The sequence below is a fragment of the Pangasianodon hypophthalmus genome, chromosome 22, assembly GCF_027358585.1.
Source record: "Pangasianodon hypophthalmus isolate fPanHyp1 chromosome 22, fPanHyp1.pri, whole genome shotgun sequence".
Lineage (NCBI taxonomy): Eukaryota > Metazoa > Chordata > Actinopteri > Siluriformes > Pangasiidae > Pangasianodon > Pangasianodon hypophthalmus.
Window position 1 is genome coordinate 2,283,840 of NC_069731.1, and position 72,089 is coordinate 2,355,928.

Sequence of the window (72,089 nt, forward strand, 5' to 3'; positions counted from 1 at the left end):
ACGGCAGAATTTAATCATAATTCCTCATAACAGGAGCATGTGAATTGCGTTAACTGTGTTATTTTGTTAATTGTGTTATTGTGTAATCCCCCCCCAATAATTGTCCAGTTCATGCCAAATACCTGCTTCCACTCCTCAAAAAATGGATAAAAGAAAATGGGGATTTTGAGGATTAATGTTCTTTTCATCTCCACTAGATGGCGTGTGGTGTGTGGTGTGTGGTGTGTATGCAACTCAATGGTCCATTAGGACTTAACCTAAATAACATTAACAGGTGGGAGGAGGAGGAGAAGGTGTGTGTATATACACGAGTTACAATACAAGGTGTGTGTGTGTAATATATATACACATATAATGTAGCACTATGATACTTTAGGTCCGGTGTTAACGAAGAAGGAAGACACAAATTTTGCAGCAAGTAAATTATTTATAACATTCCCATCTCTGAGTTATTGGTGACTATTTAAGCCATGTTGTGTGACCAGTTATGGTTTAATGAGAACGAGTCCTATGATCATGCCACAGCTATGAGATGGTGTGTATGGACTGTACGATCAGAGACAGAACTTTCATGCTAATATTTAATTACTTGTTTATATTGTCATTTTTTTTATTTGTACGTACGTACTGCACAAAACTTTGGTACTTCTTCCACTGCTTCTTTCAGTGTCTGTATGTGACTTTTCACCAGACTTACAAAGACCTCCATATATATATGTACAGAGGATTCCAAAAGTCTGAGAGCAAACTGAAAACAAGAAATAAACAAAGAAGAGAGGAAATGTTCAATGTCTTAGATATTCAGTATTCTAGACTTTGCACTATTTCTAGGTCACTAGTTAAGTTTTATGATCTCGATCATGTTAACTTCTTTGTATAAATGGTCAGATTTTGGTCAGATTTTCTTCAAGCCTCTTCCATCGAGGATGGATTTGATCTAACACGGCTCCACAGTTCACACCATCTCAAGACGTTAAAGCAAAAAGGGGCGAAACAAATACCAAGAAATTCTGAAATTCATGTAAATATGTCTAAGGTTCTAATTATAATGTAGTTTGAAATTGAAAAATGTTTTATTAAATTAGAAAAGAATGCACAATTGAAGTATTTTCACTAGCACTCTCAGACTTTTGGACCACACTGTATATTTAAAAAAAAAAAAACATTTGTATTGATGATGATGATGATGATATGGTTGTCTAAAATGCTGCCACTGTGTGTACTCAGAAAGATTTCTCACATTTGTTTATCAGTTGTGTTTTATCTGAATTGTTTGAGCTGTATGTGTTGTACTTGAACCAGAAGAAAAGGTACTGGGCGCTGTAATTCTGCATTAACAACGTGTTATAGGATATCTAAAATATAAAATACACAGTGCCCCTGAAATAAGCGTCTGCCTGCGTTTATTTACTGCCACGCCTTTCTCGAAGCAGTTTTATCAGATGCCTGAACGTCTGGCCCACAGACGCAGCTTCCTCTTTGAGGAAATGACAGAGTGCTTGTTCCTCCTAATTGATCTTCCGCGGTCATTTTTCACAGGCTGAAAGGCAGCGAGTGAGTTATTGCAGTCGTATTGTGTGGTGTTCCCACACAGCGAGCTGGTTTGTTTATCCCTGGTGGTACAGGAAGGAGAAACTCATTTCCTCTTTTTCCTTTTACTCTGATTTGTATCAGCTTGGCTTGCTCTAGATGAACAAGTCCAGACCTTGGTGACTGAAAATGCATTTTTTCATGGATGAATTGATGAAGAATTTGTAGAAATGAAAACTGACAACATGATGAGATTTGTGACGATTTTATATTTGTATGAAAATAAATATTTACACCATCACTTTACAAGAAGCATGAGGTTCATCGTCAATATTTCAGTGCAAATTTACTCAATACTGTCATCCACAGCACGGGATACGAAAATAACTTAACCAGTCAAACAGTGCACACTGAAAACAAACTAGAGTCTTCAGTTCATGGAGATCAGGCAGCAAACACCAAAAAGAGACTGTAAGTAAGGAATAAAACACTGTGTTATGCTGTTATAGGAAATTAATTAACGACAGGGTGATGTGATGAAGCGGAGTTAGTTACCACCCTGATTATTTTCCTATAACACCATTTCCTGAAACGTTTTACTCTTCTTATACCACAGCAGTTTACCAATGCTTAAAATTTTCATTCGTTTACAAAAAGGTGGTGTACTTTTTATCTGTTTATAGTTACATTTAATGTTGTGGAACATCCTTGAAACAAGTTACTTGCACTATAGCATCTATAAACAGTCGTTCCCTCACCAACCTCTCTTTTTTCCTCTCTCTCTTGAAGTTAAGACAAAAAACACACCTTATCATGTTACTGAGAAACCGCAAAGAAGCGTAAACTCCTCTGTCCTGAAGATGGTGGAGAAGCTACAGCTTTACCTCTGATACTGGAGACTCCTTCTATTAATGTTGACTAAACTTCTCTGTTTGTTCAGAAAATATTTTTTAATCCATTTATATATGGAGTGTTCATGTAAGTCCCTGTGAATGAGCTGTTACTATAGAAACAATAATGTACTGGAACGAGCGCATTAATATAAACCTGCACTACTGTCAGAGCTGCTGTTGTAGGAAATTAATCAACACCTTCTGACCAATCAGAATCCAGAATTCAACAGCGCTGAGGTATAATCTTAAATAATCGAATAATAAGGCAGTCATGTCACAATGGAAATGCAATACTGTTTTCTATATGCGTTTTTTTCTTCCGTATACAAAAGCACAGTCTGATTACGAAACTCTGACACGTGATTGCATTTTTGGTGAATATTAAAATTACAAGGTGTTCGCTTTGGCTGCAACAATCACAAATCACAAAGTGGACACATTTTACAGCAATAAACATCTTATGGCCATTTAAAAAATGTCCTACTAGTTATTAAATCATAATTATACAGATCTAACTATTTATATCCAGGAATGAAGAATTCTCTCTCAAGCTAGCTAGTTTGTTTTGTTAGCAAATCTCCTGTAGCATATTCAGGATTGCAAAATAATTACAGTTTGTCCATTCTGAAAATTCATGAGTCAATGAATGAGATTCCATTTCTGAGACAACATTCTCCACAGTGTCCATTCGCTGTCAGGCGAAAAAAATTCAAATTCTCGACATGTATGTTCATGACATGAACATTTAGTCCCGCTGGTCATCTTTCTCCACGATCAGCCGTCTTTGACTTCCGAGTGGTGAGTAGTCGAAGCCGTTGAAGTGGCGCAGGGACTTGCAGACGGGGCAGGGGTACTCGGCCAGACCCTCGATGTCCTCGAAGGCCATGTTGACGATGCGGATGGTGCAGGGCTCGCAGTACAGGTGGCCGCAGGAGAGGCGTCTGAGGCGGGCAGCGTAGGAGATGCAGCACTGGCAGTGAGGCTGAAGGTCCGAGCCCGGGGACAGGCTGCCGGTCAGAGAGCTGCTCTCGACGCTCGACGCCTGGCTGGAGCCCAGCTTCATGGACGACCTGAGGATGGAAAAGTTTCATTTTTCTTACTCTTTTGCAGTGGAGATTAAAACACTTTCAGTGGTTTTATTAAAATCATGATTCACAGTGCTGTGAAATTTTAGTGTTGTAGGTTGAAGAAAAGGAGAGCAAGTTTGAGAAGCAGGAACGCAGTCCTGGTGCATTTGTTTTTTTCTTGGCCCCATTGTTAAATTCTTTCTGGTTTATAAATCCAAACTGTACTATAGACAGAGATGCCGGTATTCCTGGTCGTGAGGAAGCAGAGCTTGAGGAGCAGGAAACCTGAGCAATGTTTTGAAAACATTTCATGAAGAATTATTAAAATTTACGTTAATTTATTGATTTGGGTATCATCTTACAATAAATAAATTAGTTGGATGCGGAACTGCAACTGGTTTTCGGTTCAATATAGTCAAGCCTTGAAAGAACAAATACAAATGATCAAAGACAAAAGCGTAACACATTGATAAGCAGGGCAAGAAACCTCCTGTATGGGAGTAAATGTAAAGCACTACAATCACTTTCGCTGGAAGACTGTCATAAAAATGATCATTATAGTGTAGAGCATGAATTAGTGCAGTGCCGAAGAGTCAGGCTGCTAAAAAAAACCTGCTACGTTTAGTGAATAAACATGGCCAAGAACCTCCTACTTTTACAAAAACGGGCTCACAGGACAGATGACCAACCACAGACCAAGGAAGTGATCAGAGCCAACCTACAAGATCCTGATGCTTGTGTGGAGAAAAGAGAAAAGACACTAAGTGGCTGAGACTGTGCCACATCATGATGAGAATTTTTTTTAAAATGTACATAGAAGAGCAACTCAGACCAGAGAGCATCTGCATGCTGTTTGCTGTAGCAGCTAACTGTGGTTTATTCATTTATTAGGGGTCCAAGCACCAAGTGTTGAGATTTGTAAATAATATGGCCTCCACATGCCAGTCAGCTCTAGTGGGGTGGAATTTGGTTTAGCCAAACAGCTGTAACTCAGGACTGGTTGCATGGATTCACATGGCATGGTTAGTACAAGTTTCTGAAGAGGTGTGCAAAATTTGCGGCGTGGTCGTAGATAAGGGGAGGGGTTATGTTCCGGTTAATTGTAATTCCGACTGAGCTGAAATTTGGCGTGCTTTATCGTTCTGCTAACCTGTAAATGGTGCTAATTTTTTAATGATGACTGGGGTAGTTAAAAAAAACATGGCCGCCATGAGCCAATCAGATTTCAGCAGATATAATTCACGTGATCAACACTGAGCTGTCTTCACAAAACTTGATAAATATGTTAATCTATGGTCTTTTTATAGTTGTGTATAACTTGGGAAGATCTGGGCACTGGCGGCGATATTTCTGAAGCCTGCTTGGACCCCGCAGATCGCAGCTTGCGGTTTTTATTTATTTATTTATTTTATTTATTTATTTTGTAATTTCCTGTTCATGGTTAACCTGGTGAGTGTGAGAAAGCTTTGTTCTAACAAAACTAATTTATTATTACACAGTTATTGTCTGTTCTTGTTGGAAAAAAAGGAAATCATATTTCTGAGTTTGAGTGAAAATAGTTTCATTCATCACCATAGAAACAGGTTAATGCTGATGTGAGAGCTGATGTGTGCCGATGTGAGCTGATGTGAGAGCTGATGTGAGCTGATGTGAGCTGATGTGAGAGCTGATGTGAGCTGATGTGAGCTGATGTGAGAGCTGATGTGAGAGCTGATGTGAGCTGATGTGTGAGCTGATGTGAGTGCTGATGTGAGCGCTGATGTGAGCTGATGTGAGAGCTGATGTGAGCTGATGTGTGAGCTGATGTGAGTGCTGATGTGAGCGCTGATGTGAGCTGATGTGAGAGCTGATGTGTGCCGATGTGAGCCGATGTGAGAGCTGATGTGAGCCGATGTGAGAGCTGATGTGAGAGCTGATGTGAGCCGATGTGAGAGCTGATGTGAGCCGATGTGAGAGCTGATGTGAGAGCTGATGTGAGAGCTGATGTGTGCCGATGTGAGCCGATGTGAGAGCTGATGTGAGAGCTGATGTGAGCTGATGTGAGCCGATGTGAGAGCTGATGTGAGCCGATGTGAGAGCTGATGTGAGCCGATGTGAGAGCTGATGTGAGAGCTGATGTGAGAGCTGATGTGTGCCGATGTGAGCCGATGTGAGAGCTGATGTGAGCCGATGTGAGAGCTGATGTGAGAGCTGATGTGAGCTGATGTGAGAGCTGATGTGAGCGCTGATGAGAGCTGATGTGAGCTGATGTGTGCCATAGTGAGAGCTGATGTGAGAGCTGATGTGAGCCGATGTGTGCCGATGTGAGAGCTAACGTGAGCTGACGTGAGCCGATGTGAGAGCTGATGTGAGTGCTGATGTGAGCGCTGATGTGAGCTGATGTGAGAGCTGATGTGAGCTGATGTGTGCCGATGTGAGAGCTGATGTGAGAGCTGATGTGAGCCGATGTGAGCCGATGTGTGCCGATGTGAGCCGATGTGAGAGCTGATGTGAGCCGATGTGAGAGCTGATGTGAGCCGATGTGTGCCGATGTGAGCCGATGTGAGAGCTGATGTGAGAGCTGATGTGAGAGCCGATGTGAGCTGATGTGAGAGCCGATGTGAGAGCCGATGTGAGCTGATGTGAGAGCCGATGTGAGAGCCGATGTGTGCCGATGTGAGAGCTGATGTGAGCTGATGTGAGAGCTGATGTGAGAGCTGATGTGAGCCGATGTGTACCGATGTGAGAGCTGATGTGAGAGCTGATGTGAGCTGATGTGAGCCGATGTGAGAGCTGATGTGAGAGCTGATGTTAGCTGATGTGAGAGCTGATGTGAGAGCTGATGTGAGCTGATGTGAGCCGATGTGAGAGCTGATGTGAGAGCTGATGTTAGCTGATGTGAGAGCTGATGTGAGAGCTGATGTGAGAGCTGATGTGAGAGCTGATGTGAGCCGATGTGAGAGCTGATGTGAGAGCTGATGTGAGCTGATGTGAGCCGATGTGAGAGCTGATGTGAGAGCTGATGTGAGCTGATGTGAGCTGATGTGAGAGCTGATGTGAGCTGATGTGTGCCATAGTGAGAGCTGATGTGAGAGCTGATGTGAGAGCTGATGTGAGCCAATGTGTGCCGATGTGAGAGCTGATGTGAGCCGATGTGAGAGCTGATGTGAGCCGATGTGAGAGCTGATGTGAGAGCTAACGTGTGCTGATGTGAGCTGATGTGAGATGAGAGTTGAAAGGCGCTCACTCACCTCTGAGATGAAGCTGGAGTGCTTTTCAAACAGTCGAAGCTGAGCGCGGAGAGAATCCTCCAAAACATGGCCATGCCTCTTTCTCTCATCACAGCGACTAATCCTTGCTTCCCAGTTCCAGCTCCAGCTGTTCCTGCATGCAGATGTGGGCTAACCCTCGCTTACACAATGCGCCAGAGGAGAGAAAAACGGGTCGTCGGAAAATCAGTTCACGGATGTAGAGCGAGAAAATTCCGGATTCAACCTTGAGAGGCGCACAGAAGACAGAACTCAGTACTGCGTCTCTCTCTCTCTCTCTCTCTCACACACACACACACTAAAATGTGAAATTCCAGTACGTATAGAACACACACCTGAAAAGTTTCTCTTGTGTTTAAAGGCTTGAGCAAGTCAGCGTCCACATCCAGCACTGATCATCATCATCGTCATCATCATCATCATCATCATCCACTGATCTCCAGATTTCCAAATATGATCACCAAGAGTCTGATAAAAAAAAAAATCTGATCTCATCCTTCATCTAGTCTATGTGCTGGAGGATGCGTAACCATGGCAACCCCGCGAGAACGCGCCCGCTGTCTGAGTTACGCGCTCTGAGACGCAGCACAAATCCATTTGCGCACGAAGCCTCCATCCAAATCCGGCCTGAATCCGCAGCGCGCCCACGACTGGCTTATTTATAGCTCGAGCTCGAGAATATCTAGCAGGCGAGAAACCTGTTCCACAAGCGCACTGCGAGCATTTCCCAACACCAGCTCACTCAGGACCTGAGAGATGGCTTCACTTCCTCTCCCCTTGGCGAGGAGTGTGTGCAGGCTGCAGGGGGAATGTGTGTGCAGGCTGCAGGGGGAATGTGTGTGCCTGCTCGTGCGCGCGCGCGCGGGGTGTGTGTGTGTGTGTGTGTGTGTGTGTGTGTACACTCAACACTGATGATTAGCTCTAGATAGGCTACGCGTGTTAGAAGTGAAGTAATTAATTATTTAATTAGCCGTGTGTGTGTGTGTGTGTGTGTGTGTGTTAAAATGGCTGATCTAAAAAATCTGTGTGAGTTTCTATTCATATTTTCACCTCCTGAAGGAGGAAGTGCTCCAGTTTCAGTTTTTCCCACACGTACACCAAAACGTTTGTCTTCTTACAAACTAAATCTTCTAAAAATCAGCACTGATAATAAAACTTACACACACACACACACACACACACACACACAGAGTACCACAGTGCACCCTCGAAATGGAGACAAAGAAACGTTCTTGTTAAATATCTGAGTAATAAAGTGATCAGGGGTCTAATAATCACATCCAGTTCACGTGTGAATTAGAATTACATCCAGAATCACGTGATTTCAGCATGTCTGTGCCCTGAAACTGCGCGTGAACTCAGTTAACACACATGACATCACCTGTGAAAAAGAGTTATTCGTGTCAGAAAATCACGTGATAAATGAACTGCGTGAAAATCGCACGTGCACTAGGTGTGTTAATTTCACGTGAAGTTCATGTAACCTTTCTGTATGTGTGTGTATCAGAGTGTGAATCTCTGAATGGAAAGCTTCTAAACATTCTCTTACACTATCAGAAAAAAGGGGGTAATAAACTGCACCTTTCCTCGTTCCTCAGCTGGTACCATCAGGTCTACACCTTTTACACCTTTTACACCTTTTATACCTTTTACACCTTTTATACCTTTTACACCTTTTACACCTTTTATATCTCTCATTCCTACAAAGTGCATGAAGTGTAGCATTAAAACTTTACTCCAAAATGTCAAAGTATGTACCTTAAATCAGTTTAAAGGTTATTATATCCACATTTCCAGGTGAAAGATTCATATTCAGGGTACAGAAGGTAAGGGTACCACCTCAGCGATGAGGACGGGGCAGTTTCGTGCCCTGAGAGTGTGTGCACTGATACACTACTGAGCAAAAGGGCTGTAAAGAAATTCTGTAACGCAAAGCAGAAAGTAGCTATTTAGTGTGATCCCTCTCTCAGGTTCACTTTCGTACAGTTGTATACATTTTCTCCTGCATCTTGGAGAACCTGCTACAGTACACACACACACACTCTCTCTCTCTCTCTCTCTCTAATGAAGTTACTCCCTTCTTTAAGCATTTCTGGTTGTACCGTTTTTAAATGTAAACAAAATGATTAGCTTGTACTTTATGAATCTCCTGGAAAAGAAGAAATATACAGATATTAACAATAAACGAGTGTTTACGATTACTGGATCCTTTAAAGAAGAATGTGAAAAACAACTTTTTTCCACAGACATAAAACTTACACGTGAAGTGGTTTGCCCTGATGTGTGTGTCATTACCGAGTGTGATGTGGAGTGTATTATATTTTTGGGTTTGTTCTGCGGGTGTCATTTTAAAACACAAAGGCGCTATGACAGCACTGGGTCAGTGTGGGATTTGGTGGCTTTGTGGTAAAAGGCTTGCCTCTGGATTGAGAGGTTGCTGGTTTGAATCTGGCTTGTCCCTGTGCTCAGTGTGTTGTGTGGAGGAGAAGGAGAAAGGGGTTGATGTGGGGAACTGGTGGCTGGGGTGAATGCTGCTGGGAAATCCTTGAAAAACTGAGTGTGATAGGGTTTTTTGCAACACACTCTATTATGCAAAACTAAGTCAGCACTCTCTCTTCAAGCTTCATAACCCCTTTCTTCACCTGTGCTGACCCTGGGGGGGCAGCTGCCCGGATATTACCCCCCCACTGAGCCATGCTCTTCGGTATCTTCCGCACCACTCATCCCACCACCGACTTCCGAACCATCTACGCTCATATCCTAGAGTCCTGGCTGGGGTTTGAACCAGCAACCTCACAACCCAGAGGCAGAGCTCATCCATTTGAGCTACAGGATCTCATACTAACATGTTATTTTATAACCCTTTTCACCTTCATATACGCAACCCTGCCCTAACACGAAAGTAAAACACACAGACTCAAACCAGGGCTGTTACACACCAGAGCCTGTGACACTAACCCCTGCACCACTACAGATACTGAGGCACATTGGACTTTTGTCTTAATAAACAGCTTACAGAGAGCTGATAAAGTGTTTACTAGAAGAAGAGCTGGTCGTAGTGCAGCACTCATCACCTCCATGTACGTTCTCTCAGTAACAGGAGTGTAGCTCTGAGCACACTGCTAACCAACACACACCAACACACTCTGTACCTGTGTGCTTTCTGGGAAGTGTTTAAAATGGTTTCACACATTCGGCATTTAGGAATTTTTCCAAATGAAACTTAAGCTCATGCACCTATTTATAGGTGTTTGGTTAAGTAGTATTAAAGTTATGTTATATCCAGAAGTGAGAATAGTGACTCATATACAGAACACCATGCCTGGGGCTCGACCCAACCGCCTGCAAGTACAGGAACCACGTCGCTATCCACCTCTCCACTGAGGAACACAGGAGGAGAGCAGATAACGCAAATAATTATTACTACTAAACATTCTCATTTCCTCCATAAAAGCCAAGTCAATCATCAGGGAAATAACACCATTATCATAAAGACAGAGATTAAAATGATATACAGATACACACCATGATGAGTGTGTGTGTTTGTGTGTGTGTCTGTCTCTTCTGTTTGTGAAGTCTCCTCCTCCTCCCGGCCCCATACCAGTGCAGGTGGGGGTTCCCATGGTATCCTCTCAGCTGTACAGGTGAGGGCCTGGTGTGTGTGTGTGTGTGTGTGTGTGTGTGAGAGAGAGATTACAGCCGACAGGTGAAACAGGAAAACAGACAGGTGGAGAAGGCAGCTTTCAGTGTTGCCATATTTTCCTGTCGTATTTCCTTCCAGACAATTTTATACAATTTTTTTTGCAAGTTTGTTCATTTTTATAATCCATTCATATAAATGGTGTGTGTGTGTGTGTGTGTGTGTGTGTAGTGTGTCAGATAACACACTGCACACACACACGCACACACACACACACACACACACAGAAACACAAACCATTTATATGAGTAAATGGTGAATGAATATCTCTGTCTCTCACACACACATTTCTGTGAGTATCAGAGTGGTGTTAGCAGTAAGACGTGTGTGTGTGTGTGTGTGTTTTTTCTTATTTCTCACAGTGCACCTGACAGCACACGCCCTGATTTCGACAGACCACCACTGGGCGTACCATACAGGTATACACAGACACACACACTTCTGTTTGTGCAGTAAAACCAGAACATTATGGTTTTATCTGAACCGTGAACTTTCTGTACTCACATACAAACAATATTTCTCTCTAAGACTTTCGCACAGTAACGTCAATATTTACACACATGTATGTGTAATAACAAGCCTACACATCTATACCGTGTGTATATAGACGTATAACACATATCTGGCATCACATCTCATATCTCAGAGACAAGAAGAAGTACAGTTTAAAAATTAAATTAAAATAAAATAAAAAAAGAAAAGTTGCAAAAGTCCCACTTAGTCAGTTCTTTCATTATTCTCAGAATGCTTTTATGAAAGCAAAGGGAAGTAGTTTCTACAGTTCTGCAGTGGAAAATTACACAATGAATAAGTGTGTTTAATGTTAACTTCAGAGAGTCACTCTTACGCAATTCCTTTGAAGGGTGCCAGTAATTCTGCACTGCATAACAACTTGCACTTCCTACAATGAAAACGCCATTAAATCATGTATACAGGTAGTAATGAGACGTTGTATACATACGAATTTGATTTAATGTCAAGTGTCAGATGAACATTATTTGCATTTTGCAGTGTGATTGGATGTGACACAGAGCAGACATTTTATTAGAACAAATAACACACACACACACACACACACACACACAGAGTGACAAAATGCATTGTGACTTAATAAGGAAAGAAACTTGAGAAACAGAGAAATGCAGAAGAACCAGTGATGAAATGTCTCTGATAAGATGGAGAAAAGGATCTTGTTTATCAAGTTGTGATGCAACGTGGCTTAATATCTAATCACATGGCAATATGCAAATGAGCAGGCTAATTAAAAATAAATAAATAAATAAATAAATAAATAAATAAATAAAATCAGAAATGTTACCAGAAACAAAGTTTTTTGGTGGACCATCCAAACACTGCACTAAACCAGGGCAAGTCAGTAATAAGTTATTATTTTAGGTTGCAGCGCCCCCTGCTGTTTGTCATGTGAACTGCAACTACTGATTTCATTAAGACTTATGATCAGCTGCTCCACATTTCACTTTTTCCCCCAAAAACATGCAGAGCTCTTCCTCCTCTAAATGATTTTAGTTATTTATTTAGAAAATATGAATTATTCCATGTGACCTTGTGAGATTTCTTTCTTTCTACAATAACTTACATACTGAGCTGCCAGTTTCTTATGTGCACTAATGAAGTATCTAACAAGCTCCACTTGGTGTCAACTGTACATTGGTGTGTTTAAACTGTAGCTTACATCTTACACTCAGTTGCTGACTGCTTGACCTGGCCTCGTGAGATTCTGTTTTAAGAAAATTTCATTTGCATTTAGGCCCAGACATGGTGTGGAGCTGTAAATATTGGTTTGATTTCTCAGATTTTATGTTGTTAGGAAAATCCCTGTATCAGCCCGTAAATCCTCTGATAAGCACAGTGTAAAAACAGTAAGTTAAAGGAGTTAAAGTGTTTTTCCAAAACGTCCTGTTTGCCTGGAAACTTCACTTAACTTCTATTACATCTATATACTGTATATTGTAGTGAGTTTCCTGTTAATCCAGTGTATCAGGTTATTAAACAGCTGCATATACAGTGAGTAATAGTGCTATACTGCAAAGATTAACAAGCCTGAAGAACTGAGGCTGCATAAAAAAAATCCAGATTTGCATTAGCAGCTTGTACAGGCAACAGATATTTAAAAGATATTCAGATATGTGACTATATCTGGGTGTAAAAGTTTGTACACCCCTAGGAAAAAATGAAGAAGAGGCTAGGTTTCACAATCGTTCCTTACTTAAGAAATCAACCCTAAGAAAGATAAGATATAAATAGTGTAAAAAAAACCCCACAATGAAACCATTTTTTCTTGATGTTCTTGATATATCTGTTATATCTTATGTCTTCTGTCCTATGCTCTAGCTTCTGGAGAAGGATATCACTTATTGATTTTGTGTATAAAGCCTTATAAGATGCTCATATGAAGATAGTTGGGAATTAATCTGTTCCCAAATTCTTCCTGATTAAAGACAGTTAGTTATCAGGCGCTAATAAACAGCAACAATGAGACACTCCATAGAGACGGAGAAGCTCAGGGCAAAGCTCAGGATTTTGGATTGTTGTCTCATTTATTAGAGATATAGTTTCCATTTTTTTTTCCCCACTTGTGGGGTGTGTAAACTTTTGCACTCAGCTGTAGATAGCCAGTGTACTACACTTATCTAATATATAATAAACTGGCAACTCAGTGTGCATTAATTACAGGTGAGAGGTGATAATTATTGTGTTCCTGCTGTAATGTTGTTGATCTAAACACCAGGTTTGTGTTTTAAAACCTTTTTATAAGCAAATAATTGCTTCTAATATCCAGACCGTGTGATCCAGACCATATGATGATGTCAGGTGAGAGCGGCGCAGCAGTGACATGCATGAAGCCTTATTTAAACCCTGGTCACATCATCTCCCAGCCTGTTGCTAAGCAGTGCATGAGAGCAGCAGCAGCAGCAGCAGCAGGCTGAATCAGAGCCGAGGCTGAAATATACAGCGTTCAGCTCCACGTCTCACCTCCTCAGCCTGAAGCTCACGCTTACTACAGCTGCCCATGTCTCCTTTAAGCACAAAAAGCTAATTACTCAGGAATGCTAGCCTGTTTTACTGAATCAGAGGCAGAAAAATGGATCAGGGTTAAACATATAATAGCCTTCATCAATTATTCATAATTCAGTGAAAATGTATACAGCTTAATTAATATAAAAGTGCACAGAACTCAATCTTGACACATTTTTTACACGAGTCAGGTGTTAGTGCTGCAGGTTCTGGACACAAGTATGACACGTGACTATACTAAAATACTGGGAAAACGAAACTGGTGGACGTGTGATGTGTCACGGTTAAAGATCTGCCTGCATTCATGTGCACTTGCAATATTTCTTTTTATTATTCTGATCATGCTGGAATATCTGAGAGAGGGCATGTTAGGCAAAAAAACAAAACAAAACAAAAAAACCCACCAACCAACCAACAAACAATGATTTATTGCATATGATTTTTTAAAAATTTTTATTTCTTATTTATTATTTGGATCACGCCAATGCCACAATCTATCAACACACCTGCATGATCATGCTAGCAAAACATAAACAAAAAAGCAAAGAACAAACAGCCTGCTACTATTACATTATTATTATTATTAGTAGTAGTAGTATTAGTATTAGTATTGTTGTTGTTTATGTTGTTGTTGTTGTTATGTATGGCTTCTGTGATATCTCCATTGCCAATATTATAAAGACAGTTAATTACCTGCACTGTATTTGGTGCAGCCTTGAATAAAGATCAGCTTTATTATCATTTGCACTTCCTGTAGGTGTCCTTCTTAACCAGACTCCATCACCTGCATGTAAAGACGGACATGTTATCAGATGACGCTGATTTATTTCTCTCTGTGTGGTTTTTTTTCTCTCTCTCCCTGAATCATGTACCTGTGAATGCTCAGGAAGAAGGCTCTCCTTCAGCAGCGTGTTTCTGGAGGAACATGTGATGTGCATTAGACACGACGCCAAAGCCCTGCACCAGCCCCCATGGCCACTGATGCGCACGCGACGCATGCACACTACGCAGGGCGCATCGTTAGTGTGCACGTGCGCAGACTGGGACACTGGTGACGCTGAAACACACACACTGCATAGTATGTTAGTATGTTAGAATAATAGCACGCCACCGAGTGCAGGACGTAACCATGGCGCATGTCATAACACCTAACACTTTACATCACTGAGTAAAGGCAGTATAGTCATATAATAGCACTCAGTCATAAATCTTCACTTCTACAGAATACAAACTTATGTAGAATTATTAAACATGTAGGTCTTAATAAGGATAATATAATAATGTATAAATATATATATATATATAAAAACAGTGGCTGTACATGTATTGCGCCTTTGATTCGTACTCCCCCCCTCTTCTGGGTCACAATGGTACAGTCCTACGCTGGACTAGAGGAGGGAGGAGGGAAGTGTCGGTGTAGTGGGGGAGCGCTGTTCTCCTGTTACACGGGTAAACTGAGGACCCTAGGCATTAAACACACATCACACATTTTAAAGAAAACACTCCATTTCCAGATAAATCAATCCTCAAGGAGAGATTAACGGGAAGACAAAAAGAAAAACGACATCATATTCCAGGTAAGTGGTAATGAGAAGATGGATGAGTAATGAGCAGGAGAAATGAGTGTTTTTTTTTAAAGAATAAAATGTACTCTAGAAATGAGAATAGAAGTATAGTAGGCATGTAAAGCTCTTGATCGGGTTTGATTTTGGAAAAACAGAAAGCTCTCTTTATAATAACAACGATGATTATTCGGATCCAGAAGATGAAGAATAAATCTGCATTTGTAATTGATGCATTTCTGCCTAATTGCACTTGGGTTCATTGCGGAATGTCACACTGCATGTGTGTTTATACACCTCTGTGCCTGAGGAATGAATGAAACAGGTTGTTTTATGGCATTAACTGAAGCCTGAGCCTCGCCCCTTCCTTCACCTTCGCTCTGGGGCGAAACGTCCAGCTGAAGCCTCACTGCTGCTCTTTTGTGCATGAGTGATCATAAGCGCGTTATAACACGCTATTAGCGCTGTATTTGTGTGTGTCATGCTGGAAAATGCGGCTGTTTCTTTTTTTTTTTTCTTTGGTTGGTCGTCATGACGCGAGCAATGACCTTGCAGCAGGCAGCAGAAGATGAAGATGAAGAAGATGAAGATGGAAGGATGAATTTTCTCCCTAGATGCCAAAAGGAAATATTTTATAAAAGAATATTGGTCATTTTGATTTGCAGTTGTGTGACATATGACTGATAGAGATGGAGTAGAGCTGTAGAGATGGAGTCAGGATGCAGTCACGATTCATTGGCAGATTGGAGGATGAAGAAGGCACCAATGGCTTTGCCTCCTGCTGGAGTGGCCTACATGAATGCACTGCATGTGAATAATGGTGATTGTGTTCATGCTTAATGTCACATCATGATGAAATACCACCTAGTGATGAAAATGGGATTGCGCAGAGTACACTGATTTAGCTCAGACGATAATGCTTTCCCATAAACAGACTACAAACCCATTGTATAGCTAGTTACATTAGTAACCTTGTTTCTGAAGATTTCATTCCCAACCTAAATGTAACATCTAATCCCTATCTTGAAGATACATCTTAAGCCAGGTTTACACTGAATTCATTTGATTTCTTGGATTCTTTGATTGTGAGTTCTTCAAATGGATGATCTGACATTTTTGCATTATCAGCAGCCAATTTAGTGCCACTGAGACCAAACACAACCATCGACAAAGTTCTGATTAAAATCTCAGCATGTGAGCGTTGCTACGACGCTCATTTAAAATCCACCAATAGGAGGACGCCAGACTAATGGGACGGCTACAAATACGCTAGTTTGTGAAAAGCAAACAAAACATGCTAATGGACAGAAAAATATCCTTCTCACAAGGAAAAACTCCCTGAGATGATATGAGAAAGAAAGCTTGAGCGGAATCAATTTCAGGAGAATTAAATGCACAGGCAGAGATGTTAGAATGAAGTTTTTTTTGACAGATTACATTCTTTTTTACTAAAGCATGTATCTAGTTATCAACAGCTTCAACAGCGGTTATTATCATCATATTTGGAAATAAAAACATAACAGAATTATGTACTATGTATTCTCGTTTCACGCTAGAGTGCTCTCCTCGATGTGACGATGTATATTTCCTACTGCAGTAGAAGTGGTTCTGTACATCACAGATACATTGTCTGCACTTACACTTTCCCTCTGCTTGCCATAGCCCATGTTTGCAGAAATGGATTAAATTTAATTTAGATTATTTGCTTTAAAATAAGAACAGCTAGGACTATTTTTAAACTAGCCCAAAAACTAGCAGACTTGCTTTTTCCTCCCAGAACCTTGTTCCAAAATCGTTTTCTCAGCAACCTTGGTTTTAGCTTTCAGGTTTCAAAATAAGCAAAATAAGCAATTTGGAGTCATAATGTACATTACCCAGTTCAGAAGCAATGCTGATTTCCCCACACATGAACCCTGAATCACATTACACATGCTCCTACTGAACACTTGTTCCAAACATTGATCTAATGGGCTCTTAGCGAACAGAACCATCCAGCCGTTCAGCAGCTTCATCTACCTGCTTGTTCTCTTCTGGTCCACAGAACCCTTTTGAGATTGAGTTTCATTAATAATCTCGGCTCTCGTGCTCATTTTGCTGAGATTTCTTGCTGTGCACTTTGTCTATGCTGCAGTGCTCTCAACTGTGTAACCTTGAGAGGAACCCTCAGAGGAGCCATCAGAGGGCATGAATGGTCGTAGAAAGCAGTTTTGAGTTCCTCACAGGCAGAAAGTGCTTTTCTGGATTTATTGCTTCTTCCAGACGGATCCTGGAGATCACGTGACACTCTTCCAGTCGGCTGTTCATTAAAGCTAATTCCGTCATGCTCTGGGTTTGCTCTGGGTTACGTCTGGAGATGTGATCAAGAGTGGTAGATTAGATCTGTTGGATTGGATTTGTAGGTAACCACATTAGATGGATATTATCAAAAACAGAACCTTGTTTTTTTAGAGGTGTGGTTTAGTGCCATGTCTGTTACACAGATTCACCTTGAATTTAATGAAAACAAGGACATTCTTTGCTAAAATGGTGCCAGCAATTGCATTATGCTTTATGAGCTTGAGAATTGGACAGATTGATGCCATTTTTCTTTTTCAAATAATCAATTCCTTTAAATATCTCTTTGACCTACAGCAAATATCAGTGGGTTCCTTCTAGTACCACTGACCTTGATGTGACCTTTGAATATATGCTGCATTTTCAGGTAACACAAATTGCTGAAGAGTTGATTTCATGCCACACAGTGTATAGTGCTTTGAAGACTGTTGGAGCAATTTGAAGTAGTTTGATTTATATAATGCTTTTAACAATAGACATCGTCACAAGCAGCTTTACAGAAACCCGAAGTAGATTTAGATCCCTAATGAGCAAGCCAGAGGTGATGGTGGTGATTCCTGGGCTGAGCACAGGATAAGCTTTATGATTACAGCAGCAGCTCTTCAGTACAAATCTACAGCATCCAGCTGAGATTATTCAATAAAGCTAATTTGGGGGATGTTAAATCTTTTGGAGCAGGAAGTGAGTCAGAAGCACAGAAGCTCCAAGCAGAAGCAGAGCATTAAGATGAATCAGGCAGGTCCTGAGGGCGAGAAGAGCCGAAGCAGAAGTCGTCTCTCCTTTTACAATAATCCCTGCAGTGGCTGTGAGGAAATGCTGTTCCCGTGGGCGAAATATACTGCACCCAGAGTAAACAGTTTGCTGAACGGATCAACATTTAAAAAAAACCACTGTCTGTGTTGTAACTAGAGCTTCTGGTTGCCGCAGGGTCACGAAAACCTCAAGAAAACGTCGAGCTCAGAGCATTTTAAAGGTAGCATAAGAGCTGTATGTCTGAATAGCACTTCAGATACGGCAAGCTGTCTCACTGCTGTTAAACACGGGTTATAATAAAGGTCGAGCATCTTCACAATGCTGTCGATTTCTTAAATAATTTTAAACCATACTGCTGTGTTGATTCCAGCATCAACTCACAGAGGAAATTTAGCAATTTGCAGGACTAAACGTGCGTGAAACATGGGGAATAAATCAGTAGCCTGGGCACCAAGGATAAGCAGATTAGCATGTCCAGGCTATTAGCTATGATTCATTTTCTCAGCGGATTAGTACGGTCAGTAGACAGGAAGTCAACGGTGATGTTTCCTTCTCTTGTTCAACAACCAGAGAAGGATAAAAACCATGCTCATTATTGACTTTTTTATTTGGTGTGTGTATTTGAACAAACTGGCTTTCAAGCTACTTGTTTCCCGAAACCCAGCACCCGCAGCACCACACACATCAGCTTTTATCACACCGATTTACTAAATATCACTAATGACATGACATTTTCTGAATCAGGAATATTCAGGTTTGTGGAAACACTGACAAAACCAAGCGCAAAGCCGTCATATGTATTAAAGCACTTAAGTAGCTAAGTAGCTAAGTATTAAGCTGTACTAAGCTGTATGTTAATATATTACGTTAGCTACCGCATTTTAGCCGAATCAGTTAGGTTTCTGGACTGCGCAGCATGCTGGAGCTTTTATCTGCTCAGCGGGTTAGCTAATGGATTTATAAAAAGTTATGAAATGTTTAAACTCCCAGAATCTCCCAGACATCAGAATATTTCCTTGTAATATCTTATAATTCATTAACTACTATAAACAAATAATACTCAAGATTAAGCTTAGTCTTAGGGGTGGGGTTAGTGTTCATACCTTTTCTTATGATGTCATTTCCAACAAAATGTAACCTTATTAAGATTTTTTGAGTTGGATTATTGCTCTCTTCTCTCTCATAACTACACATCTTTCCTATTAATATCACTGAAGTTCCTGAATAACTAATAACCCGAGACTTTAAAGCAGATAAAATCGCCCTGTTTGTATTGCAAAGATTAGAATATAGTCAGTTTGGTCTGAGAGCAACAAGGAGAAATAAAAGTGGTACAAAATGTTCGGTCGTTGTTATTATAACACTGAAAGGTGATTTCAGTCCCAGTCACATTTCCTCCATCTTTTATTTCCACCCCCACCTGTGCACACACACCTGCCGTCAGCAGGATCCCCAAACACGGGAAGGGCTTTTGTGTGTCTTTGTTTATAATGTAAATAACTGCGATGAAGATAAGGTATATTTGGTATTCCAGCTTATTATTCAGTTATTTATTGTAAAGCTTGAAATGTATTATTCAATACCTGATTCAGTGATATTAATAGGAATGCTGTAGACAAACGCAATAAGGTTCAATTTTGTTAAACATTAAGAAGTCGTAAGAAAATGTAAGAGCACTAACTCCATACCTAATACTAAACTTACCCTGTTTAGATCCCATTACACAGTTATCTTAAAACGTAAGATTCAGTAAGTATGAAAGATGTGACATAACAAGAAGCTACATTCACGTCGCAGTTAAGCAAAACGTTTCTTTTATCAGTGGTTTTGTCCATTTTGTGGGAGTGTCACTAAAATTCATGCACAGTCGTACGATATTTCTGCGTCTCAGTGAAACACTGATTAAAGCAGACTGGCTGTCTGTGTGTTTCTTAAAATTAATTAAATTCCAAACGACGTCTCACTTTGAGTTGCTTTATGCTTATATTTTTAACCGGTGTGCTTTTGGCGTGACTGTATGCAGCCAGCATTAAAGTGTAAAATCACATCACGTACCGGTGAATACTCACGTTGTTATTTTTTAGCTATATTGCAACGTTGGAAAATATTTTCTCTTCAGCATCACCTATTCACTCACTAACCAGACTGACTTTTCACCCACAGTGTCCGCTGTGTTCGTTGTTCTCACTTGCGACCTGATTGGTGGGGAGGTAAAAAAAAAATCGCTTTACATCACTCAGTGTTGAACTTTTTTCCACTTTGAAAGCTCCGCTGAAAATCCTGCACTGTGGATTGTGTTAGTGCAAGAGCCTCTTCTACTCACAATCCACAGTGCAGGATTTTTGTGGAAGGCAGGATGAAAAATGCTGTATAATCCTAAGAGCCAGCCTGGCTCAATAGACTATGCGCTGCTAAATCAGAGCAGAGGGTCGTCAGGGTCGTGAGTGTTTCCTGGAGTGTGTTGAGTTGAAATGGACGAGCTGTAGTCATGATGACGGAGCGAGTGTGTCCATGGCGACAGTGAGTGCAGAGAGGCATGAGGGATGAGTGCTGTCTCGAAATGTCCTCTCTCCATGAAACCATTCTGCATTTCACTTACTCAAGGTCTTTCTGAAACCTAGCAGATGATCAGAGCATGGCTTGTTTAGCAAAGGCTGCGCAGGTGTAGCTTTATGTTTACAGTGTTGATGAACACCCAGGACTCCGTCTTTAACCAAACAGACAGAAAAGTAAAACAGAGTAAAAGATTTACACATGACAGCATGCACATCTCTCACATTGGAGGACACAGCGTTATCTCCTGGGTGATGCGGTGCCATTTAGACTTTGTAACTTTATTTCTTAGCATTTCTTCATAACAGACGTTCTAATTTGAGTAACAGGGCTGAACTTTCAAAATGACGTCATCGGTCCGTGTCAAACTATCACCAAAAATAAAAAAAGAACTAAAAGAGGTTCATTTTCTTCTTCCAGTGGGATTCAGAAAATTCAGATGATGCAACTTCCTGCTGAAAATGTGAAATATTTCATAGGAGTGAATGCATTCAGGTAACAGGGTTGAGTGAAACTAAAATATATTTTTCATAACTGATAATGGACGACTCGTGGAAAAGAATGTTCCAAGCATGAGATGTTAAATGGAGTCACACATTAATGCCAAAAACAATACGATTTTTGCTTATCCTACACATGGATGCGGTGAGCTTTTCCATACCGCTTATCCTACACAGTGTTGCGGCGAGTCTGGAGCCTATCCCAGGGAACTCAGGGCACAAGGCAGGGGACACCCTGGACAGGATGCCAACCCATCGCAGGGCACAATCACACACACATTCACACACTACGGACAATTTGGAAATGCCAGTCCGACTACATTGCATGTCTTCAGACTGGGGGGAGGAAACTGGAGTACCCGGAGGAAACCCCCGAAGCACGAGGAGAACATGTAAACTCCATGTAAACAGGGCAGAGGTGGGATTCGAACCCCAACCCTTTAGAGTGGGCTGTGAAAAAACAGCTGCAAAGTAAAATGGTGCTTTCTTTTCTATTTTATCCCCGGAACAAATCCAGACGTGGCACTTGCTTCATTCTGTAGCCATTCAGACTGCAGACAAACAGCAAACAGCTTCTATTGTGTGTCATTTGTAAAGCGACATTGTTCCATCTCCAGCAGCTCTCCATCTCATTCAGATTAAAGCAATAAGGCAACTTAAAGTGCTAATGCGCCTAGTAATGATGTCATGACCTTTACTAATGCAAACTGGCCTTCACTGTCTTTCATTAATTGTAAGCAGTATACTTATATTTGTATTAAAATGAGCAAAAACATGAGTCAGTACAGTAGTAGGAATGCACTGATATGAGTCCATTTTTTGGTACTTTTCCATAACGATAATGAGAAACCTACTTTGTATTAATTAATCAGGGACGTCATGAAACACTAGCTCTGTTATTTAGCTCTGTTTAGTTCAGTTGCTGTCGTGTGCTGCTGGCGACGAACTCCTCATGATGAGTTTTACGTGCAACATGTTATTTTGTTTAATAGAGAGTGTGAGGACGTGCGTGAGCAGAGCAGTATCAGCGAGCACCTCGACTCGAGAGCTGAATGTCTCAGTGCTCAGTGCTCGCAGAAGTGAACTGCTCTCACGTGCAGTGGTTTTTCTGCACACTCGCTTTTATCAGGTTACTTGCACTGTTGGACAATGCTGTACTTTCTCCTCTTATATTTTCACAGAGCACAGTTTGCAGTCTGCTTTGCTTTGATTGGCGTCCTTAATCATGAAATAAGTACAGATTGTTGTCGTTTCGTGTCGTCTGTTCAGTAGCGCGACATTGTACACTAGGTTTATACCACATAGCATCACGTGGTATGATACCTGAGATTGATACCTGATAACAGTGTCAGTATCGAAGCTTCCCTGTACACCTCATTTTTATAATTTATCTACAAAATCTAAAATATACAAATCAAATAAGAAATAAGAAAATCACATAAGTTTGATTAAAAAAGATTCATTATCAGCTGTTCCTCCTGTTCTTTAGACATGTGACACTATATGACAAGATCTGTCTAGAACTTTTTTCATAGTTATTAATAACTTAGCATGCATTAGTACAACATTTTAAAACTTGATAATGAAGGAACAACAACACACTAAATATTTTAATTAATTAAATAACATTCTGAAGACTCATCAGGCAAACAGCTACAGAGAGAATGGGAAATTTTTGTTATTACATTATATTATATATTATAGCTGTTAAGAGAAGTGGTTGAATTATAGGATTATCAGGTGAAACACAAAAAACAGGCAACAACAAACTCTAGCTGAGTCGCACACCTTGACAGTAAAAGAGTGGGCTAGAATGGACAGGAACTATCTTAAGCCACTAATAACAAGACTGGAGCGGTTATTAAAGTTAGCGGAGGCGTAATCTCTAAATCAGAAAAGAAATGACACATGCAGCTAATATTCTGTTCAGGGAGTTTATAAGAGCAAGTGGATGGAAAGTGCATGATCAACAGAACACTGTTACTTTTACCTCTGGATAAAAATGTGTATGAGTGGATGTGCAATTGTTATATAAGTAAGTAATAAAACACGCAGTGTTGTGCTGTTATCGTAAAACTTGAAGTGTTTTATAACCTCTTATACCACAACAATTTGCAGACGATTGTGATTTTTTTTATTTATTAAAAAATGTTGCATTGTCCATTTATAGTTACATTAATGTAGTGGAACATCTGCAGAACAAATTAGTTCCTTTGGAGTTATCACTGCAGGGTTTTATACTGTTTGTGGTGAATGTTCTGATACACAGAACTCGAATTCAGGTTGTTTATTGCCACAGGTCTGAGCGTTCTCTTATAATCAGCATAAATGTCATGCAACATTGAACCTTTCCTAATTCCACTTCCAAGCATGGAATAAACAGTACCTTCAGAATGCAAGACACACAGATATTAAACGTAGAAAACTACATGTTAACTTCATCACTTACGTTATAGCAGCTATAAACAGTCATTCCCTCAACATCCTCTCTTTTTACTTCTCTCATGACGTTAATAAGACAAAAAACACAGTTTATCATGTTACCGAGGAAAAGCTAAGCGTAAACTCCTCTGTCCTTATAACTTTAGCTCTGAGCGTTGGAAAGCGCTGACACTGGAGACTCCTTCCTTAATGTTAAATAAACACATTTCTCCTTACAGAAAACTTCACAATATCAACAATTGTATATTTTTCTTCGTTATATAACAACACGTTTAGAATACGTGGCATGTCCGCTGTACTAGTCCCTGTGAGCTGTTACTATAGAAACGACAGTGCATCAGAAGAAGCTGTATAATATAATATAAACCTGTGATTTGAGCTGCACTTCTGACAGAGCTGTTGTTACAGAAAATTAATCAACACCTTCTGACCAATCAGAATGTACAGTGTGGTGACATTGAGCACTTTTTTAGGTCATAAGGAAGGAAAGCTCCTTAGTACAGAACATTAAAATGATGTTTGTGGTGCTGAAGTCCGACTCTGAAGGATGTTGCCATCCAGCTGTGCTGGAAGAGGAGGACTGAAGGATGATCTGGGCAGAAGGTGGGCATCAGATGGTGTGTGTGGGTGTGTGATGTGGAGCTGACGGTGGGAGATGATAGCGTTCGGAGCGAGGACGCTGTGAGTCATCAAGGCTGCTAATACGACACTGTCTAATGGAAGTGGCTGCGCAGTTCCAAATGAGCCTCGACACAAACATTCATTATCTGAGTTTTTAAAATATATTTATATAAAGCCGCAAGCATCACCTTTTCTCCTTCTGGTTAATTCGTGTGATTCATCCACCCACACCTAAAATCTGGTGCAGTGGTGGTGTTTATCTCTGTTATCTCTGTGAATGACCATGTACCACCACATCCACACTGTAAATCTGTAAATCCTAAATCTACACCAGATGGATTATCAGTATGATTAGCTAGTTCAAAGCCAATGGCGTATCAGACCAGGTTAAGCTCTTTGCCCTTTTAGGATTATCATGTTTGACATTTATGTGCTCAATGGAAGCCATTACATATTTTATACCATATAGCATGTGAAATGCAAATCTAATGGAAACGAATGATTCTGATCTCATCAGCTCTGTCTATGCCAGGGATGACAGCTCATTTTAGATAACAGGCCATGTTACTCTTAGTGCATTGTCAAGTGGGTGGGCAAAAAAAAAAATCAGTTTGGTGACCAATAATGCATCAACAATTTCTCTTAAATGTGTTTGTTTATCTGCATTTGTCTGAAAAGTACATTCTGAATGCATCGCCTACAAAACACATAAACACACTGCAGTTCATTACAAATTATCCACATTATGGTTTTACCATATACATACAGTGTGTTGCGTAAGTATTCACCCCCACCCACTTGAAGATTTCTTTTCTTTCGTAGGGTTTAAACCTGGAACGGAGACTTAATTGAAAATAATACTGAAGTGGGCTGAAAAATCAGTATAGCTTGCAAATGCATTTACAAATAAAAAAGGTAAATGACGTGGTTAAAGCGTAGCTCTATTTTGCCTCCTAATAGAATAACATTTTTCAACTCAATTATGATCCTCAAGACGATTTTAATTTAGAGCAATATTTATTTGGTGGGACGGGTCAGAACCTTTAGAACCAGGTTATGTATTTGACAGCCCTGGTCTATTTTTTTTGTCTTCATATTGGATTTGGCTTGAGTAAGCACGACTAAATGGGAAATCTCCCCGTGGGTTTCATCCATCTGCCCAGCAAAATGACAAATTTCCTACATGTGCACTCTGTTAAATTTAGCTCTGACTCCTTTGATGTGGGTTTCATGTTCTCATCCCTGGTTTATGATTCTTACCAAGCAGGCATTTCTTCGGATTTGCACCCCATTTTTTCCCAATTTGGCCATTTGGCAATTTCCACCTACTAGCTAGTTCTCCCTGGCTGACGACCAGAGAGGGTGAGGGCTAACACGTGCTTCCTCCGAGACACGTGCAAACACTGCATGAGAATCGGCAGCTCTGAGTGTAAATTATCATTACAGCCATTCTAGAGCGGCTCACAGCAGCTCAGGAACGTCATGTTTTGGTGGATTTTTCTCTCAATAAATCTTACGTACTGCAGCTTTAAGAGTGCATTCACTCCTATTCGTCCATTTGCCGCGTCCGAATCATTTATTTAACTTTGGCTCCATGTGCTCAGGTGGTGTTTATGATTTCCGCTCACACTTAGCAAAGGTTTGTTTGTCTTTTTTCATCACTTTTTTCATGATTTTTTTTCATAAAGAATTTTCTGAGGATGTTTTCAGCCCGCGTTTTTTTGCTGTTTGATTCAGACTCGTTCCTGAGGTTTGCGTGTGCGTTAGGGCTGAAAAACATTATAACATTCATAGCAAGAGTATTCCAGGACCATTGGAATTGGGAGAACCCTGGGTTATACGATCACTATCTGTCTCTTCTTTCTTCATTTCACACTGGGTATTCCCTCTCGTCTGCTCCTGGGTGAGCTCCGCTGGGATTTGTCAGTAGTACCCGTAGCTGAGTGATGCAGACTTTGGTGCAGTGACGACTTTTTCCCCCCCACTGTCTCCCCTTTTTGTGTCCTGAAGTGTCGATGTCATGTTGCTCTTCTGTAGCCTCAGAATCTCAGAGAAGCACTGCATTCCCAGTGGCACCATCAATGCAGCTTGAAAAAAATTCGATTACATAATTAGGTCTTTCATCAGCACTAAACAAGAGCTGGCGCTTACCCACCCCTAACACAATCGCTGCTTCACAATCGAGTCATTCCTAATGAGGCATGCAGGAGAAGCTCTCTGTAACTGCTGCTGGACTCCAATCAGCCCAGTGCACTCCCGTTTGTCCTCATCGCTGCCGGCTAATTGCACCAAACAACTGGCCTTTATATCAGCAAACGTGAGGTTTGGGTCAGAATTAGGGTGGAAATGCTGTAATCCTTGGTTCTCTAGGATTGCAAATTGCTTCAAAAAGCCATCCTGTACAGCAGCAGAAGCTATTTGACCTTATGACGGCACCGAATGGTCGCTGAACTCTTGCTTTTACTTAGCTGCACTGATGTGTTTCATCGAGTCTAATTGAAATGTAAGCGTTCCACTCAGAGGAAGAGTACTGCTCCCTGCTGAGTCATTAGCAAAGAGGATGTCGGTGAAGCGCTCACAAACGCAGCAGTCATCTCTGTACTGTCACACAGACGAAGCATTTTAGACGAGTACATTTTCAGAACAATGAGCGTTTAAGGTTTCACATCATCAGACCTCGATCAATAATGATCAATAATGCATTTGGTTTATGGATCAGTCGCTGGCTTGACTTTGCAGGACATTGAGGCAAATCAATTAGAGGATCGCTCTGTTTACTCAAAACCAGCGATACAGTTCGAATGATCGTTTTAATAGCAAGCACTAAAATACATTTCAGAAAGATAGTCATAAATCACGCTTCATTTCTTTACTGTTTGCCTTGCTCATTACATCTTTTCCATCACATTACATTGTCACTTTAATCGACGCATCAACAACAGCTGAAATCATCATTTCCAATGGCCACAAATGGCCTTACAATTACATTTAAAGGTACAAGTACATAAGGAGTAGCATTTAATATTTCTCTAATCGCAGTAATCAGCTTATCACCTGTAAGGAGCAAAGTGTCTAAGTAACATTTTTCTCCACAAATTAGTTAGATAGCTTAGGCTCATAATCTAGTAACTTCTGTATAAATTCATTTACACACCAGTCGACTCCTGATTTATCACTTATGTTGAGTATGGATTGAATATATACTTAATTCTAGCTATCTGCTAACGTTAGCTGGTTAACGTTTGCGTCCTTCAGTGAGGTTACTACTTTGTGGGTTTGAAGTCGTAAGTAGGATGTAGTAGGTGTTCAAGCGATTTTAGTTGGAAGCAAATCAATCGGAAAACAAATCCTCACTCACGCAAAGTGTAAAAATAATAAAAATAATAATAAAACAAAACCACTTACTGTATATCGTGGACATTACATCCGTATGACAGTTTTATTTAGCTGAAATGTTAGCTATTACGCACAGTATAACTTAGCCTAATGTTAACTAGCTTGCTAATGAACCTGGCCAATGGTTGTCATTAGATAATACATAAATAATGTTGGCTAGTAAATTTGGCTACTGGTTTACACAATATAACGTAGCCTAACCCTAACTAGCAAACCTGTTGTAGGCTAATAAATTTGGCTCCTGGTCCACACACTTTAACTCGGCCTAATGTTAGCTAGCTTGCTAGCAAACCTGGATAACTGCTTTCTTTACATAAATGATGGCTTTGGCTACTAGTTTATGCAGTATAACCTAATGCTAGCTAGCCTGCTAGTGTTTGGTTTTAATTCTGCAGCTTGTTAGCTACTAAAGTGAAATAGCTAATGCTGGAGAGATTACTACTCAGATGGTGACAGTAGTATGGCTTTTAGTAGATGTTTTATGGTTTTTAAGGTACAAATGGCCAAAATGTAGCTAATTATAGTTGCATTTATATTTAATTATGCTTAAAAATGTCTGTGATCATGTGATTATTTGTGTTTTTTTGTTATAAGAAGTGTGTAGCTGTTTTGTGCTTTCTCAATAATGATGATCATGGAGTAGCCGTTTAACAGCTGCAGCGCGTGTCACACCTGTCGGCCAGGTAACGAGATGGAAAACAAACAGTAATCTGATAATAACGGGTGTGTGGAGAGCCGGACGTGACGTCTGCACCCAGCCGGGGGTTATGTGAGAGGAAAACCAAACAGAGCAGGACTTATTCATAAATTATTCATAATCAGAACTTTCTCTCTGAACACGGAGCATAAATATGAATATGATTTCACATGTTTATTACTACGAGGTGCAGTGTGTGTCAAAACAATTACATTTTCATCTTTTTTTTTTTTTCCAAACGGGCCCTAATCAGGAAGCCCATTAATGCTGCAGTAATGCCGATAATGAGAGATGATGAGACGATTATTGCTTGGACATATATATCGAAGATGAGCTTAAAAGGTTCTCAAGAAGATCACTTTATCATGCTCCTGGATTTATCCCAAGAAAACAGCAAAAATTATATATCTTAGCAAGTAAAAACATCTAAAAATCTCATCTAAAAATCTCATTATGAGACTAATAGAATTAAATATAAAACTGTTAAACAAATTTTAAATAACGTGATAAAAAGTGTCAATTTTTTTCATTTTCATTGTAATTACTACAAATAAAATTTAATAATTATTTCATTAATTTACTCATGGTAAAGGGTTTTTCCTTTATTTATTTATTTATTTATTTATTTATCTATCCACCCACTGCAGTATTTATTTATTTATTCTTCTATTTTTATTTAGTTACCAACAGTAATTCTTTACATTTTTATGTATTTAATTTTATGTTTTTTTCACATACATTGTTAATGTTGGCCAGCATTCTTTAATTTTGTAATATTTAATTTAAAATTATATTATTTTTTTTGACAACAGAGCATGCAATAAATGTCATGAACTCATTCACAGCTACTTTAGCGATTAGTGATACTTATAGAGCATTTATCCAGAAATTTTGAAAACATATGTTTGGAGGAAATTAAAACTAGAACAGGGACATGATTTTGCATTTCAGAATGTAAAGATTATAAAAAAAAATAAATCAAACAGCAAGTGAACATTGAAAGTAGAAATGTTGTGGATTTATAAGTGGATATTATTAATGAACTATCGTTTATTAATGATATAGAAAAGAGATTTAATAGATTTAAATGAGATGTGAATAGTGCAGTAATATTTGGCCAGTCATGAACACGGATGACGTCATACCGCCTCACTGCTGGTTTTGACTTGCTCTGCTGCTGCCTCTTTAATAACCGCCGACACGTTTATGACCTGTGTTTAATAAAAGCACAGTGCTGTAATTGTTCGGCTGCTGTGTGTTCAGTTATCAGTGAAATGACACTGAGGCAGTTAGCTTAGCGATGCGTCTGCTGCTCAAACACACGCGCTGAAATGAGCAGCGCTCTTCAGATTGTCCTTTTCTCCCGGAGATGGACGGGGCGATCGTTTGGCTGCCTCGTTATCTCCAGGGACGCGGTGTGGTGAGAAAGGTGAGAGGAGAAAGCCCAGCATGCTCAGCCAAGCTGATGAGCTCTATTTGTGGAGAGGAACACAACAGCGAGGCTATCCCACAAAGCAATTACCCCAGTGACAAGAGAAAGAGCGAGAAGAGAAGAACGAGAGAACACAGTGACAAACGGAGATGTTTCATTTACTGTGCTGTGGTACCTCCTGCTCTACGAATATTCACGCGACTGCCCCACTGACGTGCCATAAATATTATCTATATCACAATTACAACACTGGTTTTCAAGGCTGGTTAATTTGTTCAACAAACTACGAGTTTAGAACTTCCCACTGGGAGCTTTTTTAATTGCTGTGGTTGTTCATGATGTAGCTGTCAGATTCACAGCATGTTCCTTTAAATACTAAAATCACAGGGAGGGAGACAGACCAAGGTCACATGCAGGGCCTCAGCATGTACTGAAAAAAGAAAAAAGAAAGAAAAAAACCACGACCAGTCGATGGTCCTCTGAATAATGAGGCTGGATTAGAGCCTCGTCCCTCAGAGATTTGTTTCCACAGCTCGCAGCACTTTAATAACCAGCACAGACACGACTATTCATCAATTCAATTAATAACCATGACCTTTCAGTGCACTAAAATCATCATGGATTGTACACAGTAACTGGAAATGTTGCTCCAGAGCATGAAGTCCTACAGGAAATTGTTACCCAGATATAATTTTGTCATCATAAATAGCCTCGCTAATGAATGGCCTTTTAATTAATACACTATTTAGTGTAATTGATAGCGGCGTAGCATCACTTGTGAGCGGTGTGCATCATCTGGCCACGGCTGCTGGCTTCAAACGTGAAAGGAGAATAAACTATGCATTAAATAAATGAAAAGACCAAATACAGATTTAAATGATCTTATTTCTGGTCCTAGGTCCACTTGAAAAAAGTGATATTGTGCAAAGTATCAAAGCATTGAGATATTTTGTATTATTGGTTATTGATCTATAATTATGCTAATGTTAGCTAACTAGGTTATCTAGCTAGCCTACTGTGTCCACAAATCTCCACAAATTCTCCATCAGTTGATTTGAAGTGATTAGTGGTCCTGATTTGTTTTACAATACTTTATTTTCTCATAGTTGAAATGATTTTCTTGCAGCTAGCAACATGTCAGCTTCCTGCTGTAAACGCAACACATGATGGAAAAAGTCTACATAGCTGCATTTTTCTAATACCATCATGACATATAAAGCATATTTTCATGTTTTAATCCATGGTTTATGTTGAAAAGAAATTGAAAAAGAAATGATCTTTTTGCAGAGATGGCAGCGTTGCTAACAAGAAAATGCTAGCAAGCAGAGAGCAAAAACAGAATTTTACCACAAAAACCCTAGCGTATGGTTGAGGCAACAGTCTGATGTCAGCGCTACTTAATAATTAGCAGCTCTTCCTTTGTTTTTACTGACCAAAGAGACAACAATCCCACCTGCTTGGTTTCCTGTGTGAAGTGAAAGGAACCACTACCAGAAGTAAATGTGCTTCTTTCCTGTCCTTTCCCCTTCAGTGAATCTCCTTTTCAGCCGGGTGAATTTTATTCGCATTTGGTCTGACCGCTGTTTTACCTGAAAAAGCACAAACACAGTTCTTAGGTGTCTCTTGTATCAACATAGCGAGGAGTCAAGAATCATAAGTGCCTTGGCTAAAGTGAAAATATTAACATCTCTATGCATTAGCATCTAACTTTATCCATGTTTTAGCCACTGTTGTTTGGTTTATGCATTTCAATAAATAACAAACCAATGCCTAGATTTTGTATAAGTTTTAAAATGGATAATTTAAAAATAACATTTTGTGTTGTTGTGCTGCAGGTACCCGACACTGTTGAGGGTTTTAAACTCCAAAAACCGCTCAGCTACATGCTAAGTGTCCTTCACTGACTTCCCACCACCACAGCAAGTGTTCAGTCCAGCACAGATCTCATCAACATGGACGAGGGCTACCGAGACCGATCGGCCTTCATCAAGGGCGCCAAGGACATCGCCAAGGAAGTGAAGCGGCAGGCAGGGAAGAAAGTGGGCCGTCACGTGGACCGCATGGCTGACGAGTACACCAAGCGCTCGTACACACGCTTCGAGGAGGATGATGATGACGATGATTACCCCGTGCAGGCGCAGGATGGGAGCTACTACCGCAGCAACAGCCGTGCCAATGACGACGATGACGCTGCGCACAGTGACTCCACCGAGGGCCACGACGAGGACGATGAGATCTACGAGGGCGAGTACCAGGGCATCCCAAGACAGGACTCGTCAGCAGGCAAGGCGGACGGGCAGGCAGGTGGAGCGGCACGGGTGCAGCATCGCGACCTGGCGCAGTACGAGGGCGAGAGACGCAAGGATCAGGAAGAGCTGGCGCAGCAATACGAGACCATCCTGCAGGAGTGCGGCCACGGACGCTTCCAGTGGACGCTGTACTTCGTCCTGGGGCTGGCACTCATGGCCGACGGCGTGGAGATCTTCGTGGTCGGCTTTGTGTTACCCAGCGCTGAGAAGGACATGTGCCTGTCGGAGCCTAATAAAGGCATGCTGGGTAAGTCATCTGTCAGCTCATTTAAGGGTTCATTTTCAGCAATGGCACAGTGGAAAGAGAGGACGATAAAAAAAACCAACAGCATTACACATAATTAAGGAATAAAACACTTTGTTATATGTTGTTTTAGGAAAACAATCAAAAAGGTTTGATAAAGCATTACTGTTACTACTCTGCAAGCTAGCTTAGGCAACGGCAACATAATTTTTTGCATATTTCATCATATTTTGAGTTTAATGTGGTTGTTATGGTAAATTTGGTTATATTTTGTTTAGAACATGGTTGTTATCGTAAATTTTGTCATATTTTGGTTAGAACGTTGTTGTTATGATTGCAATATATTTATTACTCAGCTACTGAAATACCACTCTGGGATTTTGAACTAGCTAGCACATAGCTAGCTGACTAGCTATGAGATATAGAAGGAGGACATTGGGGTGTTTCCAAAAGACATATTTATGAATATTCGTAGATCCTGGTATTTTTAATGAGGTTAATGGTGACCAGATATTTCTTGTATGTTTGTCCTTTAAATAGAAGTTTTTTTTTAAAAATTTTGTAGCGGGCATATTTCAGGAACACAGATGTTCTTCTGTCACATCTGTGCAGGTATAGTATAATGTTATGTCATATAGTCACACACCGAGTGTATGGTTTGTTGGAAATCTGTAACACTATCAGAAGCTTTAACTCTGGAAAAAGTGACTGTTACCTATATGGGACCATATAGGACCTATATGAATGATTATATTTAATGATTATATTTAGTCCATCCAAAATCCTGATAAAAATTCATGGTAGCTTGTAGGGGGAAAAAATGACATATTCGATGTTGAGGAGGGTGACATCATTATCTTGTAATTCATCAGCACTTTAAATCTTTTCATTAGCAGGTGAAAATGTGGAAAGTGATCACATTTCCTCGAGCAATTGCAAATTATAGTTTTTTTAGTTGGCTGTTTGTAAAACATTTATACCCACACATATTTATTTATCGCTCCTGTGCCAGCTGAGATCTCAAACCGTAGTTGATGGTATATTCCTGCAGGCTGATGTCCGTTCCCATTTCACGCCCAGTACACCATCTGTCAGCTCCATTGAGGGGAGAACACACAGCGAAGTGCACGGCTGCTCTCCTCTACAATGTGATGACGCATTCGGAGCTATAATTAACTGGCAGAAAAGGAAACGTTTCACAGTGCCACGGTGCTGCAGGAAGAGAAAATGGAGATTACTTAGTTAACGTCCTCCATTACGGTATAATTAAACAGAAACGGCTCGGTGCTTCACACTCATTCACTGAGAACGTGAATGAAAGTGCTTGTGTTTTCCAAGAGAAACTCACATTTCCTTATGTTTATGTGTCTCGTACAGTATCATCACTAGCGTAATGTAATATTCATGAGGAGGCAGCTTTTTTTTGCGCAGCATTTGTGCTATTGTAATAAATGTCTTCCATAATCAAAAGGCAGTATAGACAGTGCTTACATGTGTTTTATTTTTTATATGAAGACAATCCTGTAATTCTGTTCACCTCACCCATGGAGTTATAGATATATAATATATACTCGTATAATATACACTCAACGTTCACTTTATTAGGAACACCTGTACACCTGTGCATTCCTGGATTCATCCAATCAATGCATAAAATAATGTAGATACAGGTCTTCAGTTAATGTTCACATCTAACATCAGAATGGAGAAAACATGTAATCGCAGCATCTCAGAACGCACAACATGTGGAACCTGGAGGCAGACCTGCTACAACAGCAGAAGACCACGTCGGGTTCCACTTCTGTCAGTGCAAATAATTTTTTTTGTTACAGAGGTTAAGGTTAGGATTAGGAGTAGGCACAGAAATATTCAGCTACTGTAATAAAGAGGTCAATAGAAGTAGTGCACAAAGATGTAAAGTGTGTGTGTCACATGACACCGTCCAATCAGAATGAGCGGTGTGGACGCGTAGGAAGAATTTCCGTACTCTGCACACGCAGATCCCTAATCATCATTTCACACACACTAAGCACTGAGCTCGTTTATTACCAACTCCTCGCATTTAGAGATTCATTTAGAAAATTAAATTCTGTAGAGACCTTATGATTCAGTCCATTATTAATTCATGGTTCCAAAATGCAATTATAAATAAAATCTTTATCAAATTAATTTTTTAAAAACTTCCACATCTGCTTCCCTTTTCCCAGTGTTTCCCAGTGCTGCTTTTAAAATGTAATATAATCATTTTCCTCCATTATAATGTACTGTAGGAAGTGTATCCATGTTGAGGATCCTGTCCTGTGTATCCTGTGTTGTAATTTATTCGCTAAACTTAAATCTACTGAAATGCAGGATGCCTAAACATTTTGGCTAAATCACCCCATGTGTCCTAAAAGTGACATTAAAATGACCTTCACAGTGATACATTCACAGGGACTGTATGATGGACGCTTCTCGTTATCTAAGGAAGACTTCAGTCAGAGTCAGCACTTTGCAACAGTCAGAGGTAAAGCTGTAACTTCAGGACAGAGGAGTTCACGCTTTTCGAAAAATGTCTTCTCTAACATAAGTGAAAAGAGGAATATGTTATAGTAAATGTAACTATAAACAGATAAAAAGTACAATGTGTGGTATGGGAACAGTTAAACACTTCAGGACATATTGTTATAGGAAAACTGGTAACACTAACTCCATGGTGTTGATTGTTTTCCTATAACTACATGACACAGAGTGTGTATGAGAGCGGTAGGATTTCATTAGCACTCATTATTAAACACATTTTTGTCTTTACCCTGTTCCTAAACCCAAACTCAGCGAGCACGGTGCAGGGAGGAGTGACAGTGAGGTGACACGGTGCTTTGGATGGTTTGTTCTGTTTGTTTTCTCGATGACCGAGCTCAGCACCTTTGCTACGTTACAGAGGTGGAGCAGAGGGAGAGATGGAGGAGCTGCTACAGTTCACTGAGCTCTCTCTTCAGGCACAGCGAATTCCCTGCAGAAAGAGTGTGAGAGAGAGAGTGTGTGATAGATAGAGAGTGTGTGTGTGAGAGAGTGAGAGACAGAGAGAGAGAGAGAGAGAGAGAGTGCATTTGCAGTACGGAGAAAAAAACACACTATAAATAGCATCACACCCCCTCTCCATCTATTTCTCACTCTCTCTCTTTTTCGCTTTCTCAGCCTGAAGCCTCCCCCGTTTTCTGTTCAGGAGACTCGTCTGCAGTTGTCTCTCGTCCCATCCTCCCTCTCTCTCTCTCTCTCTCTCTCTCACACACACACACACACACACTTTTTCTTTCTCACTGTCCTTTCGTTCTTTTTTCTGACATGGGAAGCTCGGCTGTCTCTAGGTCCTCCTCCCCCTTCTTCCTCCGAGACTCAGTCAGAATGATGGAAGTAGCCCCACCCATTTGTTCGTTACCGAGCAACAGCTCAGCTCTGATTTGCTGTTTAGGCGTCACTGTAGAAGGGTGTAGTGTGAAGCATTGGCATCATTGTCATTAATGAACCAGGTATCACAATTGAAATGTGCTAATATGCACTGTTTCATTCTTTTTTCAGTTTAATATTTTCAAGTTCCAACATTCTTTTTCTGTTCACGTCGTGTTTAAAGTAATATTTTAGATTCACAGACCCACATGAACAATCATTTACTGCAAATTATACTTAGTGTAATCCCTTAAATTTTGTACGTAACTATAAATATTTGTATGGAAATGTAAAAAATGATACTGAAAGACTTTTGGCTTTATAAATTACAAACCTAAGGTATCGTTACAACTTAATTTAGTATCTTTTTATTTGACCAGTCATAAAAATAAAACATAAAGATTTAAGTATTTTTCATTGGACTAGTCATGTCAAACTTAAAAACTTTTTCTTTTCCTAAAGAACCTTTTGACTGATGAATATTTAACCATTGTTTTTGGTGCCACAGCTAAGGGGTAGGTAGACCTCATAAATAACCATTTAATGTATTTTAGCCATTACATTTCTTGTAGTATTTTTTTTTCAGTTCCTGACTGATTTCCTCTATAATACTGGCATGCAGCTCAAAACCTCTACACACAGTCACACTGTGAGCACTTAGATAGTATATGATCTAGTTAATGCTTTTGTTTTCATATTTCAACCAGCTCAGTGTATAAGGCACAGAGGCAGATTTCTCTGACATATCTATGGGTTCAGATCTTGACTCAGACCGTGACTCCTGACAGAAGGGTATCGAGGGAACTCCAGTCAGAACCACAGACAGCATCAACGGCAGCTTATTGAGCCTTATTGAGCCTTATCTGAGAGAAAAGGCCTCTTTGCTGCATTGCGGTGATGGCTATCTCTCTCCTCTTGTCATCCCTGGCACTCGTGGCCAAGGTGAGGAATGACAATATGGTCAGCTGCCGTGCCAGACGAATTCCCAGCTCCACAGCTCGAGTCACCTTCATGATCCTCCCTGTAGCTCTCGCTGTGGCTGTAGGACAACAACAGCCTCAAAGCCACATTTAATCCTCTCTGTAGTCTATATAAATGTATTATCTCTTAATAAAAAAAAAACAAATCATGTTAACATTTAAATAAAAGGTACACTAGCATTTCAAAGTGTTTTTCAGTTTATCCCTAAAGAGGAAAAGCATGTAGTACCTATTTTAAAAGCTCAAATTGTTAATAATCCAAAGAACACTTCATGGACCATTTTTCCCTAATAGTGTCATTAATAGCATCCAAACATGTACATATTTATTAGTTTGTTTCTTTGCTTCTTTCATATTTATTCAAAATTTACTGTTATAGGAAAATAGTTACCACCCTGAAATTGTATCATCCAATAACAGCACATCTCAAAGTGTTTTATTCCTCTTATACTGCAGCAATTTGCCAAGGCTGACTTTTTTTTATTAATTAACTAACAACAGGTCATACCTTTTATCCATTTATAGTTACATTTAATGTTGTGAAACGTCCACGAAATAAGATAGTTCCTCTTATCAGTTCCGTTACAGCAGCTATAAGCAGTCATTCCCTCACCAGCCTGTCTTTTTTCTCTCTCTTGAAGTTAAAAAAACAAAAAACATATAGCCTGTCATGTCACAGAGAAACAGAGAAACTGCAAAGCATAAACTCCTCTGTGCTGAAGACTGTGAGAAAACCTAAAGTTATAGCTTTACCTGTGACATTTACAAAGCACTGGAGACTCCTTCTATACATGTCAAATAAAACTTATTCCGTATCAACTATTATACACATTTTAATGTGTTTATGAGGCGCGTCCACCATGCAAGTCGCTGTGTAAGGTGCAACTATAGAAATGATAACTTATTACAAGAAGTGCATTTATATAAATCTGTACTTTGCAAATGCACTAGTGTCAGTGCTGCTGTTATAGAAAATTAATCAACACAGTCTAACCAATCAGAATCGAGAATTCACAACATCAAATATTTATATATGGCTCATACTACTGGATGAACTTGCATGTTTTCCACAGTGAAAGTGGAATCTATACAATATTTGTACTCCTGTCTTCCGAAACCTCAGATGAGCAAAATGACCCGCTGTAGTGACAACCTGACGAATGCGACTACTTTAAAAGCAGCAAGATTATCAATAAAACACTCAGCCAGCGAGGCAGACTCTGTTAGGGGTGGTGACAGTATGTCGATGGAGACGCTGCCAACTTGCTGACTTCTCTGCTGTTGCCCGTGTGACTCATTGCTGGACTCACACCCCAAATCACACAATCAGCGGGCACCCAAGCCACATATTTCAGCTGGGTTCAGGATTCTTTCAAGAATCCACATAGCAGTTTTTTCTGAAGTGGACCTTGGGTTTATCCTTTTTACATTAACTTTGAAGCCTAAAACTTGTGTGTAATTTGCAGACAAAATATGTCATCACAGAACCAACCAACCAGATCATACTGTCATTTATTCATGTCTCATTCACCGATTCTTTACAAAGTGGACATCCAGTTCAGTTTGGAGACAGTCAATTTTATCCAATAGCTGTGCTTTCACATCATGGCCTCCTTCTAGTTAATGTTCATATAGGTTGCTAGGCAACATTGCGTTATGTTTAATCTAGCCCCTGCGCTCTCTCTCTCTCTCTCTCTCTGTCCCTCTCTCCCCGTCTCTCAGGACTCATTGTCTACCTGGGCATGATGGTGGGTGCTTTTGTGTGGGGCGGTCTGGCTGATCGGATCGGCCGCAGACAGACTCTGCTCATCTCTCTCTCCATCAACAGCGTCTTTGCTTTCTTCTCCTCTTTTGTCCAAGGATACAGCTCCTTCCTGTTTTGCCGCCTGCTCTCTGGTGTTGGGTAAATATATGGTGAACCAAAAGATCTGCTTGAAAGAACATTATCGACATTATTTGTTACGACAAAATAAAGGATAAAATTACTAATCCTGGGACCTAATGTTTTTTTTTTTTTTTTTTTTTTTTACAACAGATATAAGTATGTAAAGTTCAGAATTGTTTCTTTATCCTAATTTTTCCTTCTGTTTATAGGATTGGAGGGTCCATCCCTATAGTCTTCTCATACTACTCTGAGTTTTTGGCTCAGGAGAAGCGTGGTGAACATTTGAGCTGGCTCTGCATGTTCTGGATGATCGGGGGAATCTATGCTTCAGCCATGGCGTGGGCCATCATCCCCCACTATGGTAACAATCCATTCATTAAAATACCACCATTCCCAACTCTGATAACTATCAAACCCATTTAAATGCCATTATCCCCCAAAATCGGTAACTCTCAGAACCCTTTACATACAATCATACCGCACTACAACTATCAAACTCATTCAAATACCATCACACACCTACTATGATGATTATCAAAACCCTTCAAATAACATTATCGCCCACTACGATAACTATCAAACTCAATCAAATATCCTCATCCCCCACTATGTTAACTATCAAAATTGTTTAAATACCATCATCCCCCATTATGGTTTAACCTTTTAAATGCCATCGTCCTGCACTATGGTGACTATCAAAACCCTTTAAATACCATCATCCCCCAATATGGTGACTATAAAAACCCTTTAAATGCCATCATCCCCCACTATGTAGCAATTATGGTAACATGGTGGTACATGTACCATGACATAAAGGGCATAGAGGAGGTAGAATACATTAAAATCCATTTTGGATATACATTTAGACCTCAAGGACTCCTGGACTCCTACTGTACCTTTGAGGAGCCACTTGCATTGTACCTTGGAGTACAATTAATGCCCTTTTTATGTGCAGTAATAATCACATACTTTCTGTACAGTAACAATTCTGCTCCTACTATCACCATCACCCTTCAGTAGGGTAACAGTCCTTTCCTCACCCTCCAAATCCCACATCACATTATTACTGGCCACTACAGTAGCAGTCATTAGTAGCATTGTCGTAAAAGTAAACCCTTCTTGATATCTTCCACCAGGCTGGAGCTTCCAGATGGGCTCGGCCTATCAGTTCCACAGCTGGAGAGTGTTTGTTCTGGTGTGCGCTTTCCCCTCGGTGGCTGCCATCGCTGCTCTCAACACCATGCCAGAGAGTCCACGCTTCTTCCTGGAGGTCAGTGACTCAGCTCATTTTTATTCCAAAAATAACCCCACATTTATGTAAAGGCACTGGGTAGAACAGAGTAGAGCAGGTTTCTTCAAATCAGAATTATTTATAGGATTTGATTTTTGAGGATAAATAAATATATTCTGACACATTTGGCTTGCCAAGTGGCATAAAATGAGCCAAAATAAATAAATAAATAAATAAAACAAGCTTTAAGTAGAAAGTCTCTTTGTATAATAGAATGGGAAGCATGATGAAGCCTGGATGATCCTGAAACAAGTTCATGACACCAACATGAGGGCCAAGGGCTACCCAGAGAGGGTCTTCTCTGTAAGTACCAGTGACTTGCTCAGAAAATTGCCTGAAATGAATGTTTGGGGAAATTTAATTGCTTTTGATATTAATTATGGATTCGTGCTAATGAGTTTCCATTTGTCTGTTACTACAGTGGTGGAGATCAAAGTGCCACACATTATGTACATTTGAATTGGTTATATATTAAATAGTCAAACTGCTGTTTGATGTGGAATTTTCTGCGTGTTGCCGTGGATACTGTTACTTTGTGGTTTTTGTGGGTGGCGGAGGCTCAGGGTGAGAGGTTTGTTAAGAAAAGATGCGCTTGAGGCAATGCTTTTCTTTAGTGTTAAGCACTTTTGAAAACCTGACCATAAAGGGTCATTCTGGTTAATAAAGTGTTGTAAACTGTTGTACCTCCAGGTGACCAACATTAAGACCGTGAAGCAGCTGGATGAATTGGTGGATATGGGAGATGACACCACAGCCTGGCACCAGCGCTGGAAGCTCAAGCTCATTAATCTGTTTCATCAGGTACAGCTGATAAATATGAGATATATATTACATAAGTACACATGGTGGTGTAAGTTTCAGTTACCACTCCAAAATTGATTATTTTCTTATAACAGCATGTTCGGAAGTGTTTGTAGTCTTAGATTATGTAGAGCGTCCACCATACAAGTTGTTGCTATAGAAACAATAACGCATTAGAATGAGTGCCTGTGACTTGTATCTGCACTATTGAGCTAATATTAAAGAAAATTATATAACACCATATATTCTGACCAATCAGAATCCAGAATTCAAAGGAATTCACTAGTTGTGATGTTTTTTTTACAATCATATTTGCATTTATACATTGGCAGGTCTTTCATATAGTTACATTTAGTTAGCTATTATAGATCTAGCACACCTAGCTAGTTATGTTCTGTCTTCAGGAAAATCATTGGTGTTTTTATATAACAGAATATCTGGATTGTTCTAATGTCATGTCATTGTGCTTGTGTAGGTTTGGAACAACTTCCTGACTGTCTTCAATCCAGAGTACCGCCGTGTCACCTACATGATGATGGCTGTCTGGTTCTCCATGTCGTTCAGGTAGAAAGTTTGAGACTCGACTGAAGAATGATCCATAAATGATTTGTCTGTATGTCCATTACAGGATGTTGAATGTTTCACTGTTTAACATGTTTAACAACAGTTTAAACTCCCTAATATTAAAAGTTTTAGCTATTGCTATTGCTTTTGGTTTGTATTTTGTTTTTGTATTTAAGCTAGCACAGCGTACTATGCTACAGCGTACTATGCTGAATCATTAGCGTTTATCAAGGTGTCTCGTTTATCAGTGCCCCGTTCTCCTTCTCAGCTACTACGGCCTGACCGTGTGGTTCCCTGACATGATCAAATACCTGCAAAAGCAGGAATACAACTCGCGCACTAAGGTCTTCATCAAGCAGAAAGTGGAGCACATGACCTTCAACTTCACCCTGGAGAACCAGATCCATCGTCAGGGAGAGTACTTCAACACCAAGTAAGTACTTCAAACTATCAGATACCAGACATGAACACTAGTCAGAGCTGGTTTAGATTTGCCTTGTATCATTTCAAATAATTTCATACCAAAGTGACTCGGCAGGGATTATGTTCACAAAATTGTTTCATTAGGCATTGAACATCGATTAATACATGTTTGAAAACTCCAAATAACTGAAGCTAGGCCCCGGAGATTTTCCCAGAGCACTGAGACATTCTTCTGGCTTTGTCGTAGGTTTTTGAATCTCAAGATGAAGTCCATGGTATTCGAAGACTCCCTGTTTGAAGAGTGTTACTTTGAGGACATCACCTCCACCAACACCTTCTTCAAGAACTGCACCTTCATCGCTACCCTCTTCTACAACACAGGTCAGAGTGAGGCCAATTTTTTTCCCAAGCACATCCATTTCTGCCCTCTACATCCCGCTCCGTATCCTACATCCCATTCACTCTGCTGTAATCACCTGGACAAATATCATACAGTGCACAATGTGACAGACGGAGAGAAGCAGACCTCGATCTCTGAGGTTTATAATCATTGAATAGAGGACGGCCAGCCGATGCATTTCTCCATCAGTCAGAATGACCTCATTCAGTAGAACCGTGTAATGCAGGGGAAAGGTTTCAGGTATCCTAGCAACACTGTCTGCTTTTCTGTCTGTTAAGGAATGCTAAATAGTGTTGCTGCTGCATTTTCTACTGAGAAAACATCTACTTTGATGGAAATTTGAAAGCGTTCTCATCATCAAAGAGCACCATTTTAATCATAGAGTCAGAGGTGCCAACATTGCTAAGAACAAAAAAAAATCCTTTAAAAAATTCTCAGCGTATGTCAACACTGTGAGAAAAGCACCACTTCAGCTTCAGGTATATATGAATACTATTTCTAGATCTTTTGCTTTGGGCTCGATTTTTTTTTATCTTATCATAAGTAAGATGCATGAGGCATCTGCTTAGTTTGCTTGTACCTAGATTAAGCTATGATGGAGGATATAAAAATGGCCGTTGCACGCAGCAGGGTGTATTTATGAGATTTTTAGATTTTTAGTTTTGATTTTCGGATGATTTAGAAACTGCATTAATCAGCACCTGTAATAAAATGTATTGCTTACCAGTGCATATAGTTAAATTGTCTGTCGGTATTAGCCTTTATTTTTGATAAAAACATCCTTCTTTCTGATTTAAGAACTGATTTTTTTAATGTAGCTCATGTTTATTTGTAGAATATGTTCAGTTCTCATTAAAGAAATTACTGAATTATACAGAATAAGTTCATAATAATGCCAGTGTGGCCCAGATTTGTGCACTGATTTTAACATCCCAACATAACTCTGAACACTGGTGCATTTATACACTGATCAGCCATAACATTAAAACCAGTACCAGGTGACATGAATAACATTGATTATCTCATTACAATGGCATTGGTCAAGGGGTGGGATATATTAAGCAGCAAGTGAACAGCCAGTTCTCGACGTTGATGTGCTGGAAGCAGGAAAAATGGGCAAGTGTAAGGATGTGTGCGACTTTAACAAGGGTGATGGCTAGACGACTGGGTCAGAGCATCTCCAAGATGGCAAGTCTTGTGGGCTGTTCCCGGTATGCAGTGGTTAGTTCCTACCAAAAGTGGTCCAAGGAAGGACAACCGGTGAACCGGTGACAGGGTCATGGGCGCCTAAGGCTCACTGATGCATGTGGGGCGTGAAGACTAGCCTGTCTGGTCCGATCTGACAGAAGAGCTACTGGGCATGCCGGGGGAGGCAGTGTGATGCTCTGGGCAATGTTCTGCTGCGTAACCTTGGATCCTGGCATTCATGTGAATGTTATTTTGACACATACCACCTATCTAAACCTTGTTGCAGACCAAGTACACCCCTTCATGGCAATGGTATTATCTAATGGTAGTGGCCTCTTTCAGCGGGATAATGCTCCCTGCCATGCTGCAAAAATTGTTCAGGAATGGTTTGAGGAACATGAAAAAGATTTCAAGGTGTTGACTTGGCCTCCGAATTCCCCAGATCTCAGTCCAGTCGAGCATCTGTGGGATGTGCTGGACAAACAAGTCCGAGCCATGGAGGCTCCACCTCGGAACTTACAGGACTTAAAAGATCTGCTGCTAACGTCTTGGTGTCAGATGCCACAGCACACCTTCAGAGGTCTTGTGGCCTCCATGCCTCGATGGTCAGAGCTATTTTGGCAGCATAAGGTGGACCTACACAATATTAGACAGGTGGTTTTAATGTTATGGCTGATTGGTGTATGTATAAGATATACTCTATTTAGCTGTTTAGGTTATTTCTCTAACCCAAGGTCACTATAGAAAGTTCAGATGACCAACAAAAAGCTTTGAAGCTCTGCTGGCTAATGGGCCATGAAAGCTCATCCTCACTGATATCAGCTTTCATTTATTGCCCTCGACAGATGTTTACTGGCAATTCATTGCTTGTCTAATACTGTTCCTTTCTTCTTTTCAGATTTGTTTAAATACAGGCTGATCAACAGCCGCCTCATCAACAGCACCTTCCTGCATAACAAAGAGGGCTGCCTGCTGGACTTCAGTGATGAGAACAACGCCTACATGATCTACTTTGTCAGTTTCCTGGGCACGCTGGCTGTCCTGCCTGGGAACATCGTGTCCGCTCTGCTCATGGACAAAATTGGACGCCTGAGGATGCTGGGTGAGTGAGAGAGTTTCAGAAATGTGTTGTTTTAGCAGAGTGTGGTGGATGTTAGCTAACTTTCTGCTCTCCTGCAGCCGGCTCCAGCGTGATCTCCTGCGTCAGCTGTTTCTTCCTGTCGTTTGGGAACAGCGAGTCGGCCATGATCGCCCTGCTCTGTCTGTTTGGGGGAATCAGCATTGCGTCATGGAATGCCCTGGATGTACTCACGGTAGAACTGTACCCATCTGATAAGAGGTAAATTTGTTTGTTGTTTGGATAACATGTATGGAAAATGTCTGTATTAAATAAATTTATTTAAATCATGATTAGTAATAGAAGGCTTCTAATGTAATAAGTGTGATTGGGTTTCTAATATGTTACAAGCTTTTAATTAAGGGTCTGTCACAATAAGTACTGGTTGTGCATGCTTCTCAGTGGGTTTGCTGCATAGCCACTGCAGTATTGCCTTCTCTTCACAGCTCGTTAGGGGAACGTCTGAAAATTCTCATTCAAAACATCTGAAATCCCAGCAGGCCTGGCACTGAGTAATAGACATTATTTGTGTGAAGAAGTGCAATGACTTACGGTGCCTGCTCCCTGTGTCACACAGCACCCCCTTGTGGCCAAACTGTTTATAAAGAATCATTTATAATTATTTGATTCAAAGCTTTAGAAATAATCGATGTATTATAATACGTTGTTAAATGTGTTTTTTTTTTAAATTACTAATAAAATAACCTATGACCATCTCTACACCATAACCAGGTCACAAGGTCACCAGGTTTGCGTAAACAAAAACAACAACAACAAAAACAAAAACAGCTAAACAGTCAGTAAAACCAGTCTGATTATCAAAATCTCAATCTGACCCAAGCATCTCTTTAAAACAAACAAACAAACAAACAAACAAAAAAATGCAGTTTATCTTACTGACAAACTGCAAACCATAACCTCCTCTGTCCTGAGAAACTTCCTGTCTGAGAAAATGATTTCTAGCTATTCCTGAGAGGAACTTTAAGTCAGGTTCATCAGTGTTCAGCATCACCACTGATCTTAGCCAGATCGCTAAATTCAGCTAACCTGACAAGATGTTGACAAGTCACAAGTGTTCTTCACTCTTAATGCTAACCTGGCAGCTAGCATGAGCTAACCTGACAGGATTACTGAGAGGATTTTTTAAATTAATTTTCATAAATGTTGATAATCTTCACTGCTAATTTAAAGCCGTTAGCTAATATACACTATCCTGACAGGATTTAGAGGTTTATCTTAGACAGCTAGGTAACATGAACTGACAGGATTTTGAGTTTTTTTTTAAGTCACAAATGTTCTTCACCGCTAATCTTAGCAAGCTAGCCAATATGTGCTAATCTGATAGGATGTCTGAGAGTGTTTTAAGTCATATTTACAAATATTTTTTTTAAATAATATTTTTATATCATGTTTTCCACAGAACTACGGCTTTCGGATTCCTGAACGCTCTGTGCAAGCTCGCCGCCGTGCTGGGGATCAGCATCTTCCAGTCCTTTGTGGGCATCACCAAAGCCGTGCCCATCCTGTTCGCCTCGGGGGCGCTGGCGGCCGGCAGCTTCTTGGCGCTGAAGCTCCCGGAGACGAGGGGGCAGGTGCTTCAATAGTGTGGCCTCCGTGCCAGCAGGCGGCAGCGTTGAATTAGGGAGAATCCCCCTGCAGTGTGATCCCGATCCCCCAATCTATCACACATTTTGTCAGATTTGGATTTTTAGATGGTATAAAATATCCCCTTCATTTTCTTCAACACAGTGATGGTTCTTATTAACACGTTAGATAGTTGGTGAGATGCCAGAAAACATCTTAATCCCGTCAGTCATCCAGTCATCAGACCAGTTTTATGTAAATGACCATGGATCAGATACATTTCCATTAAAAGTCACAGTTTATTTTACATATCAATATGTTCAAGTGGCACAGTCCTGACCCCTATAATCAGCGTCCTTACAGGGAGAACAGAGGTCGTGTGTGTGTGTGTGTGTATGTGTGTGTGTTGAACAACTGCCATTTTAGACACATTCCAGTTTGTTTTGTAGTTTGAGCGTGTTAACTGGCCAGTGATGAGTTTGCCCTTTAATCTTCGTCCATGGCATTACAGTGAGGTGAGAGCGTGTCGTCAGTCAGTCAGTAGATCTTTTCTGCACGGACAGTGTTTGCTCTTAGTGTGGTTCTGGTTGTTGTTGTTGGTTGTTGTTGTTTTCTTCGCTCACAGTGTCCTGAGAATTTTATTTTTCGAGCAACTGTTGAAACTGTACGAAAAAAAAGATTTTAAGATCATAGCTACAGAGAGAAATCTTTCAAAATTGGTTTAATTGAAAGCGTTGTGCATAGTGAAGGCATAATGAAGAGTGGACGTAACCGTATGGAAAAAAAAAAGTGCTCCCCATTCACATCTTCGGTCCATGACGAACTGACCTACTGTACATTCACGTAATTTGCATTTACGCTGTCTAACACAGCGGTTCAGTAGTTACGACCCATCATTCCTTCCTTATGTGTTTCTTAAACTTCACAATTTATCGTCTGCCAACAATGAAATGTTTTGTTTTGTTTTGTTTTTTTTTAAAAAAAAAAGAAAAAAAAAAGAAAAAATTATGTTTCTTCTTCCATCGGCACAAATCTCTTTGGGGAAAAAAAGACTAAAAATGACAGAAAGCGTGAGGGGAAAAACCATATCAAGCACAAGATGGTTTGATAAGACTATCAAAACAAGGTTAAGGTTTATTTTGAAAACTGATGTAAATGCTGTATTGAATATAAATATACAGTTTAGTCTGTCTGTCCTGAACACACTAACAGCTCATATTCTATATATAAATATATAAATATATAGGAGAAAAAATTTCAGATTCTGAAATGAATTTTCAGTTTCCAGTGAAATAGTACCATAATGTCTTAGATAGGTTCTACTCTATGTCTGTATATATACAGTATCAGTTTGCTAAGGTAATATTTTTAACTAGACATATTCAGACAGAACAAGTTAATAGAAATGCAATCTGCACATCACGGTCACATCAGCGACGCGTCTGTTCCTTTTCTGTTCTCACAACGATGGTGACGATGATGATGATGCAGTACCTGTAGGTGTGTGTATGTGTGTGCGTGAATGTGCTTGCATGTGAAACGTCGAGTGTTCCACAGATTTGTATTTATTTAATTATTTATTTATATGAGAGTTTGATTTTATAGTATTTTTTACTTTGGATGTCTGTAGTGGCACACGCAGGGTGATGTTTTTATTGTCGTTGACGTCGTCACAACAGGATAAAAAAAAATATTAGACGCTGAGACAGTTTAATGAAAATGCTGAACATTAAAATGAGCTAAAAAAAAAATCTGGGTAAGAGTGAAGAGCACACAAATAACAAACACGATTTTAACCCAGGAGATTTTTTTCTTTTTCTTTCAATTATAAACCTGATTGAGTTCCACCTAATAATCTACGAGTAATGACTGCCTTTCCACCGACTCTACAGATCGATTAGCAAAAAATAAATAAATAAAATGCTTCCGTTTGCAGGTGACACTCTTCTTTACTGCCATTTTGTAGGATAGCAGCCATATTCTAGATGCACTCAGTAAGAGAAACACATAGTGTAAGAGTTAAGATGCTCTCCTTCATTTTGCCATTAAGCTCATAGTAGTTTTCCGAAGTAGTCCAGGACATCATCGCAAACGATTTGAAGCACAATCTGACATCTCCAGTCTACTGCTTCTGACCAGATCACATTTTAAATCACAGTTTATACAGAGAATACGAGGGAAAGCTCAATCTGCGCTCTCCTTATGCTTAGAATCATCTACTCGGTGCAAAAAAAAAACAATGCACAAAAATTAAGAGGCTTTTTTAAGATGCCAGTACAGATCTCTTTGATCCTCTTTTATGTCACGTTTTCATCAGTGATAATACTTAAAAAAAAAAAAAAAAAAATTACAAGAGTGTGTGGTCAGATATGAAGCTTGTGGGACAAACATAGACTCTCAGAACAAACAGTACTGAACTGTACCTTTCCTTGTCCTTTCCACCGGACATGTGGATATACTCACCTGTAAAAATGATATAAGGCGAATAAATGGACCACAATTCATTTTTAGTAAAGAATAAAGCTTTAAAAGTACAATGCATGCAGCTTTCTAAGTAAAAGATACATATTAAAGGTACTTCAGCGTACCACCTGAGCGACAAGGAAAGTACCCTTATTTCTGAGAGTACAGAAGCGCATTGGATGCAGCAGGTTCCTTTTGCGGTGCTGCGCGTTTACAGCATTTATTCATTCATTCATCTTCACTAAACGCTTTATCCTGGTCAGGGTAAATGAGGTTTAAATAACTCATTTGTTTATATTTTGGGAACTAAAACCAACTAAATTCATTACTAACTATATAATAATACCTGAGCAGAGTGTGGGAGTGGGATTTAAAAAAAAAACAGTCCTGTGCACACACCTATCACAAAGCTCTATTGCCAAATATTTTCCATTTCATCAGCTCAAAATTGCTAAAAGTATTTTCTATGATCTAGAAACTGAGCAGCAGAGCTCAGATACGACCCACACAATCTTATAATCCAAATTCAAAAGCGCAACAAACCGTTTCTGTTTTTCAAACTTTTTTTTAATTGATCAGGGACTCAAATTAAGATGATTTCAACTCATGTAGGAAAACCGTTACGGGAAAAATCACACAATTGCACACGTGAAAAATGTGTGCATTTCACTAGGTTATGCCCTGAAACTGAATTATACTCAAGTAAACACACATCATGACATCATAATGTGAGATCACGTGAAAAATGAATTGTGAGAAAATCATGTGAAAATAAAAACACAAGCAGATGTAAAATGTGTGAAATGTAACAAGAGTCTAAAAAACCTGCGTGAAACACGTGACGTTTTCGTAAGAGAAGCACATTTACAGCATCTCCGTTAGTGCTTTAGTCACTGCCAAGTCGGTGAAATAAAACTGTTCAGCGTCCATGAATACACGGAAATGTTCTTGTACAGAGTGTATCTCTAAAGCGTCGCGTCTTTGCCGTGTTGTTCTCTTCGCCGCCCATCCAACTCCACATGACGATGTCAGTATCGCTGTCGTATGCTGTCGAATTGCTGAATTAATCAATCTCAGTGACGTCATGATCTATTTGTATGTTAAAAAAAAAGCAGTCCTGGAATTTGTGAATTTCGCCCGTTCAGGTTGTTTTTTTGAATGTCTTTTGTTACAGGGTCTTTTTGTATTTTCCGAAAGCGCTCACTTAGTCACAGTCGATCGTGTGTGCAAAAAGAAATCAAAGCAATAAGTGACTGACGTGTTTCTTGGCTCCGCTCCCCCTTGACTATTGGGATAAGGAAAGCACACTGAAAATTAAATTTGCAGTGAAATGAGATGTGTAGTGATTAAAATATTATGAAAAGAATATTGCTGTATAAAATCTCGCCTGTACAAGGCCAGTGTCTATTGTTCTACAGATATACAACAGGTCTTTTGATGCTTTTGTCGATTCAAATGTATTGCCATAATTTAAATGTGACAGAGTTTATCACCTTATCATTGTACTGTGCTGTAGAGGTTGTAGTTGTTTGTATGTAAAAGTATAAATATGTGCAACAATAAAAAAAACAATTGAAAAAAAAACAAAAAACGGTTTAACATGAGAAATAGAGTGCTAGTGTATGTTGTTCATTTTGTGCTTCGTTTTATTTTTTGTACATGAGAATGACAATGACATAAAGACATTGACGTTATCATTTAATATGGAGACTATTTCAATGTTACGCCAAAATGGTTGTGTATTAAGGTGTGTGTGTGTGTGTGTGTGTGTGTGTGTGTGTGTGTGTGAGAGAGAGAGAGAGAGAGAGAGACTTTTTCAGTCATGATGGGAATTTTACTGCAATCACGCAGTGAACAAGTCCTGGTCTTTGGTGAAATGAAAACATACGTATGAAAAATAAACCTGTGTCATGGAGATAAAATGATTGCCATTGTAATTATTGACTTGAAGAAAAGGTTTAAAATAGTCATTACAGTTTCTAAAAAAAAAAAAGTATTTTTCATGATTATGGCATTAGATTATGCTTTACAGGCTAAACAGCTATGGATATATAATGATAGATATTTAATTATATTGCTACAGTTGGGTGTAAATTTCTTCTGCATTTTCCAGACTTTTTAATTACAATAATTAAAAGAGGATAACAAAGAGCTTGAAGCCAGTTATAAAGGCAAAGGATGGAACTATAAGTTTTTAGGAACACCTGTACACCTTCACTTTCATGCACCGATCTAATCAGCCAATCATGTAGCACCAGAGCAGTGCATACATTCGTGCAGATACAGGGAGAGAGCTTTAGTAAATGTCCACATCAAACATCAGAATGGGGGAAAAATCTCAGTGGTGTCAGTTTGAATATTTCAGAAATCTCTTGGGATTTTCACTCACTACAGTCTCTAGAGTTTAGACAGAATGGTGTGAAAAACAACAATCATCCAGTAAGCGGCAGGTCTGTGGGCGGAGACGCCTTGTTGATGTTCAGAGGAGAACGGCCAGGCTGGTTTAAGCTGACAAGGCAGTCTATGGTAATTCAAATAACCACTCTTTATAGCCGTGGTGAGTAGAAAAGCATCTCAGAATGCACAACATGTTGGTCCATGACTGAAGACAGCTACGAGACCACATCAGGTTTCACTCCTGCTCTCAAAAACAGGAATCTGAGGCTACAGTGGGCACAGACTCACCAAAACTGGTGATATAAATAAATATAATGATATTTATTTAGCTTTACATTTGTATTTATATTTATGCAGCACCTTTTCTCTTCCTGGATATGATAATGTCAGGATCATTGGTGTGCGGTCGACTTAAGAAATGAGGAGGCAGTTTCCTAACCCGTGTCATTTTTGTTCATAACGAACATCTCTGCATTTTTTTAACAAGCGTGTTCGACAGGAAACCAGTTTCATTTCAATGTTTAAGTGGGGTAAAGAAGTCAATTTTTTCACAATTATGTACCTCTGATTTTTTGCTGTACTCCGTCTTTCTGCTGTTTTGGTGACAAAAGGTACATCGAACAGCTTCATCTCCCTCTGGATCTCTTGGGCTTTCCTTTATAACGACATCATCATTACCATCAACTTCATCATTAGCAGATCCAGAAATCCCCAAACCATTTAAACAATCAAATCAAATATTATCACAAGCAATGTGACTTACTTTAGCTCTGCTGCTCCTTCTCCTTCCTGACTGACCACAAGCAAACGTGACAGGAAGTTAAACATGCAGGCTGGAGGACACTGACCACAGGCAGACTGGAAGGGATTGATGATGAGATATATACAACCTCTGGAAGAATGGGAAAATAGTGCATATCAATTTAGTATATGGAATTGTCTTTAAATGTAGAATGATAGCCCATTTCAACTTCACTTCTGCTGGTTGTATATATATATATATATATATGATTCATAATTTTAAAGTGCACCTCTTTACTCTTACACAACAGGAAATGACAAGAATTTCCTCCTAATTTCACTCACTGCTTTCCTCTCAAACTGTTGGAAAATATAAGTTCTCCTTACAGGACCTGGGAAACATTTCTGTATTAAACAATTTCTCAAACATTTGTTAGTGTATTTTTTAGCTAGATAATGTATATTTTCTATCATGAGATCATGTATTTTAGGTATTGTCACTGAGCATTTTAACTGTTCTTAACTTAATCATTGGAATTGGGATATTTTTAATAATTTTGTCATAAACTTTAGGGGAGCAGTTTAGATTGTGTTCACCATTATCCATAACATGTGTTAATGACCATATGTCCTTCTGCCACCACTCACCAATAAACAAAGATTTTATAATAATAATAATAATAATAATAATAATAGGATTTTTCCATTGGCTTGGATTTGGATTATTGCAGAAAAGAAGCTCTGTGACCAACAAAAGTTTATAATTCTTACATTTTTTGTTCATCAAGATAATCTTCACAAATGAACACAAGTTTTATGAATTTTGAAGCCTAAATACAATACAAGACGTAAAGAGCTAAAGTTAGGCTATAAACGAACTACACCACCGTCGCATGATTTCAACGTCACCACCACTAAGCTTCCGACTACTCTTTCAATCTTTATTTAATAACATGTTCCCTGATAAGGATCCACTGGGCTCTTTTTGTGGTTGAATCTAATCCCCACTTTTTTGGGGAATGTGTCCATGGTGCATTATTTTGGAGACAATTGTACGCGTAGTGAAGAGTTTTCCTGTTCGGCGTGATGACGTTTAATGTCCTCGACAACCTCTGTTGTCCCATTTAGCCACTTCTTAGCAACCGCCTTCTTCAAAACACGTAAAACGTTTTTGGGTTCAGTTCCCCTTTTGGCCACTTGGCGGCGGCGGTGTGTTTTATTTTTTCCGGCGCCGCAGCAACGAAGAAGAGCAACTGAGTCTCTTGTGCTTGTCTGAAGAAGACGAAGAAGAAGTGTGTCAACGTGAGGTGAGAAAGTGAATGCCATTAATGTTGCTTTATTTAAATATTTAAGATTTACGTTTTTCTTCTCTGTCACTGTGTCCTTGGGAAAAATGTCGTTTTTTTTTAAAGCCTAAAAGATGAAAATCGGACGCTGAGTTGGAAATGTAGAAAGTTTTTCAATCTGAAGTCACAAATTAAAGGATCATCACTACAACAGTATAATGAAATAAAATGAAATATAATGAAATTAAAGGAAAACTCCACCCTGAGACTCGTGAAATGTGTTTATACTGAAACATCAGTGATGTGTTTGGTGATTCTGGTGCTAACTTATTGGTTGTTGCTGTATTTTCCTTATTCCTGTGAGATGTTAGTGGTTGTGTCCCGCTCTGACGTCACAGGGGGGACACTGTCATCACTAGCACAGTTACTTGCTAAGAATTTCTAAGGGATTTTCAAACATAAGTTAACTTTCATATTTCACTGTTGGCACAAAAACAAAAGAGCTTCTTTTCTTACTAGCATTTTCCAGCAATGTTCAGCGTCATATTAATAAGAAATAGAAACAGTGGAGATGTTGGGGCAAACATTGGACTCCAAGTCCCAGAATGCAGTGCAGCTATATGAAACAGCTATAGGACAGGTCACATGCCTGAGTTATGGCAGCGGCTTGGCGAGTTGAGGAGGGTGGGATTAGCACGAATGTTAACGCTCTGGAAGCTGATCCGTTTGAGCAGAGTGTAGACAGACTAAAGGACTAAAGCGCCGCTGCATTGCTCTCTTTAGATAGAGATGAAGCAAGGGCTAAATCATCACAGATGGTAGCCGAACGGCATTGTGGGTAACGTAGGATACTAAAGTGAAGATAGACTAAAAAATAAAAGAATTTCATTACAAAATAAATCTTGGACGTCACTGGAGATCACATGTTTATAATAAAGATTAACATGCAAGTTGTTCAGGGTGGATTTTTCCTTTCCTTTAAGTTTTTCCTGTATTTTAAACTTTTGCTAGTCCACCATGACATTCGGCTTGGTTTCACTAGCCTGTCTTTAATGTTGTTATGATCCTGTTGCAGGTCTGCTGTGGCCGTCCTCTCGCTCCTGGGTTACTGATGCTGTCCCGTGTTCGCCGCTTCATCCATTCCTCCTCCGTCGCTCTCTCCTCATCCAGAGGTTCATCGCGTCTCATGGAAGCTGCTTCCAGTCGGCCAGTCGAGGCTTCCATTCGCACCAAACTGACTCAGGGTCTCGAACCGGAGCACCTGGAGGTGCTGAATGAGAGCCACATGCATGCCGTGCCTCCGGGCTCTGAGTCGCACTTCAGGGTGCTGGTGGTGAGCTCTCGCTTCGAGGGCTTGTCGCTGCTGCAGCGTCACCGCCTGGTCAACGAGACCCTGAGCCACGAGCTGAGCACCAGCGTTCACGCTCTCGCCATCCAGGCCAAGACGCCCGAGCAGTGGAGCAGCAACCCGAGCGTGGCCAAGAGCCCGCCCTGCCTTGGAGGATCCAAACACGACAGCACGGTGGCGGAGAAGCTCAAGTCGGGACTTGACTGATCTGATCCTGACCCTGAGAACTTTCCTTCCAGAAAACACTTGATAGAAATGTTTAAATTTACTGCAATTTATTTAATAATAAGATTTGGAGAGCGGCAGGTAGCAGTTCAGTAGTGATTGAGCGCTGTGTGATTTGTTTCCGCGTGTGTTGTCTATGTTTTGTTGGACTTTGAACACGTCACACTGAATAAAAGTGTAAATGTGTACAATTATTCTGATTTCCCTTGTCCTTCTGATTGTCTTTAAAAATGTAGCAGATGATTAAAACGTTGGAAATCCATGAACAAAAACGTTTACAATGATTCTTTTTGTGAAAATTCATAAAATATTGAAAAATATTTGTAGTGGAACAATTATGCATTCATCTGTTGTCCTGTGAAGACATGTCTATGTTGTTATGAATGACCTCAAAATAAAATGAACAAAATGAACAAAATCAACATGGCCAAGACCCGCCTACTTTAACCAGAAGTGATTTGACTGACATGGCATATGACCAATCACAGCTACACAGGAGATTATTGTTTCCTTCCCAGTAAGTGCTTCACACAAACTCTAAGTTTCACAGACAACCTTTTTCAGTCTTCGTTTTCAGTTTTTGATTTTCTTTGAAACCCTTGCTGAGCAATAATTAATTTTGACTTTGCAAATTCACCATAGGAGACGTTTTGTTGCTGCTCATTCTGAACTATGAGAGTTATTTGACTCTGTCAGAGGTGTTTGAGGTGTTGGCCACTGATCATGTGGTAGTAGACACAACTGCATTCTACTGTTACATCAACACTTAAAGCTTTGTTAATGCTTCATGCTATTATCCAATTGGCCAATCATGTGGCAGCAGGGCAATATTCAAGAGTCAAGAGCTCACAGAATGGAGAAAGATCTCGGAGATCTCAGAGACCCCGACTGTGGCACGGGTGTTGGTGCGAGACAGGCTGTTCTGAGTATTTCAGAAACTCACATCAGTCCATCTGGCACTAACAAGATAAGATAAGATGTACCTTTATTGATCCCCTGTAGGGGAAACTCAGAACAACATCCATGAACTGGTGAAAGAGATCACACCGAGATCACATTGTTCTGTTTTTGTGAACATTAACTGAAGCTCTTGACCTGAGTGTACATGATTTTAGGAAGTGCACTGTTGCTACATGATTGGCTGATTGGCAATGAATGACCAGGGGCTGGTGAGTGTATACTGTATTAGCGTACTTATATATGTGTTTTACTTACATAAATACTTTTTATAAATAGATTGTTTCCTTGTATGTCACATGACTTCTTTGTCTTTTAGAGTGCACTTTGTGAAGTGATCTACTGGATTCTCATCATGTGCACTGTCACATGGAATAATAATATTCTTGCTGTTTCTTAAGTGCAGTAATCTGTTAACTCCAATACACACTACAATACTTTGGCATTAAATAAAAGTTGTCTGTCAAAATTGAGGGTTTTATGGTGGAATACATGTTGGCAGGCTCTAACCGGAAGTGCTGGATGAACAGCTGAATGATCTCATTGCAGTTAATACTGCTCCTGCGTTTCCGGTTCTGTGACTACAGCGTAATGGAGGTATTTTACAGTTGGTGTCTGAAAGAGCTCCTGAAGATGAATGTCAATGATTTTCATCAGATATGTAAGAACACTTGCAAACCCCCTTCATGTTGCTGTCACAAGGTACTGACGAATTAATTCAACCCGGAAATGCTCATGGGCAGAGCTGTGAAATTTGCCATAAGGCTTTAATTCTGGGTTTATTGTTCACTGTTAGGCTTTCAGTACACTATTTATTGTTTCAGGTCAAATAGTTGCTTGCAGTAAGGCTGTGGTCAGAAAAGTGTACAAAAGATTTTTTTTAAATGCACTTGCTGGCAGTTTTTCCTCCACCAGGGGGCGCCATGTGTTAACATTACACACTGATGGAGAAGTGGCTGGAGAGCTGTTAGTTCTGAGCTTTATCTTCATGACCAAAAACAGAACTTCACTAATACTGCAGGGTTTTAATGATGTTTCCTTGACAAAGAATTCAGACTGCTGGAATTCTACAGTCTCTGAATGTTTCACATTCATGTAGCACCAATATCACTCACACACACACACACACACACACACAAACACACCTACCTGATATTTTGTAGGTAATCTAGCACTGTAACCAAACTTGGTCTTCAGCTGCTTAATTCCAGGTAATATTTATTCTGAGAAAAAGAAAAAAGTTAAATCGATAGAAAGTTTTAAATGACCTGAAGTGAGCATGACTACAAGTGGAACTTGTAAAGATTCTATACAGAGCTCTGCAAAATGTGTTTTCCTAAATAGAACCCTTTTTTTGGAAGCTAAGAACCTTTAATTATCAGATGAAATCTGTAAAGAACCATTGAAGAACCTTTTTTTTTTCTTTTCTGATAGACAAACTGTTTATCAAGGGTTCTTTATGTATTCACTGGATAATAGCTTACTAACAGGGTTCTACTTAGCATACTGTTATGGATAGTTCATTATTTTCAGTGTGTGGAGCAAAACAAAATATTACAGTATGTCCATGTGTGTGTGTGTGTGAGAGAGAGAGAGAGAGAGAGAGAGAGAGAGAGATTAGCATTAAACATATGTTTGTTGAACAGCGTTTAATCTAATCTCAGAACTTTTAATCAAAAACTCTGATCTAAAATCCGAGCGTGTGAAAGAGTCGTGTCTCAGAGCCTGAGAGCAACAACTGGTGTGGTGGCTCGGCTAGAAAAACAGCATTGTGACCATTTTACGGCTCTGTTCATTAGTGTGAGATGGAGAGAGAGAGAGAGAGAGAGAGAGAGAGAGAGAGACAGCGCCCGGGGCCTGGGGCTGAGCTGACAGGTCAAAGCAGGGAACCATGAGCACTCACTAAACTCCCCCTCAAAAAAATGTCAGATTTGTGTATTTGGTGTCCAGGTGCTTCTGAACGCTCCATCTGGGTGACAGAATCCAGAGCTTTAAACACAGGTGGGCTAATTTTACTGCCCTGCTGGATCCATGCAGCCGGACGAGGGGTCACACGGGGGCCGAGGCCATGCTCAGGAACATTCATTCATTTATTCATTCATTAGTTAGTAAATTAACTAATTAATTAATTTGACCATTTATTTATTTAGTTTATTTACTCATTTATGAGTTTTTTTTTGTTAGTCATTCATTCATTCATTTATATAATTATTTCTTTATTCATGCCCTCTTTTATTTGTTTTTGTTTGTTATTTGACTCATTTGTTCATTTGTTTGTTTGTTTCTTCACTCCCTCAGTGTGTTTTAATGGTTTGTTTCTTCACATATTTATTTATTTATTTATTTATTTATTTATTTGAAATGTACAGTCTTTAAGGGTTTCTCTGTAGAACCCTATCAAAAATCTACCACAAATCTGCCTACTTTTGTGTTTTATTAAGAACTCACTTGTGTGAGATTGTGTTCTATGTTTCAGTTTCTGTGTCGCTGTAAATGAAGTCTTGCCCTGTAGGTTTCCATAAATGAAATAAAGCCGTGTGGATGGGAACCCAGGCACTGGTGCGTCAGAGCGGGCAGAGTGATGGTGCCAGGGCTGGGATCCTGCCCGCTGGGTCGTTCCCGTGAGCGCCCTGATTTACAGGCCGTGCTGCTGGATCTAGGCTCCCCAAGCATCGCTGACCTCCAGGTTCAGGAGTCAAAAGGTTAGAGACTGGGGGGTTGAAGGGCACCAAATGGCTGTCTGAAAAAAGCCCCTCTAGGGCCCGGGCCGTCTCCACAGAATTGACGTCTGTAACTTTCCTCAGTCACATGTGCTGCTTGCGTACTGTGGTAGGCCAATGGCTTTAGCATTTGCCTCAATCATAAACTCCCAATCACTGCGATGGTGCTCTTAATTGCAAAAGCAGTTTGTTTCTCAGTGTGTCACAAATGGTTCCTGCGTAGGATTGTGGATGGATTTTGTGTCGTCCTGTTGTGTTTTTACAAAGCGATCAGTTGAGCCAAACCTGTGTGAGATGTGTTCTTTGTGAATGAAATAATTACATTCTCAGGAAAATAACAGCAGAATTCACGGGGGGTGTGTATGAGGGGGTATTCATCAGCATGGTTGTTTATCTGTTTTGTCTTTTTGTAATCAAAGAAAACAATCAGATTTAAGGTGATGGAAACAGCTCATTAAGTCCTGTAGATTGGAAGGCTTTCTCCTGGTCTGGCTGTTCGGCTAACGAACACAGCTCCTGAATAAGGGGCCATGAAGAGGAAGACAAAGGCGAAAGGGGGCGAGACAATATCCTTGTGTGGGAGAATTAGTTACACTCAGTAGTCCAAGTATTCAAAGCAGAGAGAGGATCAGAGAGGATTAGGAGCAAAGTCCACACAGGTGGATGGTGCAAGAGTCACACGTCACAAGTGTACCTTGTTTAGGATACAGCAGTGTGATGGGGGAGACGTGGATGACTCTTAGACACACTCTTAGACACACTCTCATACACACTCTCATACCTGCTCTCATACATACTCATATATATAAATACTTATAAAAATTATTTTTTAAAAATGACATAAAAATTCCTTATCTTCATTAATAATTATCGAAAAAAGAACTCAAGACTTGAACACAAATGCAGGTAAAATGTACCACTCCATTTTCCTAAATATGTGTGTGTATGTGTGTGTGTGTGTGTGTGTGGCATGTAATACATCTTCTTGTGCATGCACTGGTCTCTCTTGCATGTAGTCGTGATTTATACATATAAAGATATATAGTTTGTCTGTTCTCAGCTATCAAAAGCTCAGCTAGGCCAAAAGTGCTGAAGCTAATTGGTATAAAAATGTTTTTTTTGAACATTAAAAAAGTGACAATACGAAAAATTAAATCAGTGTGAAGACAAAAATTATAAGGAGGAAAAAATTGTGAGTGCTTTGTCCCAGCTATAAAGTCAAGGTTTAAATGTTTTCTCAAATCTGTCAGTGTTATAGAAATGATTAAAAAAGAAAAAAAAAACAACAACAGCAAAAATAAACAAAAGAAAAAATAATTTTTTTTATTTGGAATGCATTTTGTGCATTTGTGGATAATTAACATCCAGTTTATCAGTTTATCAGGATTAAAAAAAAAGAAAAACGCAAAGATTTTACACACATGAAGAAACAGAATCAATTATTTAAATTAAATCATTTTTAAATAATTGATTTGTATTTAAACGATTAAATAATTGTTTAATTAGACAACATTTTTGCCAGCCAAACCATCTGTATGAAGCTTAAATGTAAAAAAAAAAAAATACATGTAATATAATATAATATAATATAATATAATATAATATAATATAATATAATATAATATAATATAATATAATATTATTGTTTAATTGTGCATGCTGATTCCAAAAACAGAGGATCAATTCATTTATTAAATTAATTAATTTATTAATTTATTTTGGATCACGTATGTGACATTAATTAATTAATGAACTGGATACTAATTAAATTTAATTGGGCACTAAATAAAAAAATAGTCACAGTGGCTAGTGAGATACTGAATTTTTTTTCAGGCTTGAAATTAAATCAAGGCTATGACAAGACTGTGCATTTTATGAAAAGTATATATATTTAGAACTTTATTTTGTGTTTCCTTTTTCGGACATATTATTACACAAAAATATGTGTAATATTATTTAAAACATTATTTTAACAATTTTTAGATGGAGCTTAAAATAAACGAATGCTAATTTATGCTACATTTGAATTTAAGGTAAATAAAGAGCATCTCAGTAATCACTTGTTCACCTGTAACTCTCCTGTTCTGGCTGAAGGCGTGTGTGTGCAGTCGGCCTGAGCCAGGGGTCAAAGGTCACACCCCGAAAGCTGGAGCGCAAACCGAAGCTTAATCTCCTGTAGTCCAGATGCATGATCTGCTGAAAAGAGCCCACTCTGGCGTAGACAAAAGCGTGATCTATTGTTTGCTCTGTCAGGCTGTGTGATATATTCTATCCTACGCACACGGGACAAAAACGGATCGGCGATTATATAAGCGCCATCGTTCTCCTCCCATGCTGCGTCTGCCGGAGATGGTGCGGACAGCGGGCTGTTTGACCTCACACTCTTCTGGTCTTTGTTCCAGATGCCCCCTGTTTTTCCACCTCGCCCTGAACCCACCGCTGCTGTGTTCTCTTTCAAAATAAAGCGTCAGGGGCCCTCCAGTTTATTTTCATTAGGCCTTTGAAACGAGGCTTTTGAGAGGGCCGAGGAGAAACCAAAGAACGCCTTAATACGGCGATTAGGAGGCAAATAAAACATTGGAGCTGAAGAAAGACAAGGTCGTCTGAGGGTTTACGGCATTTTTACGCTTTAGCTCATTTTGGTGTGGTCAGGGATCAAGCGTGCTGCTTGTTGAATTGACTGATTTGGATTAGACTGTCGCTGCTAAGTGGGTTCAGACTCTATGTGGTGAGCTCATGTAGCGAAATTCAGCATGAGAGTATTATTCAATACTCATCTCACATCTTACACACAACCTAATACATGATTAGCTAAATGATTTGCATCTGTATAACATGATATTTGTTGAATTTTTCCCCAAACTCGTCACTGGAGCTAGCTGTCTAGCTGCCGGCTGATAGAAGACAGATCCTGAGCGCAGGGTGATGCAGTGACCCCTGACTGAGTCTGCACACACATTGTGTTTGCTAACATGAAGCTCATGTGATTTCACTTAAGCTTTTCATTTCTTCACATCATCGTCACTGGTGTGTTTCTCCTACTGTCCTAACCCATCTTCTTCCTCTCTGTTTCATAACTTCTGTACACACAGGAATTATCTGGAAAGGAATTAAAAAGCTACGAACCTGAGATTTCACACAAGAAATTACCAAGAGACTTTTGAGTGACCAGAAGATGTACATTCCTGGGAAATATGACAATGTCTAGTTAACTATTTGTCCTACGACACACTGATATTATTTATTTTAAAATAGAAACAGCAGAAAGCCTAAAGTCTGGAAATTGAGTCAAAAAGTGAGAAATTAATGTGCTGTTAAGACAAAATTCTTATGTACGTACATGAATGCTGAAAATGAAAATGTATGAATTTCAAATCGTGGACTTGTAGCACAATTTTCATGTGCTTCTCATGTTACATAGGCAATTTATTATTCAGTTATTATTCATACATTACCTTTAACATTATGAATAAACACTTGTAACCACAACTTTTGGTTTCAGCCCCGCCCACTCAGCACTCTCGAGCCGACTGGCCACGCCACTCTGTTATAAGAAACCTGATGTTTTAGGAAAATAATCAGCCACATAATGGTGTGATGAAGTGCAGTTACTGTTACCACCCCTAAGTTGATTATTTTCCCATAACAGCACATCCTGAAGTGTTTTATTCATCTTCTAGCACAGCAGTTCACCAATTATTACAATTTCTAATTTTATTAAAGAACAACATAATATTTTTATCTGTTTAAAAATAATTCAATTGTTCCCCCTCTTTTTTCTCTCTCTTGGAGTTACAAGACAAAAAAAAACAAACCAGCAGCTTGTCACGTTACAGAGAAACCGCAAAGCTTAAACTCTCCTGAAGATGTTGGAAAGTTACAGCTTCACCTCTGACTGGTGCAGAGCTCTGACACTGGAGACTCCTTCCATAAAGGTTAAATAAACACATTTCTCCTTACCTGAAAACTTCAGCATATCAATGATAACACGTTTTTTTATGTGGAGCGTCTGCCGTACAAGTCCCTGTGAATGAGCTGCTATTATAGGAATGATAACATAACACATTAACATAAACCTGTGATTTGTATTAGAGTCAGAGCTGCTGGTACAGGAAATTAATCAACACCTTCTGACCAATCAGAATCGAGAATTCAAAGCGCTCTGGTAAAGTTATGCTGATAACATCCTTCAAATCTTAGCCCTCAGATGACTCATGGCATCTGAGCAATTCTCAATTCTCATATCCCATGAAATCCTGCTCTACACACAAAAAACAGCTACGTCTCGCCTTTTACTTCCCTCCAGGTCTCTGCAGCGCACTTCCTCTCCCGCATTCACATCACAGTAACCAGGCACCACGTCGCTACGCTCCATCGCTCCTGTGCTTCGGATGCTTCTCTCCGTCTCCATTCACACTCCCATCAGGAATCTCTGGGGTCAGGCACGGGCTGTTTACTAAACACACCAACAAGCTTTCTCAGAGACACACATACACACTCATCCCACCTCGGACACTTCCTCTCTCTCTCTCTCACACACACACATACACCTCCCTACTCTCACATCCTCTTTGTTTGGGCTCGTTTGTGCAGAAAATGTCCTGTATCATGCAGCAGGAATGGATCTTTAACAGTTTACACTTAAGTCGTGTGAACTGAATGCTGACTGCTGACTGCTGTCTTCTGTCCACTCAGAGACATTTATTACTCACTCAAATCACACAGAGGCATTGTGGGAAGAAATGCAAATTTAGAAAAAAAAAAATGATATAGAAAGTATGGTGGAATTCCTTGATGGTGATTTTTCTGTAAACTTCATATTAGTGTATTTCTTCAACTATGGACACTTTTAAGTCCCAGGGTTGGATTTATTTTTGTAGAAAATTCACAGATTTTCTTTTTTCCTTTTAATGTTCACATTGCATAGTTTTTCCCATGTGTCCATCACTTATTTTTTGTTGTTTATGAATGCTTTTATATTAGATTTTTTTAAGCTTTGTCCCTAAAATCTTTAAATCTGGCATATAAATGTTGTTTTACTTTTTTTTTGTCCCCTAAAGAAAAAGTGAAAATAAATGTAACCTCTTACAGTATAAATTGAGGAAGATTTGAGCAAATATAATAAAGTGGAGTATACTCTATTATACGTTAGATTTTTATTTTCCTTTATTTGTCTAATTTAATCACTGAAATCATGTGATGATTTAAAAGTTAAAATTTGTAAAGATTTTTTTCATTCTTTGTGCCAGAATTTCTCCTTTCAATCAACACGTTTCTCGATTCCTGAGTTCAGCATGAGCAATAAGATTTTTGGCTTTTGGTCTTAATTCCTCAGTGCTTTCTCTTATTTCAGAACACTTTCCCAAGTACTGCACTGATTCTGCTGCAAAGTTCAACCTACCTCTTTTTTTTTTTCAAGATGTTTACCAAACCAAAGCCGCCCCTGAGTCGCCAGCTGAGAGAGAGCGTGCTGAGGAATGACATCTTTCTGCTTTAAGTGCCTTGCTCCAGCACGACCAAGTAGGTCAAGAGAATCGACATGAGGTGAAGAGACTCACGAGAGCGTGAGGAGAAGGTCAACCGTAAAATCCCCCTCACACACACAGCCAGGATCCTCTCTCCTCTCTGGCTCAGCTCTCTCTCTCTCTCTCTCTCTCTCTCTCTGTCTGTCTGTGTGTGTGTGTGATCCTGTCTTCCACTCGGGTGAAGCCGCTAACCCCTGTCGATGGCATCATCATGGTGGGTATTCAGAGTGTGAATGTACCTACTGTATCATCTCATAAGAGACCCTGACAGTGAGGATGGAAGAAGGGGGGATCCTTGCACGCCGGACGGGGCGGATGGATGAGTCGACCCCAATGTCAGATGTCAACTGTGTTTGCTTAATTGTTTCAGTGGGTGCCAGTTTCACTCAGGAAGTGCTGAGTGACACTTTTGGGGTGGGAAAAGCTGCAAAACTTTGGTGCAGTTAATTAGGGAATAGTGGCAATTTTGCATCGTGACTGCACTGCACAAATCTCTACAGCGTTGTTTTTTTTCTTTTGAATCCTTAAAGTGCCCATGAAACGCTTCTTATTTGCGATTGACATATTTCTTTCTAAAACAGGAAGTGATTTGGGAATGCAATGCCAAAAATGTATACGAATGCAATGCCGACAAACATATACGGTTCTACATATACGAAAATATATGGTTCTAAAGAGCATTTCCCTGGACAGCTGCAAATTTTTCCTTAGTTATGAATCATCAAAAATGTTTGATCGTTTTCTCGGAAGTGATGAACTGTAAAATTTAAACAAGATTATCCCCAAAACTGCATTTTTGTATTTTTTTTTCAGATATAGTATCGTATTGGTGTTCATAACACTAAGGGACAGGTATAAAAAGCTCTGAAATTCCAATTTTTATTTCAGGGGCATGTTAATGATTTAAAAGTTGCATAACACCCAGTCCTAGCATTTCAGTTACATGATAAAATTACTTACATTCGACAAAATATACTTCAAAAAAGTGGTTATAATAGATATATATATATATATATATACCTTCCTCCAAACTGCTGATTCTAATTAAGCTGTCAGAATATTTATTATATTTGTCTTTTCCTGATATATAGAAGTCTACAGTCTCTTCATGTCTGGGTGGGTAAAGGATCCCAGCATGTTTCATCCAGAGGATGAGGCAGGATAGGTCGATATCAACTAACTAACTATACTTGCTGCCGATGTAAACTTTCCAGTTATCCGGAAATGGAGCTAGCTCGCTAACATACCTACAAGGCAGCATGACAGGTAGATGCTTGTTGAGTATGTTTGTATGTTGAGTATGTTAGGGAAGTCGTTTATAAGTATAAATAAAAATGAATATTCTTAATGAAGCATGGATTCAGTAACATCAGTGTTTGCTCCTCAAAATGGCAGCCATGTCACATGAAATTCAAGGATAGACACTTTTGGAAAGCAGTAGTTTGAGTTTTCAGTGGGAGGACGGAAAAAATACCCAGGAAGTAACGACAAAGTCATTTACCGTAAAGGAGCTGTCACTTCGAACAGCAGCACATGAGCCAGCATTTTTTTTTTAGAGGCGAAGCAAAGAGGGCGTGAAAAGAGGGAGTCGGAGAAAGATGGTGGGTAGAAACTGCTCCTCCTTTAGCTCTGGAGAAAGAGGATGAAACCTGTCATTAGGAAGGTTAAATGAAGAAAGCCCTCAGTAGGGTGGCTATTGTCGCAGGACAGAGAGGAGGGCCAGCTCTTTAGGGCCTTAAATAACATGGCCTGCTGCATTGTCCTGGGCTGAAAAGGCAGAGGTGAAAGGGGGGTGGCTGAAACAGCAGTCAGCGGCGGGGATGGGCGCTGGCAGGGGATCCAGGATCCTTTTGGGCTTTCGGGTTTTTTTTTCTTTAATTTTATTTTCATCTCTTGTTGTTCTTTCTTTCTCGACAGCTCATCCAGAACCGGTTTTAGAAACTCTCTGAGACGTGCCATCCTGGGGGGAAATCAGCTCTCTTGTCCTTAAAAAAGGAGTGAATTCACTTGTTCCACATTTAAGCCTCTCCTCAAGGCATGAAGCTCTGCACTTCAACCATCCTATTGTTTAAGGATAAAGTGACAATTCGAGGATATAAAGGTCATCTCATTATGACAACAATTTTATATATATATATATATATATATATATATATATATATATATATATATATATATATATATATATGTATATACATATATATACATACACAGACACACACACACACACACACGTATATAATGACAGCCCTAGTACATACTACAGATGTGAATGGGCTCTTGGTTAGTGTGTATTACTAGCTTTGATCTTTGAATAATTACTTGACGGATTACAGACCGACTTTCACTCAGTGACTGCTGATAACAGCGTGATGAATTCCCGCCATGAGGTTTGTATTTGTAGGTGTCAGGTTTAGGGGGAAAAAAACAAATATGCACAAAATTTCTCCTGAAATGTAGTAGAAATGCATGAAATCGTTTGTGTGGAAATCAACCGAAAAAATTGTGTGTATGTGATAAAAAATATTCCTAAACAATTTTTAAAATATTTCCACTGCCACTGAAACAACAAGTAAGTATTTACATTTACACAAAATGCTGTGAGGACATTTTCACAATATCAGATTTGTATTTTAGGATATTTAGGTTTGCTAACAGAGAGCCAGCAAACAATTTTAAACTTCTGAGGAAATGAATTTTTATAGCTGTAACTATAAATGTAACTATAACTGGATAAAAAAGTATGATGTGCTATTCTTTAATAAACGAAAATTGTTGGAAAATTGCTGTGCTATAAGAGGAATAAAGCACTTCAGGGTATGCTGTTATAGGAAAACAACAAACTTTGGGTGGCAACAGTAACTCTGCTTCATCACTCCACCCCACTGTTGATTATTTTCTTATAACAGCACAACATGGAGTGTGTTATTCCTTAATTTTTCACGCAGCCATATAGAAGCTAGCTATGTCTTCTACTGATTTTTATTAATCTAATCATACTATACATCTATACTATTTTTTTCAGGCAACTTTTGACATGGTCATCCTAAACATAGCTTTCGTACCTAGACATGCTTCCGAATAGATTTTTAAAGAAAAGTAAATGTGTGAGCACAGCAGGATTCTTTTTTTTTGGAGGACATTGATCGGGTTAAAGCACCTGTTAGTGTTTAACTCACCTTGTGTCCACTTTTCACTTTGTTCACCATGTCTGAATATTAACTCACGATGGGGGGATGTTTCTGCACCTTAGTTGTCAGTCTAACCCATATAACAAAAAACTGTGTGATCAAACTCTATGATAGCAGAGTATATTTATACAGATTCTTTACTAGGACCCTGAGGATGTGGAGAGATTGTGCATTGAGGAGCGGTTTCGGATTCCTCACTCTGTATTCCTTAATCTCATTAAGCTTTATAGAAGACTCAGTGCTGTTATGTTGACAAAGGGAGGTTGAACAAAGCACTAAAGGCAGGGGTGCCAATAATTGTGACACAGTGGTTTTGCTGCAAAACCACAGACATGGGGTTTTAATTTTTTATTTTTTTTTTGGTATAAATTTACTTTAGTTAATGCTTTGCAAAAAAATAATACCTTACAAGTCAAAATATCAAGCGTATTTAAAATTTCCTATTATGAGATTATTATAAATCAAAAGAAATAAAATAATCATAAAATTATTTAATATTTTTAAATTTTGTTCTTACTAGAAATAAATGCTTAAAATTAGAGAATATGTCCAGGAATAGGTTTAATAATCATATATTTGGTTTAGTGTAATCGTATAATAGATAATAAGTGATATAGGTAACTATATTAAACAGATATTTTCCTTTGCTCAGATGTCTTTTTTTTTTGCATTGCTCTCTTATTACATACAAAAGCATTTTTTCCATAATATTTTTTTTACACATCTTTATCAAAGGTGCCAATAATTCAGGATCAGATTATAAATGAAAGGTATTTTTTTAAAAATCTCAAAAGAAGCCCAACTTTTTGCTGCAGCTGTAATATTCGAGCTATAAATTTGACCTCTGTATATTGGGAAATGCTCTTCAGTGAGATGTTAATGCCATGCAACGTTTGACGTCCTTGAAATTACGAAACGTTACATTAACTTGCTTTTCAAAGTTTTCCAAATAAGATGCAAAGGTCAAGAAAAGGTCTCCTAATCTGTCTCTGCTGGGAATCTCACAGGCTCACATGGGTTTGTGACAACTTAACACTCTCCAGTTCTACCTGAATAGGCCATAAACCTATTTGGACAATTAGTGACTCCATTAGAGGGCTTTCGCTCGGCGCTGACACTCTAACGGTTCGAGGAGCACAATGAAGTGCAGGCTGAGTCAGATCCCAATCACCAGGACCCGTGGTTTCAAATAAAGAACTTTAAGTCATCAAAAGCTCATTCGGATGTCATGCAGATACAGCAGTTTCACCGTGAATAATAATAAAAAAAGAGAGCAAGTCTTGTGTCCTTCTGGTGTTTATCATTAATGGGAGTCTTTAGTAGATGAATAACTGGATGACAAATTGAGGACGAAGTCAGCCTTACACAGACCTTGTTAATGAGTACAGAGACAAAAATGCAAGAAAGACTTTCTGGTTATCATACTACTATGTCCATCGCCCAGCTAAAGTTGTATCCGACAACCTTGTTTAAAAGAACAGCAAATAGCAGGCGTTTAAATAGAGGATGGCCGTGCAGAGGGAGGCTAATCACTTTCCACACTGCCTTCTCACGAGCTAGAGTGAAAGATCACAGCGTTAGCAGCAGGGCTAGCCCGCCGTGGCTCACTGCTCCACCCACTCCCATTCAACGGCTCCTAGGGTGGCTGTTTTGGGCCGCCGCACCATTGATGCGGTGATGGATGGCTTCATAAAGCTGCCCTTCTCTCTCTCTGAAGGAATGCCATGGTCCTCTCCCTCCAGGCGGGAGGCAGATGCAGAGGCTTCCCCTTTCCCCAGTTCTTTCCCAGGATTCCCCTGGGAGGGCATCAGGCAAGAACCTGATGCTCTTATTGTTAGGAGACATGGACTCAGGCGGTCTCATCCCACCTCCACACCCACACAGCAATTGGGTTATGCCAATTTGACAATGTGTGTGTCCAGCCAGCTGCAGGTACATTAGACTTGTGTGTGCTCAACTGTACAGGCCATGTGTGCTTTCCTGGCACTAACCAAGTTTGTAGGTTATTTCTCTCTCTGCCTCGAGGCTGCAGGAGCGACGACTCACTGCGGTTTGACTCAGAGACTCCATTCAGACCGCGGCTCCGTTAGCAGAGGCGTAGAAATCAGCTTTATTGAATCGGACACGGTCAGGGTTTTAGGGAAAAGGATCATGGGGGCCTTTCTCTCATTGATTTGCCACAGTTAAGAATCCACCACTCTGTGGTACCTGGCTTGAAAGGACATCCCTAAACAACGAAATAAGTCAAACCACATGGTGGTCCCTGCATGTTTCTGCTCAAAAATTCTTTAAAAAAAGAACTTCTGCAAGAGAGCACTTGTGGTATTGGAGTGATAAAAAATAATGACGCTTTTATAGATGCCAAAATCCAGCTGGAAGACACTAGAAGGTCCTGACCGTAATAATTCCAAGCGATACAGGGAGAAGCCACAAAAAGGAAAAAAACAGGCCACCACGACGCAATGACGCAGTATATCAAGTTGCTTGACACTTCCTCAACAGTCAATGTGTTGTCGAGTACATGAATGGAATTAAAAACGCAGCGCGCGGCGGTTAAGCAGGAACTTCTCCGAGCCTGTACAACAGGCCTTTTCAGGCTGCCCGAACACATATAACATTGTAATCTTGCAATCAAAGAAGAAAATGACAGAGTGGCCAGCTTGCACAGGCAGTAATAGTCCAATGGTTCATAAAACGTTTTAAGAGGCTTTTAAGTTGTGCTGGGCAGTGGGGTAGCTGAATAGAAAGCAGGGGGGACAATGATTTTAAAGTGCTCCCTTGATGTCACAGACTATTACCCAGATATTATGAGTAATTATGCCGTGTGAGTCTCACAGGAACCAGGGTGTACATGGGTAGAAGCGGTCCAGAGAGAGTTTGTGTGTGGGTGCGTAGGAGGGAGGGTTCACAAGAACAGGAGATTTTTTGTGTTAGAGAAAGAGAGGCTCGGACACTTCATCTTCTCTTCTCTGTGCTGCCAAAAAGGCCAGAGGTCAAATGTCAGGGCGATTGAAGAATTCCAAGCTGCATGCCGACAGATCAGATTTCGGCAACGGGGGAGGGGAGGGTTCTGCCCTAAAGGGATAGGTGCCTGTATATGTGTGAGCTTGTCCCAACAGCTTTTTTGTTTAAGGCATCTCCGTGATCTGGAGACTTCTGAGGTTTCACTCAAAGTTGCGAAAGGTTTTCTCAAGGCACAAAATTACTGTGGCTGGTACTGTCAGTTAAAACACAAGTTTGTACAATTCAGAAAATAAAACTGAGGATCTTTTAAAATGTTGGATTGGATATCAGTTTAGTACAAGCGATGACGTGTGTATGATAAAATCTACACCCAAGTTTTTTTTTTATTGCAAACTTGTCTTGTGACTATCTCAAGGACAATGAACATGTTCTGTTCTAATTATGATTATACTGTATATCTCTGGAGAGTCAAAGTTGGTGGAAGATTTTTTTTAACACATTATTAAGTTAATCTCTAATGAGTGTGTGAAGTGATATGGTGGATATTTTTTAATAAGGTGCGGTTACAATACCAAAGTTGTGTCCACAAACTGTGGAACCTGAACCCACGACATAATATGTTGTGGAATGTCATATTAATATATGGCTCTCAGTTAATTATTTGATGGAAATGGATGAAAAGTCTCTGTGAATGTGTGTACAGCGACGTGGGCTAATGGTATGTCCATGTTGCAATGCAAGTGACCCCTGTATGTCTTTCTGCATCACTCCAAAATAGAAGTAGAGTGAACTATTATCAATCATCTCTATGACTCGGTTCTTGTGGTCACAATGGTCTAATTCAATAGATTTTTCTATTGAAAAGTCTATTGCGTCTCACTCATTATAACATAGTTACACACACATTTAACAATAGTTGCTACGAGTTAAGTATTTGTGGCCACAAAAAGATTTTGTGAAACTTGTGGCTTTAATATATTAATTCATAGCAACACCGTAAGTTTAGTCATACCTGTTATGAACTGTGGAAGTGACCACTAGTGTGTAAATGTTCTAAGACATTGCCGTTTTTCCTAAATATGAAAGGTATTGAAGGGTTAGTGGGATTAAGTCTGCTACACATCCGTCATTAAGAAATAAGGAATAAGTTTACATGTTTCAGACCTGCATGTCCCAATGTGCACTGTATGTTTTGATGAAAACAGGACTGCCCTTTAGTGGCAGGAAACCCCAAAGCTGAACTCCAGAAGAATTATAATGAGTGATGGTGGTTTTATAGGATTTCACACTAAATTAGCTGAATGAAAAGCTACATGACCTACACCTCCTCCGTCCTAACCTTAACTGTTCGTTACTTTTTATGTCAGCTGCTTTGATTAACTTTAATGGAATCTATTTTGTGGTTCATTAAAAAAAGACTGTGAAAAACCTTTTACAAGGAAGTACAATGGTTCCCCATTCTAGGGTAGGTTCTACCTGGGTCTTGCTACCGATATCAGTACAATTTCTTTACATTGTTATGTTAAATGTTTTTATTTGTATTATTATTATTGTTTTTTACATTTACCTCATGGGTTAAGACACATCGTTCAGACATTAATCCTTGGAGGAAAGAGCATTAGTGCATCCTGACCATAAAAAAGGTCATTATTCTTGACTTGCACCCAAATTATCTGTGATTCCTCTACATTCAGACTTAATACCTTTTTCAGCCAGTGCATGCTCACACACACACACACACACACACACAGAGTCATACACGTACAGCCAGTGTGCAGTCTGTATAATGAGCCATTTTACAGTATTGCGTCTTTAGCCTCTTTCATTGGCCATCTGCTCTTTACATGGCTACGGGTCATTAAAAACTAACTGTTGACGAATCCTTGGCCTCTCACCAAAATCCGCCAAGTTTTTGAGCTCACTAACTAATAGGACACTTTGTAGAAGTGCAAGGCTTTGATGCTGGTCTATTTAACAACACGTCCTTTCCATGATTGGGGTGAGAATTGGCCAGCATGGTTCCAGGAGGGAAGTGTAAACCATGGATTAGCTGGACTAATGGCCTCTTGCTTGTCATTGATGTTAATTGGTGTTAATTGGGGCTTCCAATACACTGTATTTTTCTCTGTAGGGCTGTTTTTTTAGGGGGTTTGTTTCATGGTGGACCTTTCATGCTGGTCACTCTACCTAGCACCAAAGCTACATCAGTGGCAGATCATCATCTGACAGCGTCCCTCTGTTTGCACTCCTCTCATTGTCAGAGGCAATTTGCTCTCGCCACACTGACTTCCATTCG

The 72,089-nt window shown here is 39.7% G+C and overlaps 3 protein-coding genes and 1 long non-coding RNA gene across 7 annotated transcripts in view; 3 read left to right on the plus strand and 1 right to left on the minus strand.

Annotated features, from left to right (window-relative positions):
• Window positions 1–1,205, plus strand: part of mtmr11 (myotubularin related protein 11) — a 31,136-nt gene extending 29,931 nt beyond the window's left edge. For all 3 annotated transcript variants that reach the window (XM_034298164.2, XM_026924609.3, XM_053228036.1), the window contains exon 17: window positions 1–1,205. This exon is cut by the window's left edge and continues 1,392 nt beyond it. The gene's annotated coding sequence lies outside the window, so the exon portion shown is untranslated.
• Window positions 1,206–14,870: 13,665 nt separating this feature from the next.
• Window positions 14,871–48,329, plus strand: sv2a (synaptic vesicle glycoprotein 2A). The gene is made up of 13 exons (XM_026924599.3): window positions 14,871–15,051; window positions 31,600–32,320; window positions 38,446–38,626; window positions 38,818–38,969; window positions 39,745–39,878; window positions 40,113–40,202; window positions 40,590–40,700; window positions 41,176–41,264; window positions 41,533–41,697; window positions 41,935–42,068; window positions 44,174–44,377; window positions 44,455–44,614; window positions 45,813–48,329. The coding sequence occupies exons 2-13, from the start codon at window positions 31,717–31,719 to the stop codon at window positions 45,994–45,996; spliced, it is 2,208 nt and encodes a 735-aa protein (XP_026780400.2). The 5' UTR covers window positions 14,871–15,051; window positions 31,600–31,716; the 3' UTR covers window positions 45,997–48,329.
• A 1,857-nt stretch (window positions 48,330–50,186) lies between these two features.
• Window positions 50,187–52,654, minus strand: LOC113532493 (uncharacterized). 2 transcript variants are annotated; one of them, XR_003403348.3, is made up of 4 exons: window positions 52,349–52,654; window positions 51,600–51,728; window positions 51,399–51,491; window positions 50,187–51,129 (listed from the first exon to the last, which is right to left on the minus strand). It is a non-coding gene; the product is annotated as an uncharacterized LOC113532493 (long non-coding RNA). The 2 variants fall into 2 exon arrangements; XR_008300754.1 differs by lacking the exon at window positions 50,187–51,129 and having other exon boundaries at window positions 51,137–51,491.
• Window positions 52,655–52,728: 74 nt separating this feature from the next.
• bola1 (bolA family member 1) lies at window positions 52,729–54,854 on the plus strand. The gene is made up of 2 exons (XM_026924678.3): window positions 52,729–52,884; window positions 53,939–54,854. The coding sequence occupies exon 2, from the start codon at window positions 53,975–53,977 to the stop codon at window positions 54,416–54,418; it is 444 nt and encodes a 147-aa protein (XP_026780479.3). The 5' UTR covers window positions 52,729–52,884; window positions 53,939–53,974; the 3' UTR covers window positions 54,419–54,854.
• Window positions 54,855–72,089: the final 17,235 nt, after the last annotated feature.

Coding starts and splice junctions, on each gene's coding strand:
- bola1 (XM_026924678.3), top strand. CDS start 53,975: ATGCTGTCCCGTGTTCGCCGCTTCATCCATTCCTCCTCCGTCGCTCTC.
- sv2a (XM_026924599.3), top strand. CDS start 31,717: ATGGACGAGGGCTACCGAGACCGATCGGCCTTCATCAAGGGCGCCAAG. Junction 39,879..40,112: donor GTCCACGCTTCTTCCTGGAG/GTCAGTGACTCA, acceptor TTTGTATAATAG/AATGGGAAGCATGATGAAGC. Junction 40,203..40,589: donor ACCCAGAGAGGGTCTTCTCT/GTAAGTACCAGT, acceptor TTGTACCTCCAG/GTGACCAACATTAAGACCGT.